Source organism: Cajanus cajan, chromosome 1, assembly GCF_000230855.2.
Source record: "Cajanus cajan strain Asha chromosome 1, NIPB_CcT2T_4, whole genome shotgun sequence".
Lineage (NCBI taxonomy): Eukaryota > Viridiplantae > Streptophyta > Magnoliopsida > Fabales > Fabaceae > Cajanus > Cajanus cajan.
In genome coordinates, this window is record NC_138517.1 from 14,700,125 (window position 1) to 14,763,457 (window position 63,333).

The following is a 63,333-nucleotide window of genomic DNA, read 5'->3' on the forward strand; positions in this document are numbered from 1 at the left end:
TTGCTCCAAAGTTTAATCCAAAATCTCCTAATTTACCTTTTTCCTTTTATTTTATTAACAAAAAAATATTTCCCTTATAATATTCTAATTATTCTAATTTATTTATTATTTATTTTTAAAAAATGGGATATTACAAATATAAGCTTAGAAACACTTTTAAAATCCTTCTTATCGAAAAGTACTATTTATTTTTTAGTAAAAACATTCTTAAAAGACATTTTTAACTTATATTCATACAGATTTTTTTAAAAAAATTTATCTATATAATAAGTTAAAAAATATCAGAAAATTTAAACAATTATATAACATATATAAAGAGATATCTAAACTTACTTCACTTAATAACTTATATTCTATATTCAATTTTAATGATTTAACTGTTAACTTAAAAGTTCTTAAAATATATATTAATATAATTTTTTAAAATTTTAAAAATTATTTAATATTTCGTTTCATTAATTCAAATTAACAAATAATTATAAAAGTGTTTTATATATTAACTACAAGTTATATAAGTATATATAATAAAGTATTATATAATTTTAAATTTTTTTAAAAATTTACATATTTAAACTATATATTAAAATTTTTTAACTCAATTAATTTAATAATTAAAATTTAATATAATATAAATTATTTAATAAAATAGTCTATCTATTAAAATAAGGAAATCCCTCTTCATATACAATATTAATATATATAGACATCTCCCACTGGATTCGAGCCAATTTTTTTCTATCTATACTGTAAATTGTTTTTTCCCTGACAATCTGTCCATTTATTTTTCTTCATTTATTTATTTTGCAACGGTTGGTGTTAATGACAGCAACTTTAATTTAATAAAAAAAAAAAAGTCAATTAGTCAAATTATATTTCGGACAGATTCGGTGACGAGGGAAATTATTTATTTCAAATGAAGTAATTAAGCAACTTATTTTCTAATAAACAAACTACTAATGTCACTAATGACCCATTAAACCATAAACAGTGCATTTTGACATCCATAATCAAAAAAGCATATCCATTTATGTATCAACTTTTTCTTTTTGTTTTTGCTTCTTCTTTTCACCTTTTGAATGTGCAATCCATAATATAATCTTTCGGCTGCATCTCGTAAGCAAACACTGTCCCTCTCATCAAACAAAAACTACTCACTTATTTGGATGCATTGTATGATTCAGTATCACATTAAACTTTATATATTGTATTTTTCTGTTTCACTGAAATGAATTTATTTTTATTCTTAAGTAAATTTTTTGATAGGTTTCATTAAAAAAAAAAACACAAATCTCAAAATTTCACTCACAGTTGAGTCAATAAAGCAGATTACCTTTTACTAGTAAGTATTTCCTATATTGCACGGATATTTTCAAATACTTAAAATTTATAAAAATACAAATTAAAATCTTTAAGAATTTTTTTTTCTGATAATAAAATATTATGAATTATCTCTTGTAACAAATTTTTTTTTATAAATTATAACATGAAACATATTTAAAATTCTTATTTTAAATTATCTCAAAAGTCATTTTGATTGATGAAATATTGTTATAACGATGATTGATAAAATTTTCATTATATTTAATATTAATTGAAAATTTTAAGTATTAATTAAAATAGTTAAAGAAATTAATTTGTTTAATTGGATAGACAATTTAAAAACATTAATTTGAATTGATAAATAAGTTCATAAACTAATGAAAATATATGAGTTAAAAAATATACAAATTATCTTATTCTTTTTCTAAAAAAATGTTTTTTTAAGTGGATTACAGTTTACAATACAGAAATAAATTAATAAAATTAAATTTTTGACAATTATTATTATTATTATTATTATCATTATTATATTATAGCCACAATGACTTTAAACTTAAGATTTATGCTTTAAATGTTTTAATATTAACTAATGAGTCTTTGGTTAATGTTTTCAAATTCATGTTTTTAACTTTTTTATAATTTAATTTCTTTTTGGGTGCATAAAATTTGATTTAAGATACCATGAAGATTTCACCATGTTTACATTCACAAGGAAGTTGTTGACTTCCTAGAGTGTGGGCATCACCAACTATCTTGGATGCCTGCATAATAAACAATACATGGTTGGCAAAGAAAGGTTGAGAAATAATAAAGCTGAAAAAAATAAAAAATCTGTTAAGTTTGGCTTTGACAAGATCAAAGCCCTTCTTTTATTCTAATGTTTCAAAATTGATTTTTGCCTGGTAGTTCTTGAAATGTCATTCATAAATATTACATTAAGTCATTGTTAGGACCAGTAGAATATGGTGATGGAAAGGTATTTTATTTCATCCACATTACTACAACTAAAAGACAAAAAAATTACTTGTTCCACAGTTGCACAGCAACACAGGACGATTATCTTCTTCTTTTTTTTTTAATGTCAGTATCTACTTTAATAATCTTACATGAATTTTGTTTTGCTATTTTCTCTCTTACATAAATTGTCTTACTGTAACATGACAAAAACTAATAATAAATTTTGCACATGTAACCTTCAACCAACCCCACATTGATAAATATCTGCTCCTGGTAGATTATACCATCATTTTTATTTTCTTACCTCACATATGCTTTCCCTGTGTACTGAAAAAGAGTTGTAAATTATAGCAAAGAAAAAGACAAGTACCTAGTGGCCATCTTTTTTTTTTGCAACTGGCATTTGATCCCAACAATGAAAAATTTCTGTCTTTTGTAACATTATTTATCCAACATTCAATCATCTTTTGTCTCACAAGCAAGTGGCATATCTATAGTAAATTTTTTGGGTAAAGTATGCTTTTTCTCACTGTAATATACCCTTTTTATTTAATCTTTGTAAAATTATTATTTTTAAATAGTCCATAGCATTTTCGTTTTTATTATTTTATTTTAGTCTTCATGACATTTTTTTTTATATTTTAGTCCATGTAATATTTTATTTATTTTGAGTTGATTTGTTAAAAGTAAATTAGAGGCCAAAAGTGAATTACTTACATATTAAAAAAATGAAAAAGAAAAAAAGAGTATATTGCAAAGATAAAAACAAATTGACAAAAATCAATCTAAAAAAGATAAATTTTATAAGAATTATTTTTTAAAAAAATTATAAGGACGAAAACAAAATGGTATATTAGATAGAACAAAAGTATATTTAAGCTTAAAATTTTATTTTGTTACATATTCTAATATTCTCCACCTTCTGCAATTTTACTCAATCATCATTCTCTATTCAATGGTTCTCAATTATCTCTTCATGATCATTACAAAGTTCCAATTTTCATAACTCTGTACACACTAATTTTCAAGCAAAAACATCCTTGTGAAAATGTCAGAATCCAAGGAAGAAAATCATGACCTTCCTCCCAAGTCAAAGCCACTGGAGGAACATGGGTTTGCCATGGATTTTGACATTGGCCTTGAAAGTCCATGGCCCTTGGATCATGTCTCTTTGGTCTCCAACCCCATGTCTCCTTTTCTCCTATCCACTATCTCTGAACAACCTTTTTCTCCTGTCTGGGCTTTTTCTGATGTTGAAGATGACAGACAAATCAGGATTGCAGCTTCAGGTATCTTTCTTTGATTGCCACATATCCCTGTTTTGTTTCTGTGTGTTTTGGTTTGTTTCAGTTTGGATGTTGAATTGAATTTTGTAGTTTTCTTCAAATTTTATGACTTGCTTGATGCCATGTTGACTGAAACTGAATAGCCTAGCAGCCTGAACTTGCTTTAATTGATTGTGAAATTTAAGAGGGTTTTGAATTATGTTATTCGGTAGTTTTTATTTGGAGCTTCTTTGTCTATTTCTTAGCTTATAGTTTATGTAAATTGAAGGACTTTTAACTTTTTCCATAATTATTTCTCTTTCTGTTCTTGAAGTTCTATATTGTTGAGAAAATTGATTAGAAGGCAAATGAAATATAGTTGCAATTTCCATATCTAATGAAGTTTTGCTACATGTATCTTCCATCTTGGTTCAAAGATAAATTTTCTTCCTGTCTTCATCTTATAAATTGAGTAGTTAAACTTTAAGGCTTCATTTGTTTATACCTTTCATTGGCTTTGAATCAATCACATATTTAAAGGCCATAGTTTTGTCAATAATTCTTACTTTCTTGGAATGTTGGCTATTTATGGCACTTTAGTTATTTATAAACTTAGAAGTGCTATATATGATATAAAATTGAGCTAAAAAATTGTTTTTACCATAACTGTTAAGCTTTCATAGTCTATTCCGATGACATCTTATGCTAAACATGAACCTTGAAGTTTTTGATGGACCTGCAGTTGTTCGTACTGACACCGCTGCTTTCAGGTAATACAAATACAACGAATGAAAATCCAGTTGAAAATGATGCCAACAAAAAAACTGTGTCACCCCTTGTAGCTCTTCCACCTTCAGAAAATCCAGATGGCTATTGTCTAATCAAGGAAAGAATGACACAAGCGCTTCGCCACTTCAAAGAGTTGACTGAACAGAATGTTCTTGCTCAGGTTTGGGCACCTGTGAGGAATGGCAACCGCTATGCACTTACAACTTCAGGCCAACCATTTGTGCTTGATCCACATAGTAATGGACTCCACCAGTACAGAACAGTCTCCTTGATGTATATGTTTTCTGTGGATGGGGAGAATGATGAAATCCAAGGCCTTCCCGGTCGAGTTTTTCAGCACAAAATTCCAGAATGGACTCCCAATGTTCAGTATTATTCCAGCAAGGAGTATCAGCGCCTAAATCACGCACAACATTACAATGTTCGTGGAACCTTAGCTCTACCTGTGTTTGAGCCTGCTGGACAGTCATGTGTGGCTGTACTGGAGTTGATAATGACTTCACAGAAGATTAACTATGCTCCTGAGGTTGATAAAATCTGCAAAGCCCTTGAGGTTGGGTTTCTTTTGAACTGTACTATTTACTATAAGCTGCATGATGTGCTCATGTTTGATGAGTTTCATGTGATGGTTAAACGAAATATACTAATATGTCCTTAAACATTGATCTTGAGTCTTGACAAAGGTAACTGTCGTATGGGTACTTGACTCCTGTCACTAACATGTTGGAAAATGTATGTGATTACTAAAATTTTTAGATTCCTGAGTTACCTGCTGTCAGTTTCCTTGCAGGCAGTTAATTTGAGGAGTTCAGAAATTCTGGAGCATCCATACAATCAGGTCGTTTTCTACTATCATGCATGATGAATCCCTATTTTGCTTTTATTTTCTCAAAAGATAAGATATATATGTTGTCCTGTGACTTCTATCTTACCCCTGTATTGTCACAGATATAACTTGGCAATTCTTTTAAACCAGATTTGTAATGAAGACCGCCAATACGCGTTAGCTGAGATTTTGGAGATATTGACAGTTGTCTGTGAAACTCATAGCTTGCCTCTGGCGCAAACGTGGGTTCCATGTAAGCATCGGAGTGTTTTGGCACATGGTGGTGGTGTTAAGAAAAGTTGCTCAAGTTTTGATGGCTGTTGCATGGGGCAAGTCTGCATGTCTATAACTGAGGTAGCATTCTATGTAATAGATGCTCGTACATGGGGTTTCCATGAGGCCTGTGTTGAGCATCACTTACAACAAGGTCAAGGGGTTGCTGGGAGGGCATTTTTGTCCCACAAAATGTGCTTCTGTGGAAACATTACCCAATTCTGCAAAACTGAATATCCTTTAGTACATTATGCTATCATGTTTGGTTTAACCAGCTGTTTTGCAGTGTGCTTACAAAGTTCTCACACAGGAAATGATGAGTATGTGCTAGAGTTTTTTCTGCCTCCTATGATCACGGACTTTAATGAACAAAAGAGTTTGTTAGGATCCATATTGGCTACAATGAAGCCACATTTTCAGAGTTTTAAGATTGCTGCTGGTGTTGAACTCGAGGAGAATGGTTCAGTTGAAATTGTAGAAGCAATAAATGAAAGAGTTCATTTGAGGTTTGAATCCATTCCAATTACTCAATCTTCAAAGTCACCACCTAGACATGCCTCACCAAATATGGGGGAGGCGTTACCACCGGAGCCATCAGAACAGCAAATAATGGCATACTGCGATGACATAAATGATGGAGGGAGCCTTGGTGATAATGCAGGTGGACACATTGATCAAAACACTCTCTTAGAGACCAAAACCAAAAAAAAACCCTCAGAGAGAAAACGTGGAAAAGCCGAGAAATCAATTAGTCTTGATATTTTGCAACATTACTTCACAGGAAGCCTTAAGGATGCTGCAAAGAGCCTTGGTGGTATGTTTCATTTTCAGATTTAACAGTTATAAGAAATATTTTATTTATCATCCCTACAAAGGTGCACGTTTGCTCTACTACAATGAAGTGCACATGAAATATATAGCAATAAGCCAATAACTAATTATCTATGCTTTTATTATTTCTAAGTTTACCGCATACTAGAAACATAAAGATATCAAAAAATATATTATCACCAAAAACACAAAATTGATTAGTGTCTATTACCAGTAGCTTTCATTTTTATTAGTAGCAGGTCTAACAAAGTTCTTGGATACATTCTTGCTGTACAGTTTGCCCTACTACAATGAAGCGAATCTGTAGGCAGCATGGGATATCACGTTGGCCATCTCGAAAGATCAAAAAGGTTAACCGTTCCCTGTCCAAGCTCAAGTGTGTTATTGAATCAGTCCATGGTGCTGAAGGAGCATTTGGTTTAAATTCTCTAAGTACAAGTTCACTTCCCATTGCTGCTGGTTCCTTTTCTGAGCCTTCCACCTCAAACAAGTTCAACTGCCAAAACTCGTTGACTATTAGGCCATCAGAGCCTAAGACGGATGAAAATGATTTTGATGCTTCTAGAGCATCAGAAACCAACAGACAAATTGAGATGGGAGAACAATTCCTTGGAGCAAGGACACAAAGTCCTGAGAAACTGATTAATGATAAAGTTGGTACCATTCAGGAGATTGGCACTAAAGGCTCAAACAAATTGAGAACTGGGAGTGGCTCAAGTGAAGGCAGTGCAAATCCTACTCCTCATGGTTCATGCCAAGGAAGCCCCCCAAATGAAATTTCACCTACAAAAGATATATTCATAGCAGGCAACAATGAGCAATGTCTTGTGTTAAGGGGATCACTGGAATCAACACTGCTCTCAACTAGAACTAGTACACCAAACCGCCCAACTGCATACCCTATGCCTAACATTGTGGACACAACAGAACCTCAAGTGCCATTTGTAGGACAGCTACTTGAGGGTGCTGGTAGTTCTAAGGACTTGAGAAACCTATGTCCTTCAGCAGATGCTGTTTTGGAGGATCAGGTTCCAGAAGCTTGCAGGATGAATCCTCAACGTTCTGATTTGGCTCCTATGCAACACATGAATACTCTTTATAACAATGTGCCACCTTTTCCAGTTAGGAAAGGGGTGAAGAGTGTGACTATTAAGGCAACATATAAAGAAGATATCATAAGGTTTAAGGTCTCTTTGGACTGTGGTATTGTGGAATTAAAAGAGGAAATCGCCAAGAGATTGAAACTAGAGGTGGTGACATTTGATATCAAGTATCTGGATGATGATCATGAATGGGTTTTGATAGCATGTGATGCAGACCTGCTGGAGTGCATGGACATTTCAAGTTCATCTGGCAGCAACATAATCAGGCTTGTGGTGCATGATATACTGTCCATTCTTGGAAGCTCATGTGAGAGCTCAGGAGATTGGAAAGGTTGTATATAGTTTGGTTTGTATCAATTATTTAGATTCTTGTAGCAAGTGATAGTCTTTTTTCAAAAAAGTGAAGAAAAAAAAGTTTTAGATTTGCACAATTGCAAGAAACTTCCCATTGGATTTAAAGTATTACAAGTTTCTATAGTTACTATCATCCAATATTAATCGGCGATGAGCCACAAATAAAGAAAATTAAGGATTCGATCTTTTGAGAGAAGTGGTGCACATGATGTGGCAACTCTTCCACATTAAACAGTATTGTTTATAACATTTAAAAAATATACACATAATGATGGAATGGTTAGTCGTTTAGGTTAAATTTTAATAAATTTTGAGGACAAAATGTTTCTAACCATGAAGATTTTGGGACATCAATCTGAAAGTCAACTCAATTGGACTACTTGTAACACCCCAATTTCCTTAAAAGGATATTTTTATTAGTAATGGCATTTTCGTAATTATTGATGGCATTTTCGTAATTTTAATAAAGGGACAAGGGTATTTCTGGGTTTCGGAACGGGCCGTTCCAAATGCAGAACGGGCCGTTCCAAAAGAGCGAATATGCTATTTTTTTCAAGTTCCAGAACGGGCATGGAACGGGCCGTTCTGGTATGGAGCACGGGCCGTTCTAGAAACAGAACGGGCCGTTCTGCTGAGTCTCGGAACGGGCCGTTCCGGTTTTGGAACGGGCCGTTCCAGTTGAGAAATTTGCCCACATTTGAAGGATCCGGAACGGGCCGTTCCGAAATCAGTACGGCCGTTCCGGTTGCGCCAGGAGGCCTATAAATAGGGGCAGGGGGTGAAAATTTGGTACAGAGGAGAAGAAGTGAAAATTTTAGAGAGAGAAAGAAAAGAGAAAGAGAGAGAGAGAGAGAAGAGAGAGAGAGAGAAAGAAAGAAAGAGAGAGAGAGGGAAAGAAAAAAAGGGGATCCAGAGGAGGAGACCCTGCCCAAGTTCCAACTCCGCCTATCCAGGTAAGGGGGGGGAGTGAGAACCTCGCTCAGGGGTGTGGGGATAATTGTTGGATAGTTGTTTGTCGGATTGGCCCCCAATCCCTTGCCGTTGTTCTGTCTGATTTTCTATTTACTCTATTTTGTTCCTTGTTGAAGATGTCGTTGTTCTGTTTGATTTTCTATTTACTTTACTTTGTTCTTTGTTGAAGGTGCCGTTGTTCTGTTTGATTTTCTATTTACTCTACTTTGTTTTTGTTAAAGGTGCCGTTGTTCTGTCCGATTTTCTATTTATTCTACTTTGTTCTTTGTTGAAAGTAATAAATGAATATGAAATTAATGTTAATAATAAATGAGGTTTAATATGAACAAGAATGCTCTCTGGATCTCTGTGAATTCCTGTGCGGACCTTATGAGGAGTATTTATGACATGACCTAGTGAAATATGGACAAATGACATGAGACTTAAGAATGGACTATTGAGACAAACTATGATTATGAGACTATGAAAAATGAGGACATGATGTATTAAATGAAATTATGTAATAAGTTAAATGTTGAGTCCATGAGATTATGAATGTATGACATGCATCATATGCATATATTACTCCAAGTGTGCCGTTGAGGCCGCATACCCACGACTAACAAGGTGTACCTTATGGTCACCCACGACTAACAAGGTGTACCTTAGGGTCACCCACGACTAACAAGGTGTACCTTAGTGTCACCAGTGATGTAACCAGGTGTACCTTAGGGTCACCAACGATGAATTGTGAATCTTCCGTATGGCGCCACATGCATGCATTTATGAGTTGAGTCCATGACATCATAGCATGATAAATGAATATATATGTGATATTTGATTATTTATGTATGTTATTTACATGTGACTTATATTTGTTGTGTGTGTGTGGGCTATTTAACCTTTATTTCTGCACCTGAAACTGAGTGAGATGTTTCTCACTCCCTTGTTGTTTTTGTATATGTTTTAAATTGTGTTGCAGATGATCAGCATCATGAGGATGTTGGTGATGAGGCTTAAAGGCTTCAATTTGGGCATGCTCTGATAGGATGTGACATCGGGGCATAGTTATTTTAGTTTAATATGTTATTGCTTTTATAACTTTAGTTTCTCTTCTTTGATAATTTCTAACGAAGAGATAACGTAAATAACATGTATAATTCAAGGAAAATATATGTTAAGAATTGTAATTTGAACGTTCTTGATAAAAGACCAAGATGTACATTTTTGTTATATTTTATTATATGATTTGGGAGTATAAATTAATTCCTAACCAGGAGGCACTGCCACCTTTACTGGAGTTAATTTATATTTCCTTTATTATTATTTGTATATATATGATTTCTTGTTTTACACTAAATTGTATTGAAAATCTTAACTTCTTTTCTTTTATAATTTTTACACTAGAGTTATGATTTATGAGTTACGAATGTGAATCTTCTACCTTGTTATATTTGAAATATTTGTCAACTATGAAAGATTTTATTTACCCAAAAAGAAGAAAAGTAATATCTTATTGTTACATTTGTTGTATATTAATAATGGGGTAGAGGGTGTCACATTTAGTGGTATCAGAGCAGGTTGATCTAATCGGCCGTGACTTATCGAGATTCTGTTGTGTACTCTGACATTGTTTTGTTTGTTGTATACTTTGGTGATGCTTTGCTTTGATGATGTTTTGCTTTGATAATGATGATGATGATGTTCTCCTTGTGTTGATATTGTAAAGTTTGATATTGTTAAGTTATTTTTTTTTAATTAGAGGAATGATAGTCATGATAGTGTCAGCTAATACCATTATGACCTTTCTTCTTCATTCTTATGATTGCTTAATTGTTTGATACTTTCGTAAGAAGTGGTGGTTGAGTAATATCGCTTGTGTTGCAAGCATATGTGCGAGTAGTGGTAGACGAAATATGTTGTTAATATTGTGGGAACTATTGAGGCCTTAGATTTGGGTAAGACATTGATTTATTTTAAAGTGTATTAAGAATTTATGATTGGTGAAATTTTTGAAAGCTATAGTTGTAGCAATTGAATCCAAAGATGAGGTATGTTGAGAATTGGAGTTTTGGTATTCTTAAGGAGAGATTGAAGTGTTGATGATTTTTAGAGTTTGATGGTTGCATGAAAATTTTATTTTCTAAGCCTTTTGTACTGAATAGGTGAGTTATTTGGTTTAGATTTGTAGTGGGAAACTTTGATATGAATTTCAGGTGGAAAGGAGTAAGTTTGGAAGGATTGAGGTATTTTTGTGGTTTTAGATGTTGATACACTATTGTTGTCTGGTGTAGGAGATGTTTTGTTGTGACAGTACAAGTGCTATACTGACAAAATTAGAATTTTTGTTAGTCTTCAGGAAAGTGGTAGCCTTGGATGTTATCTTTCTAATGGAATTGGAATCAGGTAAAACGGAGGTCTAGAACTCCAGTATAGCTGCTTTGGTAATCAGAGGTATAGTTGTAAGCACTGAATATATTTGTTGTGATTTTTGAATTTTTCTTTAGCTAAGAAGATGATTTGTTTTTTTTTAAAATCTCATGTCTCACTAAGAGTTGTAGCCTATTCACTTAGTGATAGGTTGATATCACGTGGATGAGTAGAACTCTTTATGTGTTGTTTTCTTTGATAGTTGTTAAAAATAGAAGTTAGTCTGTATACTAATGTTTTCGGGTTAGTAGGCAATGCAAGGATAAGAATTGACATGTTTTGAGGTGTTTTCGTGTAGATTGAGAGGTTGTTTAAGGTTATATGATGCTATGTGGTAAAGGTTGTTCATGTACATGCTTATGGATGATATATATGAAGGTTTAAAGTAGGCATTCTAATATGACTTGATGTGCATGTATGTCGATATGTGAATAGAAGACCTTAGGGATCAAATGGTGAATGTTGTATGGTTAGTGATATTGATCTTAGGATGTGATATGATCCTATTGTAGTTGAAGGTGAAGATATATCCAAGACGGTTGTATGTTAAGTTTTCTAGTCCCTGTAAATTTCAGTTAAGGTGAACATGAATCTGTCTTAGGTAGAAGTTATGTTTAAGCAGAGAGATATCTAAGCAAGTTAGCGAGAATAAAAGTTTTATGAGGCTTACTATTGGAGATTTATTGAAAGAATTTCTAGGATAGCATTGCCCTTGACTACATTCACTATGAGGGGTATTGTCTTTATGTGAGATAGTAAGTATAAGAGTAGTTCTAACTCTTATGGCAAAATTGACTAGTGATAATATTACCTGACTCTAGTAAGTCTTATGTGGGATATAGTGATGACTTTGAAGACAGGTTTGGGTGGATTATTGATGCAAAGGTAGTAACTTATGTTTTTAAGCATCTAGGAAATGGAAAATTCATGAGAGAAATTACCTTGAATTAGAAGTTGTAATAGTTACGCTTGAGATTTTAGAAACATTATTGAGATATTTAGTGATTATAAGGATCTTAAATATCTGTTTGATCCGAAGGAATTGAATATGAGATAGAAGAGATAGTTGGAAATTGTAAGGATTAAGATTTTAATCTTAGTTGTTATCTGGGTAAACCTATAGCAGTCGATGCTTTGAATAGGAAATATCTATATTTATCTTTCTTTATGGTCAAAGAGATATATCTTTTGGCTCAAGTTAGGAATTTAAGTTTGATTTGTGAAATTACTCCTAGTAGTAAGGGACTATGTATGACTCGATTAACGAATGGATTATTCAAAGGATATTGAATAAGCATATTAGTCGATTCATTTTGGTGGCCAGGTATGAGATTATAGGACAAGGTAGTGAATAAGAGTTTTCTTGGAGTATAAATAAAGTGGTAAGACTTGAAGACCGAGTATGAGTACATAGTGAACTTACAATTAGGTGCCTAATCATTGGAGAAGATTATACAAGTTAAACTAATATGGTGACAAATGTCCTGAGTAGGATGAACATTTATCTATCATTTTGATGATATAAGGGTTGAGTTTGATTGAGTAGATTAGAAACTTAAGCATGATGTGTGAGCTCACCCTTAGGAACATTGAATTGAATATGTTGAAAGGATTAATAATTGTCGCCACCCGCCGAAACGGACCTTGGCATTCGCGACGATGGTCGGACTCTTTTTAAGTTTTGAAAATGGTGGATTGTTAGAACAACTTATTCTCAAACTGAGACCTCATCGAACTAACAATTTTATTAAATGATTCACCAATCCATGTTAATCTCAAGCGAGACCCTCCATGGATTAGTGGTTTTCGCAAACGAAGGGTTCTTGGAGTCGCCACCAATGTTTTACTCAAAACATTGGAAAAAGAGATAAGGCAATTGATTTCAAAAATCAACTTTGGCCATTACAACCAGAGTCGGGTAAGGGAGTCGGTTACGTGCGAGGAAGGTGTTAGCACCCCACAACGCCCCTTTCGGGTTCCCTATGACGGATTATTTTATTAATAATAGTGTAAAATTATTAAATTACCCCTATTTATTATAAACGGCTATGAATAAGATATCTACATGAATAAATTAAACATGCGATGCAACAATCAGAAAGCAGTAAAAGGAAGGATTTTGAAGAAGAAACCTTTGAAGCGTGCTTTTATATATTCAAATGTTAGGAGGCTTTTTGGCGCTCCCTCCCACTACACGCTCGCTCGCTCCTTCCCTAAAAATTAATCTTTACTATGGAAATCAAAAAGATTTCCCTTCTACTAGTTCGAATTCTCAAGCTAAATGCTCAGAACTCAAGAACTTCGTCGGATCGGCTCTCGGAGAGAATTCTAGGGCAGAACACTGCTCAAAAACCCCAGAATACTCAGCAAGAGGGTCCAGAAGTCTGGAAAAAGTGTAGAATGACGTCCAAATGACGTCTTATTTATAGGGGTGAGGCGCAGTACGGCCCCTGGTGTCAATACGGCCCGTATTGAAGTTTTGAACTTCAATACGGCCGTATTGAATTCAATACGGCCGTATTGAATTCAATACGGCCGTATTGAGTTTCAAAAACATTAATACGGCCGTATTGGTTTCAGTACGGCCGTATTGCAGTTCAAAAATGCAATACGGGCCGTACTGAGCTCCAAAGAGGCCGTATTGAGCTCCACTCCTCTCACTTTCTTATTTTTAGCTACTCTAAGACCTCTAAACCTACAGATAGTCATCCTATGGTCTTCTAGGAGTCCTTCTGGCTGACTTCCCTTCGATCTTTGAGAGTCTTCGAGTCTTATTTCCGACCCGGACAATTTTAGGGGTCTACAGCTGCCCCCCCTTTACTTAGTCAAACGGCTTTTTGGTGTACCGGTTGAAAAGTAAAGGAGTTGACCCAATTGTCCGGGGAGTAGGCCATCCTTCTGACTTGTAGTGTCTTCCGGTGGAAAATTGTTGAGTAGCCTCTCCAGGTTGAGTATTAGTCGTCGCCTCTCCAGGCTCGTGCATACCTCGGTGTTTCTAACAACCTCGGTAGCGTGAGTTTGCCCTCTCCAGGGTCTGCATACCTCGGTGTTTCTGACAACCTCGGTAGCTACATACCTCCGTGTTTCTGACGACGGGGTAGCTGAGTACCGCCTCTCCAGGCTCGTGCATACCTCGGTGTTTCTGACAACCTCGGTAGCTGCATACCTCCGTGTTTCTGACGACGGGGTAGCTGAGTATTAGTCGTCGCCTCTCCAGGCTCGTGCATACCTCGGTGTTTCTGACAACCTCGGTAGCTGCATACCTCCGTGTTTCTGACGACGGGGTAGCTGAGTACCGCCTCTCCAGGCTCGTGCATACCTCGGTGTTTCTGACAACCTCGGTAGCTGCATACCTCCGTGTTTCTGACGACGGGGTAGCTGAGTACCGCCTCTCCAGGCTCGTGCATACCTCGGTGTTTCTGACAACCTCGGTAGCTGCATACCTCCGTGTTTCTGACGACGGGGTAGCTGAGTATTAGTCGTCGCCTCTCCAGGCTCGTGCATACCTCGGTGTTTCTGACAACCTCGGTAGCGTGAGTTTGCCCTCTCCAGGGTCTGCGGTTTGCCCTCCCCAGGGTTGCATACCTCCGTGCTTCTGGTCACTTTGGTAGCGTGAGTTTGCCCTCTCCAGGGATTTGTGATGATTTTGTCTCCACAGTCCACGATGCTGCTTCGACGGTTGTTTTTGATTTTGGTGCCGTTGAGGGCTGGATAGCGCAGGGATCCGTCTAGGGGATGTGCAGTTACTCATAGGTTCTTGTGTCCCAACTTTCCATTGCGTAGTTGGTGCCCACTGGGGAAATTCTGATTCCTTGGGGATGTAGACACAAAGATGCTCTTTCTGATGTGAGCGGTGCCTTATGGTTGGCTGACGTCCTTTCGACGGTGGTGGAGTATCCCGGTTATCCTTATTCGGGTGACTCTTTTTGATTTTCTGGCTTTATTGCCTCTGCGTAGGCTGTTATCCGCTGGGGGATTCTATTGTGATGATTTTGTCTCCACAGTCCACGATGCTGCTTCGACGGTTGTTTTTTTTTATTTTGATGCCGCTGAGGGCTGGATAACGCAGGGATCCGTCTAGGGGATGTGCAGTTACTCATAGGTTCTTGTGTCCCAACTTTCCATTGCGTAGTTGGTGCCCACTGGGGAAATTCTGATTCCTTGGGGATGCAGACACAAAGATGCTCTTTCTGAGGTGAGCGATGCCTTATGATTGGCTGACGTCCTTTCGACGTTGGTGGAGTATCCCGGTTATCCTTATTCGGGTGACTCTTTTTGATTTTCTGATTTTTGTTGCCTCTGTGTAGGCTATTATCCGCTGGGGGATTTTGTCATTGATTGTGATTAGCCTCTTCTGTTAGGCGGATCATCTTGACGCTTGATGTTTGGCTGAAAGCCGAATTCCACTTGGGGAATGGTTTATTGATTTTTGCTTTTTGTAGGGATGCCTCTTAGTAGGCGACTGGGGATTTGAAGTTCTTATGTATCCCAGAGTATTGTTTAGAAAGCCTCTTCAGGCTTAGCTTCACTCATTGCTTGAGTTGGAAAGCTATTCTCCACTGAGGAAGTATGAGTCCTTTCGACTTGGATATTCTGTTTGGATGATCAAGCCTTCCTTGGGGAATCTTGCTGATCTTGGTTTGATAGCTTTCACTGGGGAATTTAGTCCGAGCGTGGAAGCTGAGATATCTCTGGGGAGTATTATTTCGGCGAGCCTCTCCAGGCTCAGTTATTTTGGAGAGTATTATTTCGGCAAGCCTCTCCAGGCTCAGTTATGATGAGAGAGTATTATTTCGGCAAGCCTCTCCAGGCTCAGTTATTCTGTATGATGAGAGAGTATTATTTCGGCAAGCCTCTCCAGGCTCAATTATTCTGTTATGATGAGAGAGTATTATTTCGGCAAGCCTCTCCAGGCTCAATTATTCTGATGAGGGAGTATTATTTCGGCAAGCCTCTCCAGGCTCAGTTATTCTGATGAGGGAGTATTATTTCGGCAAGCCTCTCCAGGCTCAGTTATTCTGTACAATTGGGGAGTATTATTTCGGCAAGCCTCTCCAGGCTCAGTTATTCTGTACGATGCGGTTGATTTTCTAAATCTTTTGCCTTTTTTCGTTGATTTTTTGACTTTTTCTGTATTTTTGCCTTTTTTGTCATTTTTTGGCTTTTTCTGTATTTGATTGCTTTTTCTGTCGATTTGCGGCTTTTTCTGTTGACCGTTGCCATACACAAGCAATTTTTCCTATTTTTCTATTTTATGCAATTGCCTCATGAAGAGGTCTTTGAAAATTTCTTTGTGGCTAATACGGCCATATCCATTTCAGTACGCCCGTATTGAGTTGAAAATTTGTTCATAACCCTATTTTTAGTACGGGTGTACTGAACATGATACGGGCGCATTGTTTTTTCTGGGGTTTATATTTTTTGTTTTTTTGTTTTTTTGTTTTTGTTTTTTTTGAATAAACAGAGAATAAGTGATCTTCCAGTACACCTATCATCTGTATGCATGTATGCGGTATGATGCACCTAATTCTATTTGATTTATTTTTTCAAAAGAATTAACCGATGCGTTTCTTTGTTTGGATCTTGCCATTCCTCTAGACGGGCTGTGCGCTGCCGATTTCTGTAACCGAGGAATGATGCGTGTTATATTGAGATGGGCGTCATCAACCCAGTGATCCTCCCCTTCCTTTAGAAGACATGTCAACCCTCCTATTGACCACTATATCTCCATGTTTCCACTAGATTATCCTAAAATCGTTTGGGACAAGAGAGAAAAGAAAGGAAAGATATTTTTGTTCTGAAGTTTGTGTTTTAGAGGGGATTTATTTTTTCAAAAATGGTTTTTGTGAGAATGGTTGGCCAAGGTAGGCTTATGTGTTTAGGCTTGTTTGATTAAACACTTATGAAGTTAAGAAAATCTTGTTATTGACGTTGTGATTTTGACAACTTAGATAGCTTCCCTTGAACCTTTTTTGAATTCGGCTCATGGTACCATCATGGATTTCTTTTCGCTTTTTGATTGTCCTTATTTTTTGCCTAAAACACCCTTTTGTGGTGTCTTAGCGGACCTTTGTTTTTGTTTATTCTTACAACCCTAATTTTTGCCTAGGTCACCCTTTTGTGGGATCTCTAGCGGGTTCTCTGCTCTTATTTTGCGCAGTCCCTCTTTTGGGTTTCCTGCCGAGTTTTTGTTTTTAGGATTTCCTTTTTTATCCATGATGGCATTTGTCGAGGCCAAGGAAAGGTGTTCTAAGTTATCGCACACTTCCACATAAAAATGATGCGGGTTTATTATTATTAAGACAATTTTAACCTCATTTATGCTTATTCAAACAGGGTTAAATAATGCGGCCTAGAAGTTTATTGTAAGCGAGAAAAGAAACAATAAGAAATGAATAAAGAATGATTTTATTATAATCATAATGGAAACATGTGCCCTATCGAGGCTCGGGGGTCGGGCTGTCCCCGAGGAGTAATCTCTAATAGTCATCGGGTCTATACATCCCTATCAGAAGGAGAAAAACACTTGATGACAACGACCGGCCTTGACGTTTGTGAACCGGCCTTCCTAAAGATCTGGCTTAAAGAACGTCGAGAAGGATCTTGGTTCCTCTTCGTCCTTTGATCTTTATTAGGGTTGTATCCTAACCCTTGTTTCCCCGGATTGTCCTTGATAATAGGTAGCTCGGGAATTCCTTGGGAATCCTTGCCAAGTCCTTGTCCTGGCAAGTATCCGTTCTTGGTGAGCATGGAGGCTACCTTTTTCATTTCTCGGGGAAACGTTTCAACATTGGCAATTTCCAATGCTTGGAAGGCGGTTTCTAAAGCTTCCTCCGCTGTATCCACATAAGGTATGGTGGATGGCTTGCTGATGAGTATATCGTCTTCAGCTTGTACAGTCACCAGCTTGTCACCCACAATGAATTTGACTTTCTGGTGGAGCGTAGAAGGAACAGCTTTTGCATCATGAATCCAAGGTCGGCCGAGGAGACAGCTGTATGCGGGAGTAATGTCCATCACTTGAAATTCGACGTTGAAGATGGTGGGTCCAATTTGGATTGGGAGATTGACTTCTCCCACCACTTCTCTTTTAGAACCGTCGAAAGCTCGGACGATCATGTTGCTCGGGCGCATTTGGACTCCCTTGATTGCCACTTGATCAAGCGTTCTTTTTGGCATCACATTCAAGGAAGATCCATTATCTACCAAGACTTTAGCGATGTGATATTCCTTGCACTTGACAGAGATGTGCAAGGGCTTATTGTGGTTCGGTCCCTCAGCGGGGATCTCTTCATCGGTGAAAGTGAGGTGATCATTAGCCGTGATGTGACTAACGATCCCCTCAAACTTGTCTTGGGAGATAGTATGCGATACATATGCCTCATTCAAGACTTTCAACAGAGCTTGCCGATGCGGTTCGGAACTTAGGATCAAAGACAACAGCGTAATCTTTGCTGGTGTCTTATGAAGTTGATCCACGATGGAGTACTCGCTCTGTCGGATAAACTTTAACAGCTTGTCTGTCTCCTCCTCGGATTCTTTTTCCTCGGTTTTATCTTTTTCTTTTTCTTTACTCTTGGGAGCTTTGTTATGAAGATCCTCGGGAGTGTAGATCCTGCCACTCCTAGTCATGCCCCCAAGTCCAACGATGTTGGAAATATCGCTGTCGGCAGAAGAATGGATGTCGTATATCCATGGCACAGCCTTATTTGATTCGTAGGGAAAAGGCCTTGGAGCAATGATCCTTAACGGTGTCGGACCTTCCCCTTTGTTTGTTTTGATTACCAACAACGGAGTTGTCGTGTGCTCGCTTGGCGTGGTTGTTGGCTTACACTTGATAACCAATGGCGTGCGATCCATTCTGAACATACGCATCAATTAATTCTTTCTTTTTATTGATGTTTATTATTAAATTATCGGGAGAGATATATGCAAATGAATGACTATGAAATGCAGAGGCAATAAATCTCAAAAATTCGATTTTATTCATCAAAGAAAGTGTACAACTTATCATACAATGCTTTGAAGCAATTTTTTACAATATGAGAAAAGCCGGTAAAAACCCACAGGCGGGTTCATATTTCTTCTCCATTCGTCTTCGGCTTCCTCTACATGGCGTGCCATTGCTTCAACTTGCGTATGGACCGCTTGGCTCATATCATCACTGATCTTCTGAGCGTCCTTCGCTTTTTGAATGTGATAGTTGATCATGGCCTGCAGCTCATTGAGCTCGTCTTCGGCTCGATCCTTCTCCTCTCGGAGTCTAGCCATTTGTGCTAGTCCTTCCCTTTCCCTCTTGCGGAAGTTGGAAAAGCTTGCGGTTTGTTGTTGAGCAACTTCCCGCCATTGTTGTGCATCGGATCGAGTCAAGAGCAGATCGTCTTGCATGTCCTTGATCAACTGTGCCTGCGTTGCATGCTCGGCTTCAAGGCGTGCTATCTTTGCGTTAACTTCTTGGAGTTGACTACTCGGTTCAACCTTTGGCATTTTGGATGCCCGAGTAGCCTCCTCATTGAGGTTAGCACATTCATCCTTGAGCCGCTCTATCTCGTGGTCTTTCTTCTTGCATTGCCTTTGTAGACCATCAATGATGAAACTGGATTCTTCATTTTTCTCTTCAAGAACTCTCATCTGAGCTCCCATGATTTCCAGCTTCTTGGTCAAGGCGTCGACTTGTTCTTGTATTAACCTCCTTGTAGTTGTGGTTGCGCAAGAGGTGGATGGTTGGGACACCCCTCTCTCGCTCCTCCATATCTCGTAGTCGGTGGAGGCGGATACCCGAGGCTTTCCAAGCTCTCGATCTCCCTCATAGATTGGTTTCTCCCACGCTCTAATGACAGCGTGCATATCCCTCTGATGCTCGGAATCAAAGGAGAAACACAACCCTCCAAGCTCCTCTTTAGTAGGAACAATTTGAGTCCTCATGAGTTGCCTCATAACCAATCTTGGTGAATAAGCTATGCAACCTCTGAGACCCATCAATGGTATGCTTGGATAACTACCGCATTTCGTCAATACATTACTTGGACGGAACCAAGGACAAACCCACGTGAAGTGCTCAATACTCCACTGTTCCATCTCCTCCTTCCATTCGGAAGCATAGCGGCGGCGTATGGGGATCTTCGAAAAACTCCTCAATGGATCGGGCAAGGCCCCCATGTGACTAGAGGCATAGAAGTGTGTGATGCCCCACACATACAACAAGGAGGTGCAGCATCGGATAGTTTTCCCTTGCTTCTGCTGAGATAGGTTGACAGAAAGCAAGGTGTCGGCAAGAATGGTAGGCACGGGACTCTTCATATGTACGTCCCAAGCGAAGAAGGCGTCCATAGCAGCATGGTCCACTGTGTTAGCGTGAAAGGGGAATAGGATCGTCCCAAACACGGCTAACGCTAGAGTCTTGTTGAAGGCTAACCAATCTCCCTCACCAGCCAAGGAAGAAAGGTGGTCTTCAATCATCGCGAGCTTCCAACCCTTGATACTGCCGTTCCCCACTAAGGCAGATAATCGTGATGGCAGTTTGACTTGAGTTGCGACCCTCTCTACGGCCACATGATTGCCATGAAAGATATAGACCCCGGCTGATTTGGGCCATCGTAGCATGAGCTCATACTCCTCGAGAGTAGGAACTAAGTCAAACTGGGGGAACTCAAAGCAATGCAGATCGAGACTCCAAAAATGGACCAATGCTCTCAGAAAAGCTGGATCCACACAAATCATCATCAAATCGAGAACTCGTCCATAAGATTTCTCGAACTCCACACGAGCCTCTCGTGGCATCAAGGAACAGAGGTGATCCAACCTCTCGGCACGGTACAATAAGAAGTCCACTTTCTTCAACTGCCCTTGCATTCCCCTAGATCCCTCCATGATCTACAATAAAATGCATGGTATGAGATGATGGCGGTGAATATGCATGCATAGTGTTTATTGAACTAAGCATTATCATGTTTTTGGGATATTCCTAAGATGATGCATGATATTGCTTGGCTTGGGTAAATAACCCTTTTTCTTCTTTTTTTTTTGGGTATTTTGTTTTTGTATTTATTTATTTATTTATTTTTTGGGTGAAAATGGAAACTACCTATATGAATGTGATGAAGGTAGATGTTAACACCATGTAATGGAAGATTCTTATTCTTATTTATTCTCTTTTTTTTTTTTAAAAGGAGATGTTGTATGTTTAAAGAATGCAATGTATGCTCAAACAATGTCACATAAACAATGCACAAACAATTCACTCATCCACGAAACAGTCACGAGCGAATCACGAGGTAGGGGTATCCTGCAGAAAAGTGCATATTCAAGGAGGTTCTAACTGTTCTCACTAGTCTGAGGCCCCCAAGGTGCCCCCATTATAGGGACCCAATTCCTCTCGTCGTAAGTCGATGGAAAGCTCCAACGAACTGTCGGACTCAAATTCATGGTTATCACCTTGAGTGATGTTTTCCGACAACGGTCTACGGGCACCTATAGACCCATTCGACAACCGGCCGTACTAACATCCACTCCCTATGGCTTACCACTCATGCCCCCGGGTATAGAGGGAACTGTTGTGTGCAAAGGTTCGTGTGCAGTTTGTATTTCAAACAATTGCGAGAATTTAAAAATACAACAGTTATTAAAGCCAAATAGATAAAGCATGTTATCATACAAGTAAGGGGTAATGAAGTAATTTTAAACTATTATTTTTAGAAACAATCCATCACTAAATGGGACTGACTCTCAAGGCTTCCCCAGTGGAGTCGCCATCTGTCGCCACCCGCCGAAACGGACCTTGGCATCGCAACGATGGTCGGACTCTTTTTAAGTTTTGAAAATGGTGGATTGTTAGAACGACTTATTCTCAAACTGAGACCTCATCGAACTAACAATTTTATTAAATGATTCACCAATCCATGTTAATCTCAAGCGAGACCCTCCATGGATTAGTGGTTTTCGCAAACGAAGGGTTCTTGGAGTCGCCACCAATGTTTTACTCAAAACATTGGAAAAAGAGATAAGGCAATTGATTTCAAAAATCAACTTTGGCCATTACAACCAGAGTCGGGTAAGGGAGTCGGTTACGTGCGAGGAAGGTGTTAGCACCCCACAACGCCCCTTTCGGGTTCCCTATGACGGATTATTTTATTAATAATAGTGTAAAATTACTAAATTACCCCTATTTATTATAAACGGCTATGAATAAGATATCTACATGAATAAATTAAACATGCGATGCAACAATCAGAAAGCAGTAAAAGGAAGGATTTTGAAGAAGAAACCTTTGAAGCGTGCTTTTATATATTCAAATGTTAGGAGGCTTTTTGGCGCTCCCTCCCACTACACGTTCGCTCGCTCCTTCCCTAAAAATTAATCTTTACTATGGAAATCAAAAAGATTTCCCTTCGACTAGTTCGAATTCTCAAGCTAAATGCTCAGAACTCAAGAACTTCGTCGGATCGGCTCTTAGAGAGAATTCTAGGGCAGAACACTGCTCAAAAACCCCAGAATACTCAGCAAGAGGGTCCAGAAGTCTGGAAAAAGTGTAGAATGACGTCCAAATGACGTCTTATTTGTAGGGGTGAGGCGCAGTACGGCCCCTGGTGTCAATACGGCCCGTATTGAAGTTTTGAACTTCAATATGGCCGTATTGAATTCAATACGGCCGTATTGAGTTTCAAAAACATTAATACGGCCGTATTGGTTTCAGTACGGCCGTATTGCAGTTCAAAAATGCAATACGGGCCGTACTGAGCTCCAAAGAGGCCGTATTGAGCTCCACTCCTCTCACTTTCTTATTTTTAGCTACTCTAAGACCTCTAAACCTACAGATAGTCATCCTATGGTCTTCTAGGAGTCCTTCTGGCTGACTTCCCTTCGATCTTTGAGAGTCTTCGAGTCTTATTTCCGACCCGGACAATTTTAGGGGTCTACAATAATGAGATTAGAAGACTCAGGAGTTAGATTCTTTCTTAGTGACCCAAGTGAAAAAGATTGGTAGGAATATAAATAGCCTTTTACAAGTGGAAGTTGATGGTGTTTCGGGATACAAGGATATAATCTATGTGCCTAGTTTACCCAAATTAAGGAAGATGATCTTAGAGAAAGGACATAAGAATATTTTTAGCATTTATTTAAGAGTTACTGAAATGTATCAGAGTGGCGCAGCGGAAACATGATGGTCTAAAGAGAAGTAGAGAAGTTGAATCAAGGTGTAGAAAGTAAGTTTAAATTTGGAGTGGATGGAGTGTTGAGATTTAAGGATGGGTTGTATATTCCAAATGTGCCAGAACTTAAGAGAGCAATCTTGGAAGAAGGTCATAAGAGCAGTCTTAGTATTCATCTAGGAGTTACTAAGATGTATCAATATCTTAAGAAGATGTTTTGGTGGCCTAAGATGACGGAGGAAGTGGAGGAATTTGTGTATGCTTGCTTAGTATGTTAGAAAGCTAAGGTCGAACACCAAAAACTTTCAGATTTAATACAACCTTTAGACGTTCTAATTTGAAAATAAGATTCTGTATCTATGGATTTAGTTATAGTTATGTATGATATTCTTAAGAAATTTGATCTTATTTGGATTAATGGATAGGCTTACCAGGTCTGCTCACCTTGAACGTATTAACATTAGACATTTCATGGAGAGATTGATAGAGTTGTACATCAATAAGGAAATTTTGAAGAAAGTGCTACATGGGAGTTAGAAAGCAAGATGCGAGAAACTTATCTATTTTTGTTTTCAGGTAAATTTCGGGGACGAAATTTCTAAAAGGAGGGGAGAATTGTAACACCCCAATTTCCTTAAAAGGATATTTTTATTAGTAATGGCATTTTCGTAATTATTGATGGCATTTTCGTAATTTTAATAAAGGGACAAGGGTATTTCTGGGTTTCGAAACGGGCCGTTCCAAATGCAGAACGGGTCGTTCCAAAAGAGCGAATATGCTATTTTTTTCAAGTTCCAGAACGGGCATGGAACGGGTCGTTCTGGTATGGAGAACGGGCCGTTCTAGAAACAGAACGGGCCGTTCTGCTGAGTCTCGGAACGGGCCGTTCCGGTTTTGGAACGGGCCGTTCCAGTTGAGAAATTTGCCCACGTTTGAAGGATCCGGAACGGGCCGTTCCGAAATCAGTACGGCCGTTCCGGTTGCGCCAGGAGGCCTATAAATAGGGGTAGGGGGTGAAAATTTGGTACAGAGGAGAAGAAGTGAAAATTTTAGAGAGAGAAAGAAAAGAGAAAGAGAGAGAGAGAGAAGAGAGAGAGAGAGAAAGAAAGAAAGAGAGAGAGAGGGAAAGAAAAAAAGGGGATCCAGAGGAGGAGACCCTGCCCAAGTTCCAACTCCGCCTATCCAGGTAAGGGGGGGAGTGAGAACCTCGCTCAGGGGTGTGGGGATAATTGTTGGATAGTTGTTTGTCGGATTGGCCCCCAATCCCTTGCCGTTGTTCTGTCTGATTTTCTATTTACTCTATTTTATTCCTTGTTGAAGATGTCGTTGTTCTGTTTGATTTTCTATTTACTTTACTTTGTTCTTTGTTGAAGGTGTCGTTGTTCTGTTTGATTTTCTATTTACTCTACTTTGTTTTTGTTAAAGGTGTCGTTGTTCTGTCCGATTTTCTATTTATTCTACTTTGTTCTTTGTTGAAAGTAATAAATGAATATGAAATTAATGTTAATAATAAATGAGGTTTAATATGAACACGAATGCTCTCTGGATCTCTGTGAATTCCTGTGCGGACCTTATGAGGAGTATTTATGACATGACCTAGTGAAATATGGACAAATGACATGAGACTTAAGAATGGACTATTGAGACAAACTATGATTATGAGACTATGAAAAATGAGGACATGATGTATTAAATGAAATTATGTAATAAGTTAAATGTTGAGTCCATGAGATTATGAATGTATGACATGCATCATATGCATATATTACTCCAGGTGTGCCGTTGAGGCCGCATACCCACGACTAATAAGGTGTACCTTATGGTCACCCACGACTAACAAGGTGTACCTTAGGGTCACCCACGACTAACAAGGTGTACCTTAGGGTCACCCACGATGTAACATGCTAACAAGGTGTACCTTAGGGTCACCAGTGATGTAACCAGGTGTACCTTAGGGTCACCAACGATGAATTGTGAATCTTCCGTATGGCGCCACATGCATGCATTTATGAGTTGAGTCCATGACATCATAGCATGATAAATGAATATATATGTGATATTTGATTATTTATGTATGTTATTTACATGTGACTTATATTTGTTGTGTGTGTGTGGGCTATTTAACCTTTATTTCTGCACCTGAAACTGAGTGAGATGTTTCTCACTCCCTTGTTGTTTTTGTATATGTTTTAAATTGTGTTGCAGATGATCAGCATCATGAGGATGTTGGTGATGAGGCTTAAAGGCTTCAATTTGGGCATGCTCTGATAGGATGTGACATCGGGGCATAGTTATTTTAGTTTAATATGTTATTGCTTTTATAACTTTAGTTTCTCTTTGGTAATTTCTAACGAAGAGATAACGTAGATAACATGTATAATTCAAGGAAAATATATGTTAAGAATTGTAATTTGAACGTTCTTGATAAAAGACCAAGATGTACATTTTTGTTATATTTTATTATATGATTTGGGAGTATAAATTAATTCCTAACCAGGAGGCACTGCCACCTTTACTGGAGTTAATTTATATTTCCTTTATTATTATTTGTATATATATGATTTCTTGTTTTACACTAAATTGTATTGAAAATCTTAACTTCTTTTCTTTTATAATTTTTACACTAGAGTTGTGATTTATGAGTTACGAATGTGAATCTTCTACCTTGTTATATTTGAAATATTTGTCAACTATGAAAGATTTTATTTACCCAAAAAGAAGAAAAGTAATATCTTATTGTTACATTTGTTGTATATTAATAATGGGGTAGAGGGTGTCACACTACTTCTATAATGCATTACCATTCTTTTATTTATTTAGGCTGTATTTAGATATATTAAGTGCTTGTAGGAGAATAACATTAGAAAATAAAAACATGTGTTCAAAGCATTTATATATGTTGCTCTTGATCGATTTCTTTCAATGTTAAAATCATGTTTAACTAACAAAAGTTACACCTCAAGTGCATTAATTAGTCTTTAATTGTTATCTTTAAAACATTATTAGACCATGTTCATCAAAGAAAGAAAAAATAATTCGTCAGGCAAAAATGATTTAAATTTAATAGGTAAACTTGTACAAAGAGAACGGATGATTTAAATTTAAAGGGTAAATGTCAATGCCATGAACAACAAATGACGATCTATGGAATCTTTAATTAAGTCCAAAATCTATTTCCAGAGACTTATTTAAAGGTACAAAAATATTCGGTAAGGACTACTAGACATTGATCAAGATATTGTATTTTTTGGGTCACACGGCATGGTGATGAACAAACCAAAATTCACAACAAAAGTAGAGATATTAAAATTAATATCTCAGTTTTGATTGAACTAGACTGTTCTATTCAACGATAATAGCCAAATTAATAGGGATAATATCCCTATCACTACAAAAAAAAAAATGTAAATTATCAGATAATTTTTTATAAATACAAATTTGTTGGAAAATTCATATTTTCGATGAAAAAAATTCGTAGGAAAAGTTATATTACCGAAAAATAATTTCTAACGGATACAAATTTGTCGAAAAATTTATTTTTGATGGATACAAATCTGTCAAAAAATTTATATTTTCAATGGATATATCCGTCGGTAATTTCCGACGGATATATCTGTCGGTAATTTCCAACGGATATATCTATCGGTAATTTTCAACGAATTTATCCGTCGATAACTTTCGACAAATATAAATCTGTCGGAAAATTTATATTTCCGATGAAAAAAATTCGTAGAAAAAATTTTATTACTGATGGAATATTTTCGGCAAATTTATATTTGTCGAAAATGTAAGAATTTTTGACAAAAATTGACAATCATATATTAAAAAAGATCATCAATAATATTTTAAATATCTATATATATATATATATATATATATATATATATATATATATATATATATATTGAGAGAGAGAGAGAGAGAAAGGAGGAGGAGGAATCAAATGACTTACAAAGTAACTCTTAGTAAAGTTACTTCGCTCAATAACTCAGATGTATGTTGAATTTCATCAATCCAATTATTAAATTAAAAGTTATTAAATTGTACTAATAATTAATATAGAAAAAATTCATTAGCTTTGGAATAAATTATTTGCAAACAATATAATTAAAAAATTAATTATTTTACATTATTTAACTAGAATCTTATTGACAATTTACTATATGATCTTGAGATTTTTGTATAACTAATATCTGGTTTTAAATTTGATATAAAAATATTATGATATAATTAGATAAGATTTTAAATTAGTATTTTATTAATAGTTGATAATTAGAAAATAAAACAAGGATAAATATATTTATTGAATTTTATATCTTAGATTTAATATGAATAAATATATTAAGTTAATTAATAATTTATTTAAAATGTTAAATTTTAATTTATTAAAAATATTTTAAAAGAGAAGGGTTATAATAACACCAGTGTAACTTTTTACTAAGTATTACACCGCTCAATAAGTTTATATTAAATGTGAATTTTATAAATTCAACCGTTAGATTGAAAGTTTTTTACTCTTAAATCATATATACAAAATTCTATATTAATTCAAGATGATTTGATACTTCATTCTTGTAAAACAAAATTGACATAATATACATTTTAAAATATACTAAAATATGAACATCTTGATTATCTTCAAGTTGTTGTTCAATTTTAACAAAATTTGATACAAACATATAAAGTAATATAAACTTTCAATCTAACGGTTAGATTTACAAAATTCACATTTAATATAAAGTTATTGAGCAGTGTAATACTTAGTAAAAATTATACCGGTGTTATTATAACTCTTCTCATTTTAAAATATATAATTATTATTTAAACTTTTAAATTTATAATAAATAATTTAAATTATATCATAATATTAATTTTAAATAAAAATAAGTAAATTGTAATTATAAAAAGTATATATATATATAAATAAAGATTAATTAAATATAATATAATTATTATTATTGATAATATAATTATTATATATATTATATTTTTATAACGGTCCGAACACACCGAAATAAATATCCAAAGATAATATAAGTATGAGATTGTATAATTAAAGATAACTTAAATAAATTAATTTATATTACCTATACTGAAAACATGCATATGTTTTTTGGTAACTTATTTCATCAAAACTCCACAATTAAGCGTGTTTGACTTGGAATAATATAGGGATAGAAGACTTTCTGGGAAATTTTCTAGAAAATTATGTAAGTAATAACAATACACGTTGAAAAGTGAAGTATTTTAAAATAAAATCTTGAAAGATTAAATATAAAGATTGTTACATTAATAGGGGAAAAAAAAAGAAGCAAATAATACAGTAGTCAATCAAAGATCGAACCGATGCTTTTCCAAAATACAAGGAAAATATAACCCTCGGCAATAGAAAGTTCTAAAGCCATCTACATTTGTCACGAATTATTTGATGATTAGTATAAAACCAACTGGCGAACTTTACCAAATGTTGTATTCGATGCAAAGTTGTAACATCAGCATTCGATGCAAAGTAATACTAAAGCTGAGCATGACTATGATCTAACCAGGAAGCAAGAGTTACAAAATCACAAAATCCAATCATAAAATAACTTGTTCAAGCTAGTTGAGATAGTAAATTGACAGCTTGAGTGAAAATAACTTCCCTGTCAGCATGGTCAGTTTCAGGAAAAACTTTGAACAATAATTAAACATAACTAGAAACATCAGCATAGGCAATTTCATTGCTGCTGTGACCCTGATGTTGATGTTCCAGTTTCAGCTGGGGCAGCTGCAGCTTGTCCAGTTCCTGTCTGTGAAGACCCTGGCTGCTGATAAGGATGATTTGAGGGTGGAGGTTGGGATGGAGGCCCTGCAGAATTGTATGCAGGAGGTGGGTACTGATGATAAGGAGGAGCTGGTGGCATATAACCATATGGAGGAGGATAATACTGACGATGATATTGGCCAGGTGGAGGGGGCATCATTGGACGAGGATAATGTTGCGTTTGCTGCTTCTCCAAACTGGGCTTGTTCTCCCCAGGCCCAGAAGGCCCACTAGGAGGACCATCCTGTGATGGAATAAGAGCTCCCATTCTTTGAGGATCCATTGATGGGTAGTAGCTTCTTTCCTGCTGAAGAGGTGGTGGATTGTTGTAGTAAAGCATTCCTTGGGTTTGGTCCTGGTTCTGCTGCTGAGATATAACTGCCCGAGGTAACAATCCACTGTGAGCAACGGAGGCCTGCTGCCTTGCTTGATCAGAGCCATCTGATTCAGGTTTCGATGTCTGAGGCCTGCCCCACATCAGCTTTAGCCTTAGGCCCTTAATAACCAGTTTGTTGGAAAGTTCTTCTGCTGCCTTTTCTGCACCTTCTCTGGTTGTGTATGTGACAAAAGCACAAGCCCGTTGGAGAACCATTTTGATGGATTCAATTTCTCCATGGGCATAGAAGTGATCCCGCAAGTCCTGCTCAGTGACCCTGGCATCAAGTCCACCAACATAAAGAGTTTTAATGCTCTCATCCTCAGGAGCCTCCAGAGTGGTCATCTCTCCTGCCTTGCCAAGTAGCTTCAAAGCCACTGGATCATTCACCCTGAACATTTTTTAAAGCATGAACAGCAAGTTAACAAAGTCAAAAGCATGAAGCAATATTTAAAATGTCACTAACTACACCATTAAGGATAACATCAATATCTGTAATCACAAGAAAATCATGCAGAGAAAACTAAGAATAAGTAGCACATAGGTTAATGAGATTGAAAAGGAATGAACATTATACCCATGATGAACAAAAATATAGAAACCAAAAGGTTGTTGTCACAAAAAGATGTTTGATGGCTATTAACTGCCTACTACATCATTTTTGGCTACAATGGAGAATTAAAGATAACACTATAAAGAATTTTCCTTCGTCCATGTCAATAAAACCTCTCACTGCAGCTTGACAAGTAGCAATGTACAAACAAAATGTTCTTAAAAGTATGAAAAATTAAAGGCTAAGGACCATAAAGGCAACATAAACTCTTCCATTTCACTAAAAACCAAGAACAACAAAATACACAACTTTAGCCACACACAGAAGGAAATAAAGAAAGAGTCATAATTGCAAGTAAATGGCAGATTGTAACTTGGTAATCAATAAAATTTCCCCACTTTGGGTTCCTCAAATGTTAATGTTAAATAATGGTTTTGACTTGTATATATCTAACCCAATTTATGGAATAAGGATTGATTAATGCTTTTTAAAACACAGCTCCTACATGCAGAACTATACAAGAGTTCACTGGAAAACGAGAGAAAAACTGCAAGCTTGTTATCTTAGCTATGCATCAGGTCATCACACAGAACAACCACGGAGGAACTAAATGAATGCCAAATAAATCAACAACCAAGTCCATCACAGTAATGAAAAAAACTTGAGTCGCTGCCCAGCACCAATGACAATATGTAGAAATACTAAAGAAGAATAAAAAAAAGTTATTGAAAGAGAGATCAAGTAAGAAGTCATAAACAAATAAGGAAGTCATTTTAACCATACATACCCATAATAACGGTCTTTAATATTTTGTTGAGACAATTCCCCAGTTACAGGCATCTCATGTCTATAAGGGCACTCAGCTCCTCTGGTACATTCACCCCTTATGTAGAAACTGCAAATATGCGCCCGATTTCTTTTGTAATATGGTGTAGTCCTTTGAAGCTTCAGGATAGTATCATTTGGCCGTACTTTACCATAAGAGGATTCATAATCTATACCAGCTCTAGCCTGCAAAAATATTGATAAGGAAAATTTTAAATTCTAATAGCTGCTGTCAAATGAGATTATGCAATGTGAAAATCAGAGTGCCATGGGTGAGGATTTCTGCATGTAATAAAGTAAATAACTTTATTGCTCCTCAAATGGATGTTATGGCTCTTTGAAAGAAAATGAGCAGTTAGAGGCAATAAAAATAACTCCAAAATATTACAAAAAAAACGATGAAAGTCACAAAAATAACAATTTACTCACAACTACATATGGATTGACCCTAAAATCCTCACTACTATGAAGTTTATTCTTTTAAAATGTAAATCCTGATAACGATCGAACATGGTATATCACTTCGAGTGGAAAGTATGGAAAACTGGAATTGAAATAAACGATAAACCAAAAGGCAGCATTAAAGAATGTCAGAGTTGAACATATACACTAGTGTATCCAATCAGATCAAAAAAGGCAGCTAAGAGGTTTGTGCATTATGCAGATGAGCACACCCAGATTAAGAGGAAGTACAAGGATCAAGCCAACTTATCAGGAGATGATCATTTGTCATCCAAAACAAGAAGTTCAATAAATTGATGGTGGGTAATGAGAATATAATTCCAAGCCAAGAATAAAAAGTTAGAAGGAAGGAGGGGAATAGTACACATATTGAGTACTAAATTATTGTTATTAAGTTACAAAAAAATCAATATTTTTTTAACAACAAAAACCTTTTCAGTACAGTTTGAGCAAAAAATAGAAGCCAAAACAAAGGGAAAGGTGAATGTGAGTGTGACTTGTCTCCTCGGAACATTTTTTTATGCCTGGCTTTAATGGTTTGGTAGAAGCAAAGGCAAAATATGTATGGCAACGAGCATCGATGTCAAAGGAAAAAGAAAGTGGTTCCATCATCCAACAAGGCAGAACATATTGCAGCAGCAAGTGTTCTTGATTACAGTCTAAAAAAATACATGCACAGACATGGAGGTAAATCAGAATGATGCAATTGAAATCCTATGCAACAGAAAATCCATTTTGCAATTGCAAACAATCCATCACATGGCAGTAAGATCCAAGTATTTTTCCATCAATGGCCATTTCATATGCAATGTAATATCAGAGTAAAAAAAGAAAACAAAAATAAAGCTCAAGTATTGCAGGATGTAAAAACTAAGAACGTTGATACTTTCACAACAGCGTTACCAATAAAGACCATGGTTTGAGAAGCAATAAAGTCTGTGAGAATAAATCACAGGAAAGAATGTTTAGGAGGGTTATTTTCAGCATACTTTGAAGAAGATAAAAGTACCCTAGAATCTGTACTTAATGCCAACAATTTGTGACAGTGTGCAGCTTCAGCAGTCTTAAGGGTCTCTTTTTTCTGCCTTGTTGGATTTTAGGACAGGTTTAAGTTTATGGTTTGTCTTTGGTGCTCTGCTAATGGCTGCTTTGTGGGAGTTACCATTACCAACATGCAAAAAGAGAGAGACTAGGTGGTCTTGTTCTTTCTTGATTGTTATGTTTTCCCTAGACCTAGTTATACTTCACTTCTTTTCACTATTTCTCTCCAGGAAGACATGTTCTATTGAGTAAAAAATGGTGTCTAAAATCTACATGTGTCAGGATATTCATAATTTTCATGCACTAGATTTACTAACAATAAGGTTTCATTGTGATGGATTTTAAGACATGAGACAATTCAAACAATTCTGGTTCGAGCAATAAAATTTCAGTAACTGCAGTCCAGAGGTGAAACTCATCATAGAAGCAATTGCAAAGGTGTGTGAATCTGAACTTCCCATAATAAGAATTAAATATGACATATCTCGTCAGTCGAAGTATATTTTTTATGTGCAAATTGAAACAATAACCATAACCATAGAAGCAAACAATTAGAACCTTGATTCTTAAAACAATAACAAGGGCAAAACACCACTATTATCCAATCATCAATTAGGTTCAACTATCTTCAACTATAAACTGGTTAACATAGAGAAAACTTACCCTGCGGTCATGCTCTTCAGCAAAATACTCCCTATTAACATCACTCTTTGGAATGGCATCATTGGAATCGATACTAAGAGCCGTGTCCCGAACTTGAACTGGTAGTCCATATTCAAGATCCAGAAGGCACACTTGACAGACATTTTTCAATTTACTACATGTCTGGCAGATCTCAGTTTTCTTATATCTTGCATCTCGACCAGGTCTCCATCTAAAAACAGTGAAAGGCCTTGTACAAATTTTGCACTCCTTGTCATACTCTGCTCTTGTCTGCACCCAAAGATAATCATAACGAAAAACAATTAAACAAACAGGATTCCCACAATCATCTTAAACAAAACACTATGAAATCAAAAAAATTATCAAGAATGCACATTCATGCCATAGTTATTCATAGTACAGCACTAATATCACATAACGACAGTTTCAACAGATTCATTCTTCAGCTCTTGATAGCTGTTCACATGACGAGGTTCCATACACCAAAACCTAACCCATGTGTCTCTTAAACCCTAAATTCCCCAAAAAACACACAAGACTCACTATTATTCAAGAGATTCATTATGATAGAATGGTCTAGCATGCAATCTGATGATGAAATAAAATAGAAAAGCGAAAGGAGCGAAGAAGAAAGGAAAGGAACCATTCGAACGTAGGGGCTGTCGCCGAGGCAGGATTCGCAGATGATGGGGAAATCGGAGCGCTCCCAACCGTCGGCTTCGTGGTCTCGGAGCAACCTATGCGCCATGATTAGGGTTTCAACAACAATAACACCTTATTTATTCCTAACACCAAAATCAAACAACAACACCACCAACTACACAACCATAGAGGCGCTGGCTCGCTACCTTCATGCGCTTCACGGCTGAGGAACCAAAAATACAAGCCACGCCTTCACTGCCCTTTTAATATATATATCAATATCTAATAGTTATATACATTAAATATTCCTTATACTTTAATTGGTCGTATATACTATATATATATATATATACACACCAGATTTTGAACCATGTGATTAGGGGTAAAAACTTTTGAAATTACATCTGTTCTGATAGCGTAAAAGACCCACTTGATGACTCATTATATTTTAAAAAATAATTAAAAATATATAAATTTATAACGATAGATAAAACCGATACGATATTTTCATGTACACATTTGGTTATATTTTTCTTATCCTTTTCATCGCTTTATCTTTTATATTTTCTTTTATTACAAAAAAAAAATTAATAATTTTTATTTATTATATTAATTTAATAGTTAATTAATTAATATTACATTTGTAATGTCCAATTTATATAATAATAAATATATTTTTCCCATATAATATTATCATAATTATATCATTAATAATATTTTTGATAAGGATAAAGAAGATTTTATGAATTCATTACATGACATATCATTCTAAAAATATTTATAAATAAGTACTATTTTATACGTTTCATTTCTTCCACCTTTACATTAATAATGAAAATAAATTTACAATTTGACTAGTATGATTGACATAAAGAAAAATATATGAATGTAATCATATGTCTTCAAAACATATAAGAGTTGGAAATAACATCTACATCTCAATTCTCTTCAAGATAGACAACAGTAATAACAACTGTAAAATGTCCTGAAATCTATGTAGATCCATCTATTTTGTAATATATTTAATTTTAAAAACAAAAAAAAGTGAGGAATGAGAACAATATTCAATAAATATAATAATTCAAAAGAATGTACAAAATTATTTATAATCAATATTGAACACACACATATATAATCAATATTGAACACACACACACAAACACACATATATATATATATATTAAATTTTCATGTTACAATAAAATTTGAATTATAATTGTAGTGACTAGTCAGGATAAATGAACATCATCATAATATCAACCAACAAAAAGATATTTCACCTTAACCAACAAGAGGATATTTCACCTTCATTTCTTACTCATTTAAATCCTCAAGGTCAAACCTCCAGCTACAAATAATTCAAACTTTATCTTCTATGGTCATAGAATAATATTTATTTTCATAAATACATGAAGAAATAATAACAAGACAAGTCCAAGATATCAAAATTATATTATAATTGATTATAAAATGTATTTACATTAAATAAATTTGAATAATATTTACGTAAAAAGAATATATTAAGAATCTCAATCATATAAATGAAAATGATAATCATTATAAAATAATGAAACACATTATTAATTCTTATGGATAAAAATAAATATCATAAGTTGAACAAATAAATGAGGTTAAAGACACCTCACTAAACAGATACAAATAAAAATAACATAAATAAGTCAACAAAATAGTATTAAACTTTTAAAAGAGATAATGTTCTCATTTCCCTATCTCAGAACATCGACTTCAAGATCATTTTCCTACTCACTTTTTCTCTCTTTCCCTCTTTCGTTCTCTTTCTTTCTCTCTCTCTCTCTTTCTCTTTCTCTCTCAAAGTTTTCACTTCAGTCTGTTATAATTTTTCACAACCCCTCCTTCCTATTTATAGAAGTCTGGATTGACCAGAATGGCCCGTTCTGAATCCGGAACGGGCCGTTCTAGATCCATTTCGTGATGTGCAAAATTTACAACTAGAACGGTCCGTTCTCAAGACCAGAACGCCCCGTTCTGGAATTGATATTTATTCACAATGACCATAATTGGAACGTCCCGTTCTCAACTATGGTCTTCAGGTACTTTAAGTAGCTTGAAACGACCCATTCTGCGCCAACAAAAACAAGTCTCTTTAAAAATTTGAAACGGCCTGTTCTGAGCCTTCAAAATACCAAAATAATATTTTTATTATTTTTAATTATAAAATTCCTTTAATAATCTCCATAAATATTAAAAATAAATAATAATCAATTATTAAAATCTCTAAAATATTCTATAAAAACCCTTTTTATTAATTAATAACTATAAAAAAAATAATTTTCATAAATATAGAAATAATAATTAACTATTGTATAAAATTTGGAATGTTACAATATTACCCCCACAAACTATCCATCTCCATTACACACATGACGGTGGGAAACCTGCAGGGTTTGTCTTAGCTTCTCTTTAATCGATAAAAACGTGTTAATAGCATTTATATGGTGCTCTTGAAATTAACTTCCATCAATTTTTAAATTATACTTAACAAATAGAAGTCATGTCTGCAAAAAACTATTTCCAGAGACATTCAAAGGTGCATAAATATTCAGTAAGTGCTATTAGACATTGATCAAGATATTGTATGTTTTGGGTCACACGGCACATGGGGATGAACAAATCAAAATTCAGAACAAAAGTAGAGACATTAATCTAGATTGTTCTGTTGAATGATAATAGCCAAATTAAAAGGGATAATCTCTACATTCATTTTATGTCAGTAATTTCACTTCAGTGTGAAAAAAACTACAAGTGGAGATAGATGCCAACTGACACATGACTACCCTTTCAAAATCTGAAGCCTGCACAAGAGGAACAAATTACATTTCCTTTTCTATGATTGTACAGAGAGCAAGCACACTTGAAAAGTATCTGTCTGCAGAGAAGTTTACATTCCCCAGAATCCATGATGGTTGATGCATATCCAAGGTAAAATAGCTATACAAAAAATGATGCAACGATGATTTCTTCATCGAAAACATCAGATGCCAGTGTCCCAGTGAATCTTTTTGTTCAAATGGCTACCAAAATTAACCCGGTTCACAACTGTCCCAGCACTGCTACTCAACTATTTACTACCTTATTTGAAAGACAACTCCAGAGTGTGATGTTCACACAAAATAGGGCAGGGAAGGAAAGAAGATCATGATTAGCCATTGCACTACTCCAACCAAACTAAAGCAAATAAAACTGTAAATAGAGATAGTCGCGGATTTTATAGTAATCTTCACAAAGAGGACCTTCAATAACGATTTGCTGAACACCAGAAGCACCACCCTATTAGAGAAAGAAATCATCTTAATAGATCAGAATCTTGATCATAAAACTGGACAGTCTCATCTATATTAAAAAATGATCAGTTTCTTCAGGATGCACGAAATTAACAAATGTTTAGAAGAAGCACTTGCCTTCTGTGTTGCATCCCCAACTTTCCTAAGAGTTACATATTCACCACAACGCAAAGCCCCTCCAGCAAATTCCACCTATAAAGTTAATGGTGTTAAAATATATTTTTTCATAAAGAATATATTCAGTGTAACACTTTTTTTCACACATGGTAAACAACATTTTCACCCATTTTTCATCGGCTTAAACAAGATCAATTCCACTATTTGCATGTCTGCTAGGGAAATGAAATGGAAATCACTGCATGTACTAATAGACAATCTGAATCGGTGACTCGAACTGAACAAGTACCTGGACACCCTTGCTAGAGAGAAACTGTTTGATATCTGCCAATTTCACATCACCAACAAGAACAGATTTATGGGGAGGAGCTGCTCCGGTGACAGGGAGCAGCGAAAGAGTGTCATTTTCTGTCTTCCCTACTACAGCATCAACCCAAGCTATTTCATAATCTCCCAGCTGTAGTTGAATATATATTCGTTAATGAAAATATGAATTCCCCAACTAGTGGGAAAATGATTGGTTGTTGCTATTCAACATGATAAATAACAGGTGAGTATATAAACTGAAACAGTTCAGACATCAATTGTTTACCTTTTTGAAGAGTACATTACTCATTAGCTTCTCAGATAGTTGCACCTATACCAAGAAAGCACATCATGATTAACTTCGATGATGTGTAGAGCTGTTTTCCAAATGCATGAAATTTGACATCATTGTACCTTATAAGCACATAAATCAGAGGTAACATCAATTGTCTCTTCAATTTGGGGAGCATAAACGTGAGGACAAACATGCTTTAGGCAGTGCTGCTTCAGATGCTCTGTAGCCTCAGCTGACCCATGCACCAAAACCTTCCCGGAAAATCATCAAGTATTCATCATCATGCATGATATTAAAAAGTGGCAAATGATATAAAAAGGATACATTATAATTTTGTTCCTTAAATTAATATCATATATCAGAGTCAACTGGATCATAATAGTTAAAATGCTAAATACTGTGAAGCAATTAGAAAACATACATGCAAAGAATGCTTACTATGCCATGTGTGTCAAATTGATATGGTACATGTATCCTGACACACAGTTCCTTGATACCGAGTTCAGCCTTCGATAATTTAAGTGTAAGATAATTCTTTCATTAGTCGACAAAATTTAGTCTAAACTACTAAATTAGTCTATCAAATAAACTACAAATTTGGCAGGAGCAAATTAGTCTGAGGGATAAAGTTGTCCCCTTCTTGTCTAATGTTTACTTTTTTTGTGTCTATACTTCACAATCATGAGGGATTAATTTATATTACCGTCATCATTTACAGGAATTAATTTGAAATGACTTTAAAAATATTTAAGGACCCCGGTACAGTTTTATATTAGTCAAGGGCAATTTGCTCCACCAAAATTTTTCTTATTTGATATTGGTACTCTAATTTTAGGTTTACCAAATTACCAACCTCGGTAAGTTGTAATGATATCTAGTGATAAGTGTTGTTTATGCACAATTATTTAGCGACCATTTGGAAGCAGGGAAGGAAAAAGTTAAAGAGAAATTATGTTTCCTCAGAAAATTCACCTCATTTGGAATTGAGAAGAGGAGTGCTAAATATTTAGTGTTTGAGACCATCCTAAATATTGGTGAATTTTAGTGTGATGGATTTTAGCTTAAAAATAAAAAGATTTTTTTGTTCTTCTAGTTTTATGCATTTTTAAAAAAATTATTTTTTCAAATCATTATTTAAACCCACACAGACCAATTCGTTTATCTACAGGTTTTGATAGGCCAGATACGGACTTGAAAAAAAAAAAGTCCATTTATTTTGCAGACCGGACTTGTCTAGCTCGTATAAAATTTGGGTTTTGCGGGCCAAGTATTAAACAGGACAAATCAGTCCAAATACCCAGTCCTGGTCATTTGTCAGGAAAACCCAGGATTGATCGCTTTGTGATTGGACCGATGCTGAATATCTTATACTTAATGCAGAGCATTGGATAATCCGGAAGACACGGAAATCTGGAAAATTTTGGCTAAAAATATACAACCATTGAAGCCACATTGCCATCTGAATGCCACATAAGCAATCACGGGGTATTGCATGGCCATGTGTTAACAAGAAAGCGTTTCTGCTATAACTATATAGACCATCTGAGATTTTCTCACACTGAGTTTCCCAGGATCAAGTGATGATACGACACAATCATGTCAAAAGAGAGCCTCTTCTGTTTAATCTACAGTAAATAGTAAATACCATATTGTGATTGTACGCACCCATGGGAACCCCTAATATGCTCTGTTTTCTCTGGTTTACCCTGCTTTACTATAAAAGAGACAGAAACAGGCAAATCTTAAATGACACTGCTAACAAATAAAGTGTTTTTAGCATCTATATACTCAATATTAATGGAAAAATTCATCTGAAGTGGGGAAGGCTATGGTTGAAGTTCTGAAGCTCAAGTGTATTAAGGGGAATTGGACGACTTGCCTATGGCCAGAAAGGGAAACTCAAGGTTTTAGAAGGGAATCAATGGAACCTGGGTTAGGTTTGAAAGAAACACATAATTCATTGTTCTTCACACTTGTCTTAAAACTGTTCGATCTCAAACAATGAAATTGCCTTTGATGGCTACCCTTCCAAACATTACAACCTTGAGTTACTCAGCTTTCCAACCCACAAAAACCCACCACATAAGCCCACAATTTACATATATTTTCCAGCTCCTCTATCTATAACACTAGGACACTAGCCATCTAAAATCCTAATTCCTGGCCATTATTAAAGTATAGGATTTTACTCTTTCTTTTGCTTAGTATTCTGTTTCAATATATGGTCTGTATGTCCAGTCTGATGACATAGTCTGTTTCTATCATTTGTTGTACTCTGTATTGGTTGCAACTGAAAGAGACACCTGTCACTAAACACTATCACTTTCAGTAGGTTAGTTACTTGTTATGCACGCTAGTTGTTAGATAGTTTCTCTTGTACTCTTCAGCAACTATATATAGTTGCTTACATCTTGTAATTCATTCAAGTTAAGTTTTCAATCAGTAACATTTTCTTTTCTCTGAAACTTTTCTAATAGCCACCACTCAACTGTAGCCAGAGGGCAGAGGGTTAAAGTATTACTTTGCTCAAGATACAATAGCTTTTAAAGGTGGCAAGATAAACTACCTGGATGGGGCTGTCCCATTCCCCAAAAATATGAACATCCAAATATAATTTACAGAAGTTTAAATGATGTGCTTCAATTAACTGAAAAGCATCAAAGAGATATATACCAGCTTCAAGGGAGCCACATGAGATAGAATATTTTTAATGGATCTTCCATCTGAACGTCCTTCAAAATCCATGTACACCAACGAACACCTGACTTGCACCTGGAAAAAAAATAATATCAACACATTACACCATCAAATGTAGATTCGGCAGATTTAAGATTCACACGTAGACAAATAAACACTAGATACTAGAAAAACAAGAAATGCATCTGTACATCAATAAATAAATTAAGCTTCAATGTCTCACACTTATGCTCCCCATCTAATGTGTTTCACAGCCAATTAAGAGGAATGGATCACAAGAGCTGCAGAGCATGATAAAAATTAAAACGCACACAACAGTTTTGAATCATGAGAAACCATGGTGTGTTTACAACTCTAACCAATTACATCTATATTCTGTTTGATTTCTTATAGGGAAATAACATAAGATGCCTGTCAGATAAACATAGAACAAAGACACAAATACAATTATGGAACAAATAACTGGTTTGGTGAAGAACAAATATCATTCTGTAAAATCTCACGAACCGATAGATTAAGTCTTTGGGAAAGTCATAAAATTTAATGATATTCAAAATGCAAAAATGAAGGCAAAATTAAAAAGATTCAACTTGGTTCATCTAATCAATTTCTGAACAATAATATATTCACACACTATTCATAAGAAGCAGGAAAATTAAAAATAAAATAAAACTGCTGCTTACAGTCCTCTCATCAGATACGACTTTTGATGGCTTTGTATCAAGTATCAAACTCGCAGCACTTTCATCTAGTTTTCCATTTATATCACCTCCTACCTGATAGAAATAGGAAAAACGATAATAAAGTATCATTAAATTAATAACATAGGGTTGAAGTATAGAAGCTAAACTTACATATTGAAACTTGGAGGTATAGATGTTTTAAAATATAAACTTACATGCATTGCTGTCTGGTCCATGTCTTCATCCTTAATTACATAATCATCTGGATTTATGACTTCACCAAAATCATCCCACTCTGATGTATTCTCATAACAGGGAAACATTGGAGCAACACTTGTCGAAGGGGGAACAAATCCATCAATAAATATGTCCCGGTATCCTCCACCTCGTGTACCAGCCACTACAAATGCAAATCAAATTACTGAAGAAACTTTATAAAAATTGTAAGCACTAATAAAACATTAAAAAATGTCCAAAAAGTTTTCAAGATATGCATAATAATAGACAAATTCATACTTATATGTTTATTTATGGTAAATATGACATGATTTATATTAGACACAAACTACATAATAATATCGCATTAGAAAGTTCATAAAATGATGAATAATGTGTCAAAGACAATTCAATATTGTTTAATGTGTTGATATGGTAGTCTTTTATTTTAAAACACAGAATGTCCATTAAATATCAAGACTCAACCAGTTGAAGACAAAAAGTTCATCTCTATAACCATAGAAATTTTCAAATATACATGACACAACTCAATGAGAAAGTTAAGCAGGAAAGATAATTATTACATGAATATGAAATGATTAAATCCGATTACCTAATTACATTTAACAAGAAAATTAACAAAGCCTTATCCCACACGTTTAACAAGAAAACAGCACCAAATTTATGTTAGCGCTTCAAAAGAATAGATTCAAGATAATATACACAACTCATACCTTCAGCTGATACATGATTATTGCCGGAATCAATGACCATTGGATCACTAGTATTATTATCAGCCCCATGAGATGTTTTCAACTCTTCCTCTTTCATAAGACTGGCTTTTAAAGCTTCTTTTTTAATTCGATTTTGCTCCTCTTCATAGGCAATTAGTTCATCCCCAACCAAAGGAACCCGCTTGGACACAACGACTTTGACAGCTTTTGGTGGTGGATCAGCTTGAAGCATACGAGCTAGTGTGGCAAACTGTGTCCAAACAGATGCAGATTAGTTTAAACCAGGATTGTATCACCTCAAATGCTACAATAAAAAGACATCCAAATGGATACAAAGAAAGGGGTGTTTCAATCATAAGCATTATACTAGTGCAGACAAGAGAGGGAATGAAGAATTCAAGGTATATTGTATATTACAAATAGGCGAGAATTAAACTCAAGCACCATCCTGATGGCCAACAGAAAAAGCTCCATTCCAAAAGTATGATTAAGCTGGTTTTTGCTGCTATTTTCACAGCGGAAAAATCGATGCCCGAGACCATGCCACATTACTTTAGAAACACCTTATAAACAACTTATGAACAACATTACTTTATATTCACAAGGGGTCAAGGACCAGTGTCAAAGTAGGTCTCACATTCATTGGTACATGCAAAAGAGAATGTTTTATAGAGCAATACAGTAACTAGCAACTGCAAAAGTAAACACAAAATTTTTCTCTCACTATTTTGATCTTTGGTGCCTCCAGAAAAGCTAAAACAATGTTCATACTTCATATTGAAACATGTAAATAAAGGAAAAAAATATTTTTTTAAAGAATATACCTGGCCCCTTTCGGTAAAAAGCACAAGATTTTTTACATCATTGGCCCACTCAACAAATATATCATGAGAAAAACCTGCTTCCAAACTTGCCATGGATGCTAGAACAACCTGTGGAAGGTACATGTGTTAGAGTCGGTAAGGAAGTTGATCTGATGAAAAATAAGCATAAAAATTATTTAACCTTTGGACCCTCTGGAGCATTGTCTAGTTCAGTCTTGTTAATCAGAAGGGTGACATTCCTGCATGTACAAGCATTGTAGTTTTTGACAGAAGACAACATTAGCATTCATATAAGGAGAGATTAATGATTCGTTAGATATCCTTAAATTGTGAAAACATTAGGTTTTCAAAGCAAAGAAAACCTTTATTTTAGATATCTCAAGAAACTCAAGTAATCATAGGTTTAACATGTCATGCAGTAAGTAGGTGTTAATAGCATTCCTGAGAGCCAAAAAACAATATATAAATAAACAATTGACATATGAATATCTTACTCCAACTTTAAGTTAAGGATGAGACCACTTACTTCAAAAGAAATATATTTTCACGAGTTTTTTCAAAAGACTTCGCTATGGAATCACTCATCCACTCAAGGAAACTCTTCACATAATCAATTGTGCTGGATGCAACATATGTAAGAAAGTATATCGGGTAGTTCAAGTTTTCATCAGACCAATACTGCAATAACCAAGATCTGATATTAGCTCACACATATAGTGCAGGGGAAAAAAGTAGAAAGAAGGTAGAAGCACACATCCTGAACTGACCGATTCCAACATCAGAATAAGTTCCAACACTCGTCCAGCAGTGTCAACAGGTAGTAATACATTGCCACCTGACCTTAGAGTCTTCTTTAAGCTATCTAAATAATCAACAAGATATATGAACAGAATAACCAAAGCACATAAATCCTAAACAGTATTTTTTTTCATTTCTTAATCAAGATTGAAGTACATGCTTGCCTCATCAGTGAATGTACCGGCATAAAATATTTCAGTTTTCTCAAAACAGCAATTCAGAAAACAAAAAATGAAAAAGTCCATCTCCGTTGGTTACCTCCAAATTCTTTGTCCATTTGACGTCTGTAAGGCTGATTGTTCAAAGCATTGTAAGCATCAGTTATTAGAACAGCTGGCCGCACCATAGAACCTAGAACAGTTCCATTCAAATGCCTAATAAAAATTAGATTGATAAGTAGCTTTCTTTTTCTCTCAAAAGATATATAAGATCAAATTTAACAATGGATAATTTACCTTTCCTTCCGATGATTAAAATCAACAGCATATATGACATCCTCACCATCCTTTGTAATTTTCCAAACAGTGCCTCCCAAAAGATGGCCAGCAACATGAGGTGCAATCACAATTCCTTCTCCCTTGCCTAGAGGTGGTTAAAATGTCATTAAAGCTAACACAACTAAAATGAGGGAGGGGGGTTATTAAGTAGTGAAACATGAAAGCATATCAGAATCAGAGGTGCTCTAAAAGAACATTGACCAACAAGGTTATATTGAAGGTTGGGGTCACCATACGTCCATACCCTATTTCATAAAAGTGTTGAATTGATAACATGTTTTAATTCCACACCACCAATCATATTGTGCATTTATATCATTCTAACTTCTGAGGCATGGATAAATACTCCATACCATCTGTAAACTGTTTAGACAATAGGTACTAAAAAAATGTGTTGATTTTTTTTAAAACCAAACTAACAGGGTACTTTGAATTAGTGGATTTACATGATTACTAAATTTACTTTCAAAGCACCAAAATATTTGAAATTGAGGTCCATTCACATTTCACAAATAAATTGATTTTTTTTAAATCCTTCTACTCGTTAACAAAAAGTCAAAAAGTATATATTGCTCTTGCAAATAATTCTAAACACCAGACATGAAAAATATGTGAAATTGTTATCATTCAGGGCTCTGTTTACCAAATAAAAATAATCAAGAAAAGTGAGAATAATATTTTCACTATATAGCCTGGTAATAAACATAAAAAATTAGGATAACAACTCCTTCAACATCTAGGAAATTATCCTAAACGGCATCAACTTTGGCCATTAACCTGCTAAAACTCTCAACTTCAGGGAATAGACCACTTTAAGTTGGTCTCCCCAAACCAAGTGTTTTACATCTTCAGCTCCCCTATGAGAAATATCCTTAGCTTCGAGAGAGCTGCCCAGATGTTAGATTTCAGTTTGGAGGGAACTTTGGATTTCCTAATCCTAATGAACTTAAAGTAAATGTCAGCAATAGAAAATTTCATTACAATAAATAGAGGTTTGAACGGTATTATGGTTCAGAAACTAGCCTATACTATGTGCAAAGTCAACTGCAGGGAGGAGTCGGAGAGAATACGGAGGTGGAAGAATGGAGTTAAACAAAATGAATACCACCACTTCAGCGCATCACATTCTAACAATTGTTCAAATGCCTACCTGAGAGATGATGATTCTGAGAGTACGTTAGCCTCGTTACACTCTGGAAAGCAGAATCAATATCGTCCAGCGTGAACAGATCAAATTCTGATACTTGCTACAAAAGAATGAGGTATCTCAATTCTCAACCTAACCATCTTAACAAACATTTTCCAAATTCTATTTGGTCACTAAAAAGACAAGCACAAAGAAAAGGATATGAGAGATCCAACATCCTGCAAACCAACAAGCACAAAAATCCTCCTTTTAACAGCAAAACCAAACAAACTAGAATGGAATTCCACCTTTCTTGAGAGGTATTGGTCATACATAGTGAGAAGGCCCAATCTGTAGACAGGTTCAGTTGAATAAACAGGGGCCGATAGTCCAAGCTGCTTCATGGCATAAGGGAGTGCACCAAGGTGAAGTGTATCCGGATGTGAAAGCAAGACTGCATCTATGGTTGATGCTACCCTACATGCCAACCACACAACCTCAACAAGAAATCATAGGTAACAACAAAACACAAACATGCCCAAAACACAAGTTTCATTGTCATTCATAATTATAATCCCGTCCCACAAAATAAATAAATAAATAAGTAAAACTACTATTCTTTTCTTCTTCTTTCTAGTTCTATGGCCTCAACAACAATTCTTAGGAACTGAAAATCACAAAATATTTTGAAACAATGAAGGGGGGTTTGAGACAAATATACCCACATAATAAAAATCAATCTTTCCACCACAAACATGCCTTAAACATCAATTTCATTTCCATTCACAATTATAACCCCACCCCATAACAACAACAACAAAAAAACATTTTTTTTTTCTTTTTTCTAGTTTCTATTGCCCCAACTATAACTCCACTACGTCACTAGCCAATACTTTGGAGCTGAAAACCACATCACATTATGAAGCAATGAAGGGGGTTTGAAACAAAGATACCCACATGAAAGAAAAAAAAAATCAATCTTTTTAGGCTCCCTTAGAAAGGGTAGATCATAAAATGCAAGAAAAGATAATAATAATAAAAAATAAAAATAAAAATAAAAAAGGGTTTGGTTGAGAGAGAGACCTAGAGAGGGGTTGAAGGAGGGAAGGGTCGAAGTGGTCGTTCCAGCCACAGTCAACAAGGAAGTTGAAGGTATCAATGGAGACCAAATAAGAGAGAGGATTCTCATTGTACACTCCACACAGAGGCGTTACCTGCACTGATGTTCCCATCTGAACTCTCTCAACTCGTGCTTCCTCTCTCGCGACTCAAACCACAAAGGGGTTTATGTTTATGGGGGAGAGAGGGAGGGGGAAAATGCAAATGGCTTTTTCTTAAACAAAATAAAATAAAAATGCATAAATTATGTGAAAACATTAAATGCGTTAATAAATAATGTTTTAATAAGGTAGTAAGATTTTATCAAATAGTTTTTTTTTTTAATATTTTACCAAATAGTCTACTTGACTACTTCAGTTGGTTAGAGACATTTGAGGAGAGATGTATTTATATATTAAACTTAAAAAATAATTTAAATATACTTACAGTATAAAAAAAAAAAAAGTTACATTATTATCTAATAATATTAAATTATCATGTATTTTTTAAACAACTATCATGCTATATTAAAATTATAGAATTTCGTAAAAAATTGTTAAGCTAAAAATTGTTCCTAACATGTTTGCACATGTTACAAATTTATGTGAATTGATCTAACAAATGTTGGTTCAGTTGGTAAGGAAATGACTCATATCTTAAAAGGATGTGGGTTCAATTACTCTCAATGTAAGGATTTTATTAGTTAGTAAACTATAAATACTTATATAAGTGTTGATAGAGCCTTGAGGTGTGCCCTAACCCTAGTGAGCTCCCAGGACCAAATTCACTTAAACCTTATTTATACCAACATTTTTTGTGTGCATGGATTGATGTATGTGGTCCACATGTTGTGTGGGTCCTATGTTTTATGGTCTTCGTAAGAAATCGTTCAAGTATAAAATAAAATGTATAATTCATACAAAATAAAAACTCAAACTCACACCCCCAAATTTTTCAACAATTCAACTTATCACCAAACCAATTAGGCTATTATTTTAGTATGCGACAAAAATAATATATATATATATATATATATATATATATATATTATACATATAAGTTCATGCGGTTCAACTAGAAATTCACTAGTTCAATCAATAATTTATCAACATGATACCTTAACCGAATCGTTAATCAATTTAGTTTTGATAAAATTATTCGACAATTGAGGTTAATATGCACAAGAGCCCAAGTTTGAAGCTGGTTGACTTCATTGTAAACTTTTATACTGTTAGGCCTACTCGAAGACTACATTGGTCGAAATAGTACATGAGATTCCTCGAAAGACGTTACGAAGTCGACACCTACTAACAACAAAGGTTCAAAATCGAAAAGAATTATTTCGAGTGGCATAACAGTATGCTCGAAGGGAAAAATAGACGTTGTTAGAAGTTTCTTGTACGATTACACCAAGGCGGTTATTAAAAAGTAGATCGAGGAAGTAAAAACACGTGGGAGGATAGTTATGGGAAGTTATATTAAGCCCACGTAAGCAATGTAGTGGATAACAGTTATCCATGCCCACGATACATTCTCACGAAATTAACTGCTATCGATTAAACTCTATAAATATGAGGAACATATACCATCACGAGGGTCAGAAAATTCATACTAGAACTAAACTCTCAAGCACTCTCCGCCTGCGCATATGGCTTTCGTGCAAGGAATTGTCTTCGGGTATGATTGCTTCTTGGCCATTTCCCTTTTCTGTTTATAGGAGTAGATTTAGTGTAGTTTCTTGTTTTTCTTGTAATCACGTAGTGAAATTGTATACTTTGATTCATATGCTCCAATGTAATTTGATCAACATGCAAATTGAGCCATGATTTGTATTGCCAACATACGTGTCGTTCATTCTGTGCATTTGAATATTTACATACATGAATGTTATTGCTTGATAATAATTAGCGAATATTTGGAAAACAAGCAATTATTAAAACTTTCTACTCTGTCTCTTGCATTACATTTCATAAATTTATAAAAATACCTAAATTGAAACATTTCTTGTGCTAGTCCGAGTAAAAAGAATTCGTAAAACTAATTCCACCGTAAACAAATTGGCACGCCCGGTGGGACAACATTTTAAATCATAAACACATAATTGGACTAGTTTTAGGTATGTATGTTGTATGAGACTTAGGAGTGGAAGAACCATGTCTATGTCTAATAATAGGAGAGAAACGAACAATGATAATCAAGTAGATGTAGAACAAGCGAATCCCAATCCTGACAATGTGACTAACGTAACCAAGGGGGCAGCATCTTCCCCTGTGTTACTCGAAAATGTAGCTAGGCAAACTAATGTAACTCAGGAACTAGCAAATGTCAATAGGGAGTATCCTTGGGGTATGCCATCAAATTGGCGAAGTACCCAACCCGTACATGTCGAAATGCCAATTCCTTACTTAGGACCAAATCCGCAAATGCACGTATCCCCACAGGGATATAATCCTGGACCAAATGGTTTAGGTTTTGTTATGCAAGACCCATATCAACATGTAAGGACAAGTCAGGAAGGTTCCTTGATTCGTCAGGGTAGTTATGTACCCACTGGGATTAGTAATCAAGCCATGATGGCTCTTCGACAACAGATGGACCATAGTAATCATGACATGGTTAATTTGTTGTCAACTCAAATGCATAATATAATGACTCCTTTGTATGAATTAATAAACAAAATAGGAGATAAATTGGGTGATGGACCACCTTCAAGAGCCATGAGTGCAAATCTAAACGAGATGGAAAATCTAGGAGAGAATGGAACTTTTCCTCAAAATGTAATTCGACCTAATAGGAATCCTCAGGATAATTTGGATCAAATGGTAGAACGGATATTGAACAGGCATGGTTTCGAGTTAGGTCGAAATGAATGTTCTTACTTTGTGTCACCATTTCTAGATCACGTAACTCAAGTAGAGTTGCCTAGGGGGACAAAGGTCCCAAAGTTTTCAAAATTTTCGGGAGAATTAACTGAGTCTACAGTCGAACAAATAGCTAGGTATCTAGTCGAATGTGGGGATTTAGCGAACAATGAGTATTTAAAAATGAAGTATTTTCCGAGTTCGCTGACTAAGCATGCTTTTACATGGTTCATAACTTTACCTCCTAATTCGATAAACACTTGGGTTCAATTGGAAGGTAGTTTTCATGAACATTTCTTTAGGGAATAAACGAAAGTTAGTACAGTCAATCTAATGAACGTTAAGAGACAAAGTCATGAAACGTTAGATGACTATTTGAATAGATTCAGACAATTAAAATCTCGATGTTATACTAATATACCTGAGCATGAATTAGTTAAGATTGCAGCAACAGGGTTAGATTTCTCAATACGTAAAAAATTGGTAAATGAACAGTTGAGAGATATGGCTCAGTTAGCAGAAAAGGTAAGAAGGATCGAACAAATTAAGTTAGAAAAAGAAAGATTTAAAAAGTTTGATAGGTTTGTTCGAAAAGAAAAGGTAGCTTATTTAGAAAATGCATAGATAAGTGAGGATGCTAACTATGAGATTTCGAGTGAGGATTTTGAGGTTAACTTAGCAGAATTGTGTCCTAGTCCTACTTATCAATGTCAAATGTTAAAACCAGGGGATAATATAGAAGGGAACTCGACCAAGAGATATAGTTTCGATGTGACTAAGGCAGACAAGATATTTGATATCCTATTAAAAGATAAACAAATTGTACTCCCAGAAAATCATAAAATTCCACCATTCGAGCAAAGAAAAGGGAAGAAATTTTGTAAATATCACAAAATGTATGGTCATTGGACTAATAACTGTGTGCATTTTAGGGATATGATAGAGAAAGCGATCACTGATGGTCGCCTTGCTTTCGAGGAGAAAGACATGAAAGTGGATACTGATCCATTTGCTGCTCACACTGGATATGTGGAACCAGTCTCAATGGGAAGCAACATGGTTGAAGTCAATATCGAGGACGATAAAAATATCGAGCCTATTTCTGATGAGAAACTCGAAGAACAGATGGATGACTTCGCTAAGGAGGAAGAACCCATCTATCCGAAGGAAGAGGATAGTTTAGTCGAGTTTTTATCAAAGAAAAAGGAGATTGATAGGGAGGTTATGTTGTGTCCTCGATGCAGTGTTGTCTTCGACAGAGTTGCTGCTAAGGCTTTCGAGGAGTCAGAAATGATGAGGAGCTACAAAGCCGAGAAACTTCGAGAAAATCCTAAGATTAATGCTGGATCGAGTGCTGGGTTAACCATGAGGCAGGTTCACATGCCTCAGTATAATGCTCCGGTGGGAAAGATGGAAATGTATAACTCATCGAGATTCAGCAATACTTTTGTGCCGAATGCAAATGTTCCTGTAGGAAAATGGACTGCCCCACCAAGGCCAATGATTGGTGGAATGGGTTGAGGGAAGCAAGTGATGAATTATGCTGGTCATCCAGTACAAGGGACTCCCGGAAAGTTCTCAAACATATCTGCAGGGCCTGGTAGATTCTCGACTGGAAGTTATGGGCGTGGTTTTCGTCAGCCCTTTAATAACTTAACCAAAACTTAGTGGAGGAGGCAGCAAAGGATGCGAAAGGCTACCTTTGAAGGGTTCAAAGGGAACCGTTTTTCGATTCCTGTACCTCAAAAGGGGGAATCCTCTCGAAAATTCATCGAGGATGATGAGGATCTGATAACTGATTGTTTCGAGAGCAGTTTTGATGATTCTCTGGAAGACATTTGTGGGATAGTATCAATTCTGCCTTCCGAGTACGCTAGGGCCATGGAGTCTGTAAATGAACAAGAGGACATTCATCGAGAAGATTTCTTCGATGATCCCAATTATGAGTCCAAGATCGTGTGGATCAATCAGATCTCGAGGGTTATCCCCAAATTTAATTCAGCTGTATTCGATTCCCCCACTGAAGAGATGAAAGGTCACCTTAAGCCTTTATTGCTAACTTTGATGATCAAAGGGCAAGAGGTGAATAAGGTTTTGGTTGACGGAGGTGCAGCTGTGAATATCCTGCCTAGGACAATGCTGAAGAGGTTTGGGAAGTCCATGGCTGATTTGAAGCCCCATAATATATTGATCTTGGACTATGCAGGAAAGTCTTCACACCCTGAGGGTATGATTCTGCTTGATGTTCAGATCGGAAGCGTGAAGAGAACTACCATGTTTATAGTAACTCCATCAAAGGCAAACTTTAACGTCTTGTTAGGACGAGAATGGATTCATGGGGTAGGAGCTGTCCCTTCGACAATACACCAAAAGATTTTCTTTTGGAATGATGACGGAGGTTTGGAAGTCCTCGAGGCGGATCAGAAGGCATATGAGGTAGGTATGTACTTTGCCGATCAACAATTAACGGCATTTGCAAAGACCAAGCCTTTCGATGCCTACAATACTGGAGTTATGGATGAAGAAGAGGGAGTGAAGAAGATTTTCTGCTAGGATGTGAAGAGAGGTTTTGTGATTCGAGCCGAGAAAGATTCGGCTCCAATTGAGGAATGAAGGATGAAGATCCTTATTCGAGCTTCTTAGCTCGAATATCGGCCTACATGGCCAATCGAACGGCCAACATGGCCGAGGAAGCTCAAGATAGTGGAGTAATGTCAAATGAAGTTGAGACTGATAAAAATAGCACGACCACTTTGGCCGAAGAAAAACAAAAAACAAAGAAAAATCAAAGGGACCAGGAGGTCTCGAAGGAAAAAGAAAATGAAAAAACAAAAGTTAAAATGGATCAGGAGGTCGAAAATTTAAAAGAGGACAAAGAGCAAGAGTCAGAACTCAAGTTATATTTTATTTTCGATGATTCACCGTTGGGTTTCGAAAGAGCAACCAAGGAAGAACATAAGTTAGAATCTCAGGATCTACTCGAGGAAATTAACTTGGGAACTATCGAAAATAGAAAGGTAACTTATATTAGCAAGCTCTTGCAAGGAGAATTAAAGGAGGAATTAATTCGAGTACTGCATGATTATAAAGACTGCTTTGCATGGGATTATGATGAAATGCCGGGATTAGATCGAGGATTGGTGGAACATAGGTTACCCATGATTCCCGGAAAGAAACTTGTCAAGCAAAGCCCTCGAAAGTTCGCTCCTGAAGTAATCGGAAAAATCAAGGAAGAAATTGAGAGATTACTAAAAGCAAAGTTCATTAGAACTTCGAGGTATGCTGAGTGGATATCGAATGTCGTGCCAGTCATGAAGAAGAATGGAAAACTCAGGGTATGCATTGATTTTCGAGATCTCAACACAGCAACCCCCAAAAGATGAGTATCTTATGCCCATCGCTGAAACTATGATAGACGCTACTGCATGTAATGAAATTATGAGTTTACTTGATGGTTATTCTAGATATAACCAAATTTATATTGCAGCTAATGATATATCGAAAATTGTTTTTCAATGTCCAGGTGCTTTAGGCGTCTATGAATGGGTGATGATGCCGTTTGGATTAAAAAACATAGGTGCCACTTATCAGAGGGCAATGAATTTGATATTTCATGATTTAATTGGTAAGTTTGTACAAGTGTATATTGACGATATAATTGTTGGGTCGAAACAAAAGGAGGATCACCTAAGCCATTTAAAATTATCTTTTGAAAAAATGAGAAAACATGGTTTAAAGATGAATCCACTAAAATGTGTTTTTGGTGCTACAGCGGGAGAGTTTTTGTGATTTGTCATACATCAGAAAGGGATCGAAGTGGATAGAAACAAGACTAAAGCTATCATGGAGACTAAACCTCCATCAAACAAGAAAGAACTTCAATCTCTCCTAGGTAAAGTAAACTTTTTGAGAAGATTTATATCGAAATTGTCTGGCAAAACTAAAGTGTTTTCTCCTCTTTTGCGTCTGAAAAAGGAGCAATAATTTCGATGGAATGAAGAGCACCAGAAAGCGTTCGATGAAATCAAAGCTTATTTGACTCATCCTCCAGTGCTGACACCACTCTCTAAAGGAAAGCAACTAAAGTTGTATATCTTAGCTAGCGATTCGACTATTGCGGGCATGCTGGCGCAAGATGATGATAATGGCATCGAGAGAGTCATTATTATTTAAGTCGAATGTTAGTAGGAGCAGAAACTAGATATACTCCTTTAGAGAAATTATGTTTAAGTCTCTATGTTGCTTGTACAAAGTTGAAAAATTATCTTAGGCCTTGTGATGTTGTAATATTTTATCGAAGTAATGTGATTAAGTATATGTTGTGTAAACCTGTTTTACATTCTCGAGTTGGCAAATGGGCATTTACGTTAACTGAATATTCATTAACTTTCGAGCCGTTAAAAGCAACTAAGGGACAAGTAATTGCATATTTTCTTGCGGATCACTCGAAAGAAACTGAAGAAGTTATTTACTTAACCACTAAGCCCTGACAACTATTTTTCGATGGCTCGAAACATGAATTAGGCACTGGAATAGGTCTGTTAATCATTTCCCCCGAAGGGATCCCGACTAAATTATCATTAACAACATACACAGGATACTCGAACAATGAAATTGAGTACCAGGCACTCATAACGGGACTCGAAATTCTCAAAGAGTTAGGTGCTAGGAATGTATCAATTCGAGGTGATTCACAACCAGTCATCAAACAACTAACTCAAGAGTATAAGTGTTTAAACGAAATAATAATTAAATTCAAAACTCGAGTTGTACAGTTACTTAACGCGTTTGATGAAGTTGAGTTACAACATATTCCTCGAGACTCGAATACCATCGCAAATGAATTGGCTCAAGTGGCATCAGGGTATAAAGTAAGTAAGGAGTGTCTCGAGTCTCTAATTCATACAGAAAATGAATTGGTAGGCCATCTAGAGTTTCCCCAAGTCAACAGGATTGGAGAAGCAAATCGTCGAATACTTGCAAAATCCCAATATGAAAATCGAAAGAAAAATTAAACTCCAAGCCCTCAATTATGTCTTGTTAAATAGCGAATTATACAGAAGAGGTTTCGATGGAGTTTTGTTTAAATGTCTCGGGAGTCATGAAAGTTATATAGCTATGGCAGAAATACATGAAGGCATCTGTGGAGCACATCAAGCAGGTGAGAAGATGAAATGGACCTTGTCGAGAAAAGGTTTCTATTGGCCAACGATGATCAGAGATTGTATCGAATTCGCAAAAAGTTGTGAAGAATGTCAAAGACATGGACCAATACAAAAGGTACCTGCAAGTGAATTGCATTCGATTATTAAGCCTTGGCCATTTCGAGGTTGGGCAATTGACATTATAGGGCAAATACATCCATCATCCTCGAAAAATCATAAATATATCTTGGTTGCCATAGATTATTTCACAAAATGGGTTGAAGCTATTCCTTTAAAGGAAGTCGAGCAAAAGGACATAATTAATTTTGTCGAAGATCATGTTATAACAAGGTTTGGGATTCCTCAAACAATCACCACAGATAAAGGCACAGTGTTTATAGGTCGAAAATTTGCTCAATATGCTCAATCGAGAGGAATTAAGTTAATAACTTCAACATCATATTATGCACAAGCAAATGATCAAGTAGAAGCTGCTAATAAAGTGGTGATTGGTTTAATAAAGAAACATATCTCGAGCAAGCCTCGAAATTGGCATGAAACTGTTGTTCAAGTACTATGGGCTTATAGAAATTCTCCAAGAGATGCTACAAAAACTACCCCATATAAACTGGTGTATGGGCACGAGGCTATTCTTCCTATAGATATTAATTTGCAATCAATTCATATACAGAAACAAAATGAATTACCTATTGAGGATTATTGGAATTTAATGTATGATGAATTGGTTTCTTTAGAGGAAGAAAGATTGATTGCATTGCAAAACCTTGTTCAACAAAAGGAAAGAGTCGAGAAAACATACAATAAGAGAGCCAAAGCGCGTAGTTTTCGAGTTGGTGACTTAGTATTAAAAGTGATTCTTCCCATGGATCAAAAATCTCGGCACTTTGGGAAGTGGTCTCCTAAGTGGGAAGGTCCCTTCATAATTGATCAAGTATACTCGAAAAATGCGTATGTGATCAAAGAAATAAATTCGAATATGGCAAAGAACGTTTGAATGAATGAGAGATCGCCGAAAAAGAAGATCAAGAAGCGGAGCAAAAGAAAGCAAGAAACTTGTGTGCAAAGGAAGTGAAATGGTAAAAATGGCTTTACTCTATGGTAAAAAGAGAGTCTTAAACGAGGTAAACGGGCCTTAGGTCAAAATGAGTCCATGTGAATTCAAATATTAACTCATATCAATTCAAATCAAGCCGCCAAAACCGTTTCTTCAAAGACAAATTTATGGGGAAAAATGAGCACGCGCCGTCAGGGCAATCAATGTCCCATCAAACGGTCATTTGAATTAAATGCGGAATCAGGGTAGGTTTTCATCGAAGAAACAAAAAGTCAAGTTACGACAAGCACTTAAGCCATCTCGATGAAGAATTGAAGAATGATTCGTGATAGGAATTCAAGTCTCTCATCGCAGTAAGAGTATGCTCACCACGACTGAATTCCTAGGGGGGCATTTGTTAGGCCTACTCAAAGACTACATGGGTTGAAATAGTACATGAGATTCCTCGAAAGACGTTACGAAGTCGACACCTACTAACAACAAAGGTCCAAAACCGAAAAGAATTATTTCGAGTGGCATAACGGTATGCTCGAAGGGAAAAATAGACGTTGTTAGAAGTTTCTTGTACGATTACACCAAGGCGGTTATTAAAAAGTAGATCGAGGAAGTAAAAACACGTGGGAGGATAGTTATGGGAAGTTATATTAAGCCCATGTAAGCAATGTAGTGGATAGCAGTTATCCATGCCCACGATACATTCTCATGAAATTAACTGCTATCGATTAAACTCTATAAATACGAGGAACATATACCATCACGAGAGTCGGAAAATTCATACTAGAACTAAACTCTCAAGCACTCTCCGCCTGCGCATATGGCTTTCGTGCAAGGAATTATCTTCGGGTATGATTGCTTCTCGGCCATTTCCCTTTTCTGTTTATAGGAGTAGATTTAGTGTAGTTTCTTGTTTTTCTTGTAATCACGTAGTGAAATTGTATACTTTGATTCATATGCTCCAACGTGTAATGTAATTTGATCAACATGCGAATTGAGCCATGATTTGTATTGCCAACATACGTGTTGTTCATTCTGTGCATTTGAATATTTACATACATGAATGTTATTGCTTGATAATAATTAGCGAATATTTGGAAACAAGCAATTATTAAAACTTTCTACTCTGTCTCTTGCATTACATTTCATAAATTTATAAAAACACTAAAAATACCTAAATTGAAACATTTCTTGTGCTAGTCCGAGTAAAAAGAATCCGTAAAACTAATTCCACCGTAAACACCTACTAATCCAAAAAATCATTATTGATACACTACAATATTTGTTAGATATAATTCTCGGTTATTATTTGTGATCTGAATCTTTGAATTGAATTGAAATTATAACTCAATAGTTATTTGTGACACCCTCTACCCCAACACTTATACACAATAATTGTAAACAATTTTTTTTTCTTCTCTTTTTGAGTAAATAAAATCTTTCATAATTAACAACCTCTTTCATGGATGAAATATTTGTCTCAAATATTATAAGGTAGAAGATTCACATTCGTAACTCATAAATCATAAAAAAATCAACACGTAAGTATCAAAACTCAAGAAGTTATATAAAAGAAAATATAGATTAATTCCAGCAAAGGTGTCAGTGCCTTCTAGTTAAGAATTAATTTATAACTTCCAAATCATGTAATAAAAATAATATGACAAAGATACATATTTTGGTTTTTTATCAAGAACGTTCAAAATTACAAAATAAAAGAAAATTAAGGCTTTTAAGACTAATATCCCAAACTAAGCCTAGCTATGCCCGATGTCACATCCTATCAGGGCATGCCCAACTGAAGCCTTAAGCCTTATCACCAACATCCTCATGATGATGATCGCCTGCAACATAATTTAAACATATACAAGAACAACAAGGGAGTGAGAAACATCTCACTCAGTTTCAGGTGCAGAAATAAAGGTTAGATAGCACACACACACAACAAATATAAGTCACATGTAAACAATATACATACATAATCAATATCAAATGTACACTCATTTATCATGCTATGATGTCATTGATTCGACTCATAAATGCATGCATGTGGCACCATACGGAAGTTTCACAATTCATCACTGGTGACCCTAAGGCACACCTGGTTACATCACTGGTGACCCTAAGGTACACCTTGTTAGCTTGTTACATCACTGGTGACTAGGGGTGGGTATACGGACCAGTCCGGCCCATTTAAAGCCCGGTCCGTAAAACCCGCGTTTTATACGGGTCGGATAAGTCCGGTCCGTAAAATAAATGGACTTATTTTTTAAGTGCGTATCCGGCCCGCCAAAATCCGCGGATAACGGACCGGTCCGCGGGCCTAAATAATGGTTCAAAAAAATAAATTTTTAAAAAATAAAAATACATAAAATTAGAAGAAAAAAATATTTTTTATTTATAAGCTAAATTTTATCATACTAAAATTTATCAATAGTTAAAATGGTTTATAATACTAAATATTAAAATAAAAATAATTACAAATACTTAAATAATAGTACCAAACTTTCAATAATAAAAGCATCAAAATGTCATAAAAGTAATTCAAATGACAAATACCTACCAACTAAACATAATTTTAATGTCATAATAATTTAAAAAATTAAATACACAACTTAATATTAAAATCATAATATTTAAAAATATTAATTAGTGAAGTCCGCGGACTAGCCCGCGAGCCCGCGGATTAAATCCGCTAAGTCTGCGGACTTCACGGGCCGGGCTCAAAAATTAGACATAGTCATACGGATTTGAGAAAAACGGGTCCGTTATCCGCGAAATCCGCGGAGTTACGGACCGGTCCGTGGACCCGGGTCCGTCTACCCACCCCTACTGGTGACCCTAAGGTACACCTTGTTAGCATGTTACATCACTGGTGACCCTAAGGTACACCTTGTTAGCATCGCTGGTATGCGGCCTCGCGGCACACCTGGAGTAATATATGCATATGATGCATGTCATACAATTATTATTTCATTGACTCAACATTTGACTTATTACAGAATTTCATTTAGTATATCATGTCATCATTTTTCATATTCTTATAATCACAGCTTGTCTCAATAGTCCATTCTTAGGTCTCATGTCATTTGTCCATATTTCACATGATCATGTCATAAATACTCCTCATAAGGTCCGCACAGGAATTCACAGAGATTCACAGAAAGCATTCTTATTCATATTAAAACTCATTTATTTTTAACATTAATTACGTATTCATTTATTATTTCCAACAAGGAACAAAGTAGAACAAACAGAAAGTAAAACAAAATAAGAGGCAAGGGATTGGGGGTCAATCTGACAATCAAACTATCCAACAATTATCCCCACACCCCCGAGCGAGGTTTCTCACTCCCCCTTACCTGGATAAGCAGGAGCTGGAACTTGGGCAGAACCTCCTCCTTTGAATTCCCTATTTCTTTCCCTTTCTTTCTTTCTCTTTCTTTCTCTTTCTCTCTTTCTTTCTTTCTTTCTTTCTTTCTTTCTCTCTCTCTCTCTCTCTCTCTCTCTCTCTCTTTCTCTTTCTCTCTCTAAAATTTTCACTTCTTACTCAATTATAATTTTTTTTCACCTCCCTGCCCCTATTTATAGGCATCCTGGTGTACCCGGAACGACCTGTACTGAATTCGGAACGGCCCATTCCGGATCCTTCAAATATACGTAAAATTCTCAACTGGAACGACCCGTTCTAAAATCAGAACGACCCGTTTCCAAAAATCAGAACGGCTCGTTCTGGGGTTCCTTTTAACACAGACTGACCATAAGTAGAACGACCCGTTCTCAACACCAAAACGGCCCGTTCTTAAATCAAAATGCCCCGTTCCTTTTAGGCCATTTTATTACCCTGGAACGGCCCGTTCCACTTTTTGGAACGCCCGTTCTGCTTTTTGGGAACAGGTCGTTCCGCTTTTTGGAACAGCCCGTTCTCGGCCTAAAAAAACAGAATTAATTTTTTTATAAATAATTAAATTATTACAAACCCTTAAAATATTCTATAAAACTCCTTTAATTAACTAAAATAACTATAATAAAATAATTTTCATAAATATAAAAATAAATAATAATTAATAGTCTAATAGTAGAAAATTAGGAGTGTTACATTATTAATTGCTACACAATTTCAATTTCAAATTATTTAAAATATAATCAAATTTCATTGAATAAAATATTTATACCCTTTTATTTAATTATTTATTTATTTTATCAATGAAGAATGAATGTTAAGACTAACATCAATAATCAAAATATGTGTCACATTGATAATGTAGTGACTCATGCAATTCTCAAATAATATTTACAAGTAGGGACGCAACTATTCATGTAGTTAGGGGGGTCATAGCCTCCCTCAATTTTTAATTTATATATATATATATATATAATTTTATTAAGATTGTAATAATATTATTTTTTTTATTTAACAAAATATTTTATTATCTTTTTATACTTTTATTGTAAAAATTTTAATAAACATTTTTTTCTTTTTATGATCTTAGATAATTTTTTTCTTCTACTTTTAAGCAACTTATTTACTAACATAAATTCATTTTTTAAATTGTTTCTTTTCTTTATTTAAGTTTTATAACAACTTTTAAAATTATAAATAATGGTATTTGTAATAAAATGAATTTGTTTTCATTCCTTTTGTATAATTTGTTTATAAATTGATTTGTGAATTAAAAACTATTATTAATATTCACTGATAAGACAAAATTTTGTACATTATATAAAAGATTGACATATTGAACTCTAAGTAATATTAATAAAATTTCTTTCATATTTTACGATAATATTTTTTTTTAATATTTTTTCTTAGCTCTTTGTAGCTAAACATAATATTTTATTATCTTTAATTTTTATTGACTATTATTTCCTTGATAATTAATTTGGTGAAAACTTTATTTTTATTGCTCTCGGGGTCCTTCACACCAGGTGTGAGATGACCCTTGTCGAGTGCGAAAGCTTCAGGGGTTCCCTGTGACATTTCTGCCAAGCGTGAGCTGACTCTCACCAGACATGGACACTTTATAGAGCTCTCTATAGTGTTCTCGCTCGGCGTGGACTCGATCACATCAGACGTGGTTCAAACAAAGACTAGCGTGGTCCTCTTGAGGTATCGTGCTAGGTGCAAGGTGTATACCATTGGACATTGTCTTACCTGCAAATTTTCTACTATACTTTTGTTGAATCTCATTGCTATAATTATGTTTTGTGACACTAATGTAGATAGGCTATGATGTCTATATATGAATGTATGACTATGAATGATGAGTAATGTGATATAAGAAACATGTGATATGCGAAACTATGAGGTCATGTCAATGTAATGCATTGAGTTTGATTTATAGACATCATAAGCATAAAAATGTTTTTGATAGGGTACGATATGGAATACGCTGTCAAGGAAGGTCCCTTATGCAAAAACCTGGGAGCTAACCTTGGGGATAACTCAATTTGGAAGTCCTAATTTTTCCCTTGTGAGCATGAGATGTATCTTGTGACTTAACTATCTCGATCAGACCCTTGTAATATGTTCTTTTAGTTAAAGTGCGTAAAGGATGTGACTCAACATGTACTCGTATACTACTTTAGTGTGTTGTTAGTAGCAATGTACAAGTGTGATGATTTACTAATGTCACATGCATGATAACATGTAGTCCGTTGCATACACATTATGATCTTGTATGTTCTTGCTTATTATGATATGAATGAGTTAAACATGATGATGTGTAATTGTATATGTTAGATCTTATTATATGTGTTGTTTGTGTTTGGCTAACCTGTTTGCATTTCTACAATGTGAGTCAGGGTGAGATGTTTCTCATTCTTTTTCTTTTATGTTGTCTTCTTGTAATTTTTGCAGGTAATCATCAACATGGTGTTGAGGGTGTTGGTGATGAGGTTTAATCCTCAACATTGAATTTGCTCTAATAGGACATGTGACATTGAGGATTTGTTAAGATTTGGTTTATGTTATTTAAATTGAGTAGTTGGTTTTATTTCCTTTGTAATTTGTTATTTATGCTAAGTATAGTTTATGTTAAAATGTGATTTTTTCTACCTGTATGAGTTTTAAAAATATTTATTATATCGAGGTTATTCAATTTATATCATATTATGTGTTATGACATGGGAGATAGAGGGTGTCATAGTTTTGAGTGTAAAGGGCTTTTACTCTTCTCAATGTGCTTTGAAGAATTGTCTGAAGATTAGGAAGATGATCACCCTAGAGATGTACGATCATCTACGAGTACTCATCAAGGTGAGAATTATCATGTGGATGCTGAGACTGGAGATAGGGCTTAGGCTTTTTATGTTGGATGTTGTGCTCTGATAAGGTGTGATATCGAGCCTTTAGTTAAAATTTCCATTTTGTTGATTTTCTTTTAATGTTTTATGACTTCATGTTAGTTTCCTTATGTAATAATTTTATTAGACATTTGTATTAGTTATTGTTTTGGTGAAGTGTTATTATTGACACCTTTATCTTAGGGAATTTGCAAATCATATTTTATTCAATAAAGTTTATTTTCAATCTTTTTTCTATCTTCTTTATTTTATATGCCTATATTAGTATATGGGTAGGGGTATCACACCTATATATAATAAAACATGTTGATTCATCAACAAATTTCTTTTTATGACTCATTATCATCTGTTATTTTGAATAAGTTTTTCCAACATTAAGGGAAGGAAATAAACAATTGAGAAAAAGAGATTAATCATAATGAATTATCATCTTAATCCTTCAACTAAACAATGTGAATTAAATGTTCAATAGATAATTCATTTACAAAGTTTAATCTTGATTATTAATTCAGCCAAAATATAACCTTAATTTATGTTACAAGTTGAATCTTTATTGACATTTATAAGAATTTTAAACATTGAACTTGTTGTCCTACCTCGAGAATCAACTAAACAACTATTTCACTTGATGCAACCTCAAAACAATTTATCCTTTAAATATACTAGTTGTAGAAATAGTCTTCTAGAGAAAAGTTTAAAATATTTTTCCACAATCATACAAAAAAAACTATCCCTATAATTTGTGAAAATATTGAGTATGATTTGTCATAAATCTTTAACTACTCACCTTATTGTGAAAAACAAATTCTTATGTTCAAAAGTCAATGATTTCCTATCACAATTTAGTTTATCATAAATGAGTCAATTATGAGACTCAAAAATGAGATTTAAGTCTAGGCAAGATATTGGAAAAAAAGAAAGATAAACTTTTTATTGTTACTTTATGAATCAACATTCAATGAGCTAAATACATTGATTATTGGAATAACAAAATCATATTAAAAAAATTATTAAAATAATAAATTTAAATAATCCTTTAGATACAATGTAATTTTGGTTTTATTTGTAAATTTAAAATTGTTTTTTTTATTTTTTTAATGTAAAAATTGATTAAAAATATAGAATTGAAAAAAAAAAACTTTAAATGTTAGAAACCAAAAATAAATTTACTCAAAATTTAAGTTATTAAAATTATATTTAAAGTAACAATTTTTTTCTTTTACAAGTTGTTAGACTGAGTATTCATATTTTATCTTATCTGAACAATTTGCCTAACTCAAAGAAACTTTTGACACATTCAATTTTAAGAAATTAGACTCAATATATTTTGAGAATGAAATTGGGTTATACTTTTTGAGTCATTTCCATCTAATCTAATGTTATATATTCTTTTAATATATATAATATATATATATATATATATACTTAAATAATTATGTATTAATAATATAAATTTTCTACTTGATAAATAATATTTTGATTAAAATATAATAATATATATTAATACCAGAACAACTTAGTAATAGAAGATTTTGATAATATACACATAGATTTAGGTTCTAATCACGTTGGTATCATTACACTTTTTACAAATAAAAAATAAAATTAATTATTTTAAAGTACTTA

The 63,333-nt window shown here is 35.1% G+C and overlaps 3 protein-coding genes across 3 annotated transcripts; 1 reads left to right on the top strand and 2 right to left on the bottom strand.

Moving 5' to 3' along the window:
• Positions 1–3,173: 3,173 nt before the first annotated feature.
• Positions 3,174–7,795, top strand: LOC109803989 (protein NLP6). Its single transcript, XM_020365711.3, has 5 exons — positions 3,174–3,566; positions 4,313–4,884; positions 5,122–5,169; positions 5,308–6,244; positions 6,538–7,795. Exons 1-5 carry the CDS (start codon positions 3,326–3,328, stop codon positions 7,704–7,706), a joined length of 2,967 nt encoding a protein of 988 aa, XP_020221300.2. The 5' UTR covers positions 3,174–3,325; the 3' UTR covers positions 7,707–7,795.
• A 20,859-nt stretch (positions 7,796–28,654) lies between these two features.
• Positions 28,655–33,885, bottom strand: LOC109800077 (zinc finger CCCH domain-containing protein 40). The gene is made up of 4 exons (XM_083075539.1): positions 33,615–33,885; positions 32,972–33,241; positions 30,768–30,991; positions 28,655–29,818 (listed from the first exon to the last, which is right to left on the bottom strand). The coding sequence occupies exons 1-4, from the start codon at positions 33,717–33,719 to the stop codon at positions 28,966–28,968; spliced, it is 1,452 nt and encodes a 483-aa protein (XP_082931665.1). The 5' UTR covers positions 33,720–33,885; the 3' UTR covers positions 28,655–28,965.
• Positions 33,886–36,272: 2,387 nt separating this feature from the next.
• CPSF100 (cleavage and polyadenylation specificity factor 100) lies at positions 36,273–46,547 on the bottom strand. Its single transcript, XM_020361884.3, has 18 exons — positions 46,313–46,547; positions 45,538–45,706; positions 45,254–45,350; positions 44,062–44,188; positions 43,865–43,980; positions 43,576–43,670; positions 43,335–43,486; positions 42,990–43,047; positions 42,809–42,916; positions 41,985–42,234; positions 41,250–41,434; positions 41,035–41,127; positions 40,328–40,426; positions 37,774–37,905; positions 37,646–37,690; positions 37,343–37,510; positions 37,054–37,128; positions 36,273–36,922 (listed from the first exon to the last, which is right to left on the bottom strand). Exons 1-18 carry the CDS (start codon positions 46,459–46,461, stop codon positions 36,821–36,823), a joined length of 2,220 nt encoding a protein of 739 aa, XP_020217473.2. The 5' UTR covers positions 46,462–46,547; the 3' UTR covers positions 36,273–36,820.
• Positions 46,548–63,333: the final 16,786 nt, after the last annotated feature.

What these genes read in the sequence shown, in the direction of transcription:
- LOC109803989 (XM_020365711.3), top strand. Translation starts at nt 3,326, where the DNA reads ATGTCAGAATCCAAGGAAGAAAATCATGACCTTCCTCCCAAGTCAAAG. An exon ending in AATCAGGATTGCAGCTTCAG is followed by an intron (nt 3,567 to 4,312) that starts GTATCTTTCTTT and finishes CGCTGCTTTCAG; the next exon opens with GTAATACAAATACAACGAAT. An exon ending in TGGAGCATCCATACAATCAG is followed by an intron (nt 5,170 to 5,307) that starts GTCGTTTTCTAC and finishes CTTTTAAACCAG; the next exon opens with ATTTGTAATGAAGACCGCCA.
- LOC109800077 (XM_083075539.1), bottom strand. Translation starts at nt 33,719, where the DNA reads ATGGCGCATAGGTTGCTCCGAGACCACGAAGCCGACGGTTGGGAGCGC. An exon ending in ACAGCCCCTACGTTCGAATG is followed by an intron (nt 33,242 to 33,614) that starts GTTCCTTTCCTT and finishes CTTTGGGTGCAG; the next exon opens with ACAAGAGCAGAGTATGACAA. An exon ending in ATTAAAGACCGTTATTATGG is followed by an intron (nt 29,819 to 30,767) that starts GTATGTATGGTT and finishes AAAAATGTTCAG; the next exon opens with GGTGAATGATCCAGTGGCTT.
- CPSF100 (XM_020361884.3), bottom strand. Translation starts at nt 46,461, where the DNA reads ATGGGAACATCAGTGCAGGTAACGCCTCTGTGTGGAGTGTACAATGAG. An exon ending in GAAAATATATTTCTTTTGAA is followed by an intron (nt 43,048 to 43,334) that starts GTAAGTGGTCTC and finishes TTGTACATGCAG; the next exon opens with GAATGTCACCCTTCTGATTA. An exon ending in TCGTATCTGATGAGAGGACT is followed by an intron (nt 40,427 to 41,034) that starts GTAAGCAGCAGT and finishes TTTTTTTTCCAG; the next exon opens with GTGCAAGTCAGGTGTTCGTT.